The 72,089-nt window shown below is 31.9% G+C and overlaps 2 protein-coding genes, 3 long non-coding RNA genes and 1 pseudogene across 5 annotated transcripts; 2 read left to right on the top strand and 4 right to left on the bottom strand.

Annotated features, from left to right (window-relative positions):
• Positions 1–419: 419 nt before the first annotated feature.
• On the top strand, positions 420–1,774 carry LOC149033680 (uncharacterized). The gene is made up of 3 exons (XR_016176481.1): positions 420–588; positions 933–1,212; positions 1,729–1,774. It is a non-coding gene; the product is annotated as an uncharacterized LOC149033680 (long non-coding RNA).
• Positions 1,775–15,329: 13,555 nt separating this feature from the next.
• Positions 15,330–16,763, bottom strand: LOC149033681 (uncharacterized). The gene is made up of 2 exons (XM_089172155.1): positions 16,636–16,763; positions 15,330–16,343 (listed from the first exon to the last, which is right to left on the bottom strand). The coding sequence occupies exon 2, from the start codon at positions 16,292–16,294 to the stop codon at positions 15,926–15,928; it is 369 nt and encodes a 122-aa protein (XP_089028281.1). The 5' UTR covers positions 16,295–16,343; positions 16,636–16,763; the 3' UTR covers positions 15,330–15,925.
• A 1,157-nt stretch (positions 16,764–17,920) lies between these two features.
• On the bottom strand, positions 17,921–18,669 carry LOC149033682 (uncharacterized). The gene is made up of 2 exons (XR_016176484.1): positions 18,372–18,669; positions 17,921–18,215 (listed from the first exon to the last, which is right to left on the bottom strand). It is a non-coding gene; the product is annotated as an uncharacterized LOC149033682 (long non-coding RNA).
• A 5,419-nt stretch (positions 18,670–24,088) lies between these two features.
• LOC149033683 (uncharacterized) lies at positions 24,089–25,446 on the bottom strand. The gene is made up of 3 exons (XR_016176626.1): positions 24,984–25,446; positions 24,758–24,860; positions 24,089–24,415 (listed from the first exon to the last, which is right to left on the bottom strand). It is a non-coding gene; the product is annotated as an uncharacterized LOC149033683 (long non-coding RNA).
• A 21,317-nt stretch (positions 25,447–46,763) lies between these two features.
• On the top strand, positions 46,764–46,883 carry LOC149033684 (5S ribosomal RNA; annotated as a pseudogene).
• Positions 46,884–61,917: 15,034 nt separating this feature from the next.
• LOC149033685 (uncharacterized) lies at positions 61,918–63,261 on the bottom strand. The gene is made up of 3 exons (XM_089173621.1): positions 63,054–63,261; positions 62,253–62,964; positions 61,918–62,180 (listed from the first exon to the last, which is right to left on the bottom strand). Exons 2-3 carry the CDS (start codon positions 62,680–62,682, stop codon positions 61,918–61,920), a joined length of 693 nt encoding a protein of 230 aa, XP_089029747.1. The 5' UTR covers positions 62,683–62,964; positions 63,054–63,261.
• Positions 63,262–72,089: the final 8,828 nt, after the last annotated feature.

Here is a 72,089-nt window from a genome sequence, read left to right on the forward strand (position 1 = left end):
TTTTTTTATTATAACAAGCGTAGGAAAGTCTTAATTACTGATAAAGATTAATAATTAACAAAAATAAGAAAAGTCTTGATATATTTTCGTGATTTTTTGAGAAATTTTAGCAGTCTAATCATTGATATTTATTTTGAAAATAGTGAGAATTGAGAACATATACAAATGCTAATAAAAAAAAAAACTCTTATAAGGTTTCTAGTCATTTAGGACATTTCATTTTCAACTTATTTAAACTTTATTATGTATCTTTACGTATAAAAATAGAAAAAAAAAAAAAATTTACCTCCCAAGATTCGAACCCTAAAAGACTCGGCCCACTATTAGAACGAATCGCCGAATCGTTGTCATTATCCTAAACCTATTATATACCATTGCTTACTTCAGAAGAAAATTTAAACACTAGATAGCCTCATAAGCATTTTTAATGGCAAATATCTCAAAAATTATTGAGTAGTGGATCCTATAACACTATATATTCGTAAAAAGGTAAGCAAAATCTATCATCCTGCAAAATTTGAACAAAATCCGAGAGGGCAAGACCTTACGCTGTCCTTGTCAGTGGTGAAACTTAATAAAAAGTATCAGGTAAGAGAGTAATCATATTTTTTTAATATATCTCGAAAAGTGAGGAAGATAAAATATTTTAGTACTGAACCTTTTTTTTAGCAAATAAAATTGTCTACAAAACATAATGAATACAAAATCGCTTTATCTCGCTTACTTTTTGAGATATTTTCAAAAATGTAAGAAAAGGTGGGAATAGTTTTTTAATTTTTTTAATATATCTCGAAAAGTGAGGAAAATAATATATTTTAGTACTGAACCTTTTTTGTAGCAAATAAAATTGTCTACAAAACATTATTAATACAAAATCGCTTTATCTCGCTTACTTTTTGAGATATTTTCAAAAATCTATCATGCTGTCACAGATGCGCGCGAGACTCTCGAGCTATAGAGAATATAGAAGAAAAAGAGAATATATTTAAGAAAAAGGGTTTCATCGCGTTATACTGTTTACATTTAGACGAAGCTAACAATTGGTTGTCTATCTCTCTTGCACGCATGGAAGTTAGGAGTTTGCGCATGCGTGCCATGGCGAACTACGTCACAATGAGTAAGAGCAGGATAGCTTCATTTTCTGTTTCTTTCTACAAAGGCGTAGGACTAAGGGAGTAATTACCTGTCTTTAAATTGGGATATTTCCTACAGGTAAATATTTATAAATATAAATTCAACACCAAAATTTAAAAAATAAATTAAAAATTCATATGAAAAAGAAAATTTTTTTAAATAACCCGTTTTAAGCGAAATATCGAGCAAAAACCGTTTTCACCCCTTGATTTTTAATAGAAGGGATGAAAAAAAAAATTTTTTGTTTCCCTACGATTGTTCTTTGTAGTTTTTTAAAGATAATTAAAAAAAATAAATTTTAAAAAGTCCAATTTTTATATTTTTTATTGAATTTTCATTTTTTGAGTACTTTGAACCGTCGTAGGGGTGAAAGGGTGCGTTTTAGGGGAAAAATGGTTTGATATAGATAGGCCTAAAATTTTATGCTCTACAACTTTTATTTGAAACTTTTTTTGATATTTTCAACATATAATCCAAAAATCGTATTTTGGGGTAGTTTTTAATTTTTTTCACCCCTTTCCCGGTGGTTGAGAACTTTTTTACTTTGCCCACAGTATTGTACGCATTTTTCTGATAATTTCCATATTTTTTCAGCCGTATAGCTCAAAAACCCGATTTCAGGGCTATTTTGACTGGACTAAGAGTCTCGGTGGTAGAAGTAAAAGCAGTCTCAGTCGTAGAAATAGAATGTAGTTTCAGTCGTAGCCGTAGTTAGTTATCAGTTGTAACAGTCGCAGTTGTATCAGTTGTAACAGTCGTAAGAATTCAGTCGCTCATCTAAGTTGTAACCGTAAGATTGTGAAACTAATATTGTACCTTTTCTAATACCTGTTTTAAATAAATCTTATTAGTAGGATTAAACTGGGTGTATGTTCACCTCGCACCTCTCACCCTAAATAATTTATCCCTACATATATATATATATATATGTAAGATTTATTGAATTGAAAATAGAAGTATTTATTATAGTAGAACAAATATTTAATAATTAAAGTTTAATACAATAATAAAAGGATAGACAAGAAAAGAAAAGTAATAATAGTTAACACACTCGAATTACACTCTTTCACTCATAGGTAGTCGCACCGAATCAAGAAGGCGAAGATCGCATTCTTCGCCGCGCTTATATACTCATTCACCCCACCAATGGTCCCAATCACTTCCGTCGATCATTCTCGAAATCTCTCGACTATTCCCGACCGTTAAAACAAAAGACCTCTTCCCGATTTCCGGTTCGGGAATATTCGAGACACTTCGAGGTGCACACACTCATACCCATATCGCTGCATACTCTTACACATCTTTCACATTCGTCAATTGTTTTCACACACACTCTACACTCGCATTCTTCATCTTTCTCTCACTCTTACATATATATATATATATATAGTGATCAAATTTTTAATGAGTCAAATTGGCTCGGTCCGTAAATCTAGTGTTAAAAACCTTTCTGCAACATTTAATGAAATATTTTTAATAATATATTCTTAAAAACTTTCTTGAAATATTTTATGAAATCTTTTTACAAGGTTTCTACAAGGTTAATTAGAAATATTTTTAAACATTTTAATTACTTTATCAGTAAAATATTTTAGAAATGTTTTAAAATATTTATGTAAAATCTTTTATGAATCTTTTTCAAAATATTTTAGAATGATGCCTGCAAGGTTTCTGAAAGATTGTTGGGAAATATTTTACGAAAACTTTCGCTGAAAGATTTGAAAACCTTTCGTTTTATGTGGGTGGGGTTCCAAATCATGTCTTAACCAAGTTTGAACTTGATAATAAACACGATTGAAATGTTGGTGAGCTGTTGCACTTGTTGGTGGAATATTTGATAACTGCACAGGTTTATTCAGTTTTGTAGACTTGACGTATTATGCATAACGAAGATGATCGATACTGTCTACAGATTTTGGAGCATTATAGACTGTCAACGAGATTTAAATTCCATTTTCAAATAATTTTTGAATCAGACACTTTTCTTCTTCAAATGCTGCTGGCAAGCTGATTCAAATTCGGCAATTTCTCAAATGCTTTTAATAACGTTTTTTTCTCCCTTTTTTGAAAAAGCGCAGAAGTCGTATTTATTTATTTAAAATATAATTAGTGGAAATGAGAATATAATTAAAATGTAATTAAAGTTTGTCCCTTAATTTTTTTTAATTTTAGGAATTGGTTATAAGTGTTATTGAATAGATAGATATTTAATTAATGAAAAAAATTATTAAATATAATGTAATAGTTAATAAGAAATGAAAATTATTAATAATTATGTATTTATCAATAATTAATAAACTTTATGTGGCGTGTTTTTGACCGGGACTATCGGTTGAACTTAAATGATGCTCTGACCGCGCTCTCTCCGCCCTTTATCTCGAAAACGATTTAACGTATAAAAAATTTTTTAAAACAAAAGTTGTAGGGAATTAAATCCTGTACAATACTGATAATAAATGCAAATAGCATAAAACCCATAGGAAACCAGATATTTGCAAAAAATCGATTTTTTTGACCTTTTACCTTGGGATTTTAATAGTCGCGTACACCCTATCATATGTAGGTTTTAAAATAACTTTTAGAATGTCAAAATACAAGTTTATACGAGTTTATAGCTTTGTATAACAAATTCCGAGATTCTTATCTAATTTTGACTAATTTGACTGGACTATGGAAGTATTTTTCTAAGTCGATTCTCAGGAACAGTTGATATATTATCAGCAAAATGAAAGTTACTAAGTAATAATTCAAATATTTTTCATAAAGTAATATTATGTGGTGAATGAAAATTATATAATGGGGGCTTTTCGATCAATAATAAGATATAGCGTTTGCTCTTACAAATACCATCCCTAAGATCAATCCCAAACATTTTTTCATCTTTTCATAATTAGTTTGTTCCCATTTATGCATCCGTGAAGATGTGAAGATAGAATTTAGAGAGTATATTATATGCATGATGTTTGTAGCTTCCCACTCCTAATTTCCCCTCTTGTTACTCAGGTACGCATGCGCATTTTTTTCAAAGGTTGAAAGGGGAAAGTGAGACGCTGTGAAATGTTAAATGACGGAGGTAGAAACACAGGAGAACGAACGCTGTATATAAAGTGTCCCCCGAATGTGGAAGAAATAAGGTTTTAGTCCAGAGTGCGCTGCAGTAGGGCGAGTATTGCTTGAGCGCCGACCCGCAGTGATCCCATTCGTACGATAATTATCGTACGCGTCACATAATTTGAAGCTTTGTACGATCCAAAATTCAGCCTGTACGATAATTTTCGATTTTACGATAATTATCACTGTTCAATTTGGAAATTCGAAAAAAAAGGTCATCAACTTTGACAAAGTTGCAACTTGTACTCTTTTTTCAGATTTTGATAATTTAATCTGACAAATTCAACAAATTCAAAATTTTTCCTGTGCGTACGATAATTTTACGGCCTTGTGTCGATCAGACGAACTAAAGTCTCTGGGTCTCTAAAGTCACTGACCGCTGTATTCATAGTGCGCTCTTATACTCAAGTCCGCCTTAAGCATGGTCTTAAGCCAGCGTTTACATTCATAGACACAATCTTAAGATATGATTAGACAAGATCTTAAGATATGCTTAAGATACATTTTACTGATACCCTGAAGGGTTACACTCCTTTTACAATTCTATCCTTAACCTATTTTAACACTACTCTCTCCTTCACTTCTCCTTTCCTCCTTTCCCCCTCCCCTCGTCCCACAACCCCGCCTCTACCTTCATCACTCCCAACCTTGTCCCTCCTTCCCCTCTCTTATACTCTCAACCCTCTTCATCCATTCGTCCCCTATTCCACTCTCATCCAAAATCTCTTTTATCTTTTCTTCTATTCCTCTCCTGTCCTCCTCACCTATCGTTCTGATGCAACCTTCTAACAAATGCTCCCACGTCTTTCTCTCCCATCCACACACCCTGCAGTGTCTCCTTTCCTCCTCTTTCCAGTATCTCCCTTCCCTTATCTCATTCCCCCCCCCCAATCTGAACCTCGTCACTCTTCTTTTCCTCTCTTCACTCCACTTGCCTTTCAAATATTTTGGTAACCCTTCCGCTACCACTAGCTTGTACCATTCATTGTATCTGAAGCTTTGTATTCTCACCCACCTTTCTTCCTCCTGCCGCCTTCTTTTCTCCTTCTCAATCTCTTCTAAACTTTCAACAATCTCCTCCCTGTCCTGCACTATCCTCTCTCTAAATCTTTTCTTCCTTTCTTCCCATTTTGGAATCTTCACTTCTTCCCCTTTTTCTTTCTCCCGCGCCTCCTTCCAGTATTCTCTCGCCAACTCACTTCCTTCTCCTCTCCTTAACTTCTCATACTTCCACGCTCTCTTCGCTGCTCTTGTTCCTAATTTATCTCTTTTTCTCTCTTCTCTTACCATGTACCCTGGTGTCCTTCAATCTACTCCTAGTGTCCACTAACTTACTCCCTAATCCCCATACTTGCTCCATTACTGCCCCTGCTTTCTTTACCCTATCCCTCAAGTGCGTATCCTGTCCTCTATTCTTTCTGAATACATAACCCAAATATTTAAACTTCTTCATCTCTTCTAGCCTCTTCCCTTTCCACTTCCAGTCTGTCTCTCTATTTCTTCCTCCTCCTCTCCTAAATCTTAGTTTTTTGTTTTCTCCCCATTCACCTCTAGCTTTTTTCCTATCACAATACTCCTCCATCCTCCTCAGCATGCTTTCCATTGCTTCTCTTTCCGTCAACAAAACCAAATCATCCGTGTACGCTAATGAGCCTATCCTCTTTTCTCTAACCCTTACACCACTTCATCTTCCTTTCATCAATTCCTCCTCTAAATCTGCTGTCAATAGGTTGAAGAGTATCAGACTCATTGGGCACCTCTGCCTGACCCCTTTTGCCGTCTAGAATCTATTCCCTTCCTCCCCCGCCTTCACCCTACTTGCTGTTTCCTGATAAACTTCCTTTACCCTTTCCCTGAGCCCTTCTTTTATCCCTCTCTTCTCCATTTCTCGCAACAGAACCTTCCGGTCCACCGAGTCAAACGCCGCTTTCAGGTCTATAAACGCCGCCACCAGCTTTCCCTTCTCTTTCCTACCTTGTATCCCTACCAGATAATTTAGTAGAAATATGTTGTCCATCGTCCCTAGACCCCTTCTGAAGCCCGTTTGGTTCTGCGGCACCAGTCCCTTCCTTTCCACCTCCTCCTCAATCCTATTCGCCAAGACTGCCGTGTACACCTTATACAGCGAAGGCATGAGCGCGTTATATCCCTATAATCCCCCACCTTTTTTCCTTTTTCTCTTTTCACTATCGGTATAATCACTCCCTTCTTCCACTCTTTCGGCCAGCCCTCTTCTCTGCACACCTTATTACAGATCGCTCTAGCTATCTCTAGACCTTTTTTTCCTCCGAATTTCCAAGCCTTGTTAGGGATTGCATCTATCCCAGTTGCCTTTTCTTCCTTTATCTTCCCTACTACCCTTACTATCTGTTCCACCCTTATCTCTTCCTCCCCGTCCTCTCTCCTTTCCTCACCTGTATCCGTTTCGACTCTCTCATCCATTCCTCATATCCTTACAATTAATGAATTAATTCATGTCCTCTACCACAAATCGTTATTTGAATCCTTATTATGCTCCTTTCGTAACTTTAACTCAGTCAATTCAGCCGCTGCTTTGGCTGCTCGAATTTCTAACTCAAATTTTTGTCTCATATGATTGATGATTAAATTATGAATTTCTTGTTCATTTTTAAATTTTAAAGAAAATAAATGTTCTTCATGATGAATAATTCGATGCAGTCGGTCCAATCGACTGTTGTTTTCTTCTGAATTTATATTTTCATTAGGACATTTTTTGCTTGATTTTAAAGCTGCAACAATTTAAAAATAGTTTTCAATCACTGTTTCTTTAAAGTTATCATTGAATAATAAATAAAATTACTGACTTTCTTTTAATGGTCTCTTAATTCCACGGGGCGTTGATGTCTCAGAAAAATTCTCTCCTATTGTGTCCATTTCACGTGGTACTGTTTGTACATCTTTAGTAGATACACCATAATTATTATCATCATCATCATCCAGCAATTCTTTTTTTTTTTTTTATGTAAACAATTTTAATCTCTAAAGAGAGATTATTTTGTGTAGTTTATTGAAAAAAGAAGATATATAAGTACATTACTTTATAATCGCATGCCTACAAGTTAAGATTACAGTCTTCGAGGTAATTACAGAAACTATTACGAATATACCTTGTAGGAGAATGGAGCAAAACAAAAGATGCTAGAGGTTGGGCTAGTTTTACTTTGTGAAGCCTCTTTTTAAACTTATTTCGTTGTTCCTCATTCAGAGGACACTGCCAAAGTATGTGGTCAAGAGTTTGTTGTTGGTAACCACAATTACAAGACGGATCATTAATGACGTTGATTTTTATTAACGATGCATTTAAACTATAATGGCCAGATCTACATCTGTTAATTGTAGCTATAAATTTACGTGGTAATTTTTTATTTTTGAACCAAAGTTTAGCTTTAGTGTTATGATACTTTTGGAAAAATTCAAAACCTTTTGTACGTCCTTCTTCAATAATTATGTTATTAGTGGCCGTAAAAGCTTTTTTTGTTTCTAGTTCTTTGAAATCAGTATACGGAATTTCAACATGAGTTGAGAAGGGTTTTCCAGATACTAATTTAGCTTTAGCATCAGCCTTTTCATTACCTTTGATACCTATATGGGACGGTACCCAGACAAGCTTAATTTTACAATTTTCATTGCGCTTTTTGTTTGATGCAAGGATTTTCTTTTTGATTTCGTATATATACGGGTTTGTATGTACACTATTTTTACAATTTTTTAATGAAACTAAAGTGCTTAAAGAATCAGTAAAAATTAAAAAGTTACAGTGTGGACGATTCAAAGTAATGTCGATTGCATTCGATAAGGCTATGCATTCAGCAGTAAATATTGAAGCATGTTTGTTGGTGCTAGTCAGAATACTTATATTTAATTTCGGACAGATGCAAGCGCTACCAACAGAGTTAGAATTTTCTGATTTACTTCCATCAGTATATATTGCATACGTATTTCTATCTTTAGTAAGTTCGTCCACCAGCAAGTTAGGATCATTAGAACTTTTTAATTTTTTACCAAATTCGAAATCTATATTTATATCACCTATTATTATATCATATGCATGCTTGTAACAGGTATAGTAATCGCTTTTGAATATAAGAGAGTCTACTTGATTGATATTTTTTATGCAATTCACAAAAATACGTTTATTATTTACAAACAAATGTTCTTTACATTCTATCTGTTTTTTAAAATCAAAAACATTTTCATATATTATATAGTACGTTCTTGTATAAAAGTTAGTTTTGATTCGGAGATAAGAATATTAGTTGGGGTGCTGATTCTGTATCCTAAGGCTAGTTTTATAGCCATATATTGTAATTTTTTTAGTTTTTCTATTTGAGTTTTTTGTATAGGAAAGTAGACAAAGCTAGCGTAATCAATGATTGATCGTACAAAACTTTTATACATAATAATTAGAGTTTCAGGATCTGCACCCCATTTAGTAGCTCGCAAGAATTTAATGATATTTATTGCTTTTGTACATTTGTTCAAGATTTTATTTACATGTTCTTTAAATGTTAATTTATAGTCAAATAAAACTCCAAGAAATCGTGCGTGGTTACTAGATTTTATGATCCTATTGTTAATATTTATTTTAGTTTCGCCAGGCTTAATGTTGCGATTGTTAAAATGTATAAAAATTGTTTTTGACTCGTTTAAAGAGAGCCCCAATTCACAAAAGATTTTCGAACATTTGTTTTAACGCTTTTTTAAGCAGTCTTTTACTTGTTTCAAAAGAACCTCTATTGCAGTAAAGTGCAATGTCATCTGCAAATTGTGATATCTTTACACTTTTTGGAATCCTATCAATAACGTTAGAAACATATATACAGTATAGTAGGGGACCAAGCACACCACCTTGAGGCACTCCTTTATAAACTTTTCTAGCTTCATTACCTGTTTTATCAGTGTATATTGATCTTTCGAATGTAATAAATTTTATAAATTTAGTCAATTCTTGTGGACAGCCTATTTGTGTGAGTTTAAGTAATAGAATTTCAATGTTAACATTGTCAAATGCTCCACTGACATCAAGATAAGCAGCTAAAATGTCTTTTTTGTTAATAAATGATTCTTCTACCTGAAGGGCTAGACTTAATAGATTATCTGATGTTGATTGCCCTTTTCTAAATCCGATTTGGCTTTTTGGAAGAATTTTTTTTGCTCAACCCACCTTTGCAAACGATTTTTTATTAACGTTTCAAAGAGTTTACATAGACACTGCGTTAGACTTATTGGTCTCATGCTTGTACCATCTGGTTTTTTGACGAAATGTACATATACATCTGTCCAAGAAACAGAGTAATTATTAGTACTATACATTTCATTGAATATGTCTAATAGGATAAGTTTATATTTTACAGGTAGTTTTTTTAGCACTTCGTAGTCTATTCCATCCATACCCGGACTAGAATGTATGTTTCTACTATCTAAGGCAATATTAAATTCTGAGAAATTAAATGATTTACTAAGCATTTTATTCTTTTCACAATTTGGTAAAAAATTAGGATCAGTATGGCACCAAGATGGACTAATTTTATTTAAGGCTGTGCCTAATAAACTATCATCGGTTTGATGGTTTTCTATTGTGTGACAAGGCCTTATTCTTGTGTATTTATTTTTCATTATTTTACAAGAATTCCAAACGTAGCTTTGACTAGTATGTATATTGATTTTTTCTGCAAATTTTTTATAATTTTCTCTACGTTTTGTTTGGAATAAACGTCTTACAATAGCACAGTTCTTTTTATAATCTATAAGATCATTCATACTTTTGGAAAACCGCCATTTTTTAAAAGAAGCTTTTCTGAGTCTTAAGGCTTTTTCACACTCTGGATCCCACCAAGAAACAGGATTTCTGTGTATATTATTATTGACAAGTTTTTTCTCTTGAGTGCTTATTTGAAGTGCATTAACTATTAAATCAGTGAGAATTGAATATTTTTAGCTTGCATTAGAGCTTTCATATTCTACAGTAAATAACTTTACATAATTTAATTCCAATACTTCTAGAAATAGGGTCCAATTAGTTTTCATAGATTTAAGTCTGAAACTTTTTTTATTATAAACCGATTTTTGAATATTTATGTCTATATTAACAGGAAAGTGATCAGAGCCACAAGTTTCATTTTTGACCTGTACATGTAATTTATCAGCTAGATTAATACTAGAAAAAATGAGGTATAAATTGGATGTATAGTTAATTGGTTCGCGAATGTATGTTATAGTATCTGTATTGTGTAATAAAAGATTAGATTTATTAATACTTTCTAGTAAATTTTCACCATTAGAATCATTTTTTGGACAATTTCAGATTGTATGGTGGGAATTAAAATCTCCCGCGAAGAGAGTAAATTTAGTATTATCTATATTATTAATAACCGTATCCCACTGTGACTCGATAAGATTCCACCTGGGGCTCTATAACACGCAAATATATCAATGGCAGGTTTAACATTTTGAATACATATTCCCATTAATTCAACACTTATGTCCGGCACTCTTAAATTTTTTATTTCATAGCATACAAGGTTTTTGCGTACTAAAATTAATATACCTCCTCCTCTTGAATGTAACCTATTTTTTTGGAATGTTTTAAATCCAGGAAATTCGATGTTTTTGGTGAGCCATGTTTCGACACATATTAGAATGTCTAAGTCAGTTAGCAAGTGACGTACTTCTTCTTCTTTTTCAGAAATAGAGTGACAGTTCCAGTATAGTATTTTTAAATTTTTATCATACGACTTAGCCATTTTAATAAGTATTAAAATTGTATAAGGCAGCACTTACATTCTTAAGAGTTTTTTTTTAATTCTACTAAGCCTTGATTTAGCATTTCGATGTATAACATGAGGATAAATTTTATCAATCATATCAGCTAAGCGTCTTGAATTTTCAGTGTACTTTTTAGCTAAGTCTATAACGTTATGAACGCCATATGAAGCAGCGAAAAATTCTTCAAATTCTGTAAAAGGAATAATACATTCTTCTTTTGAATTTTCTAGTGCTAATTTTGCTGGTAAAAGTGCCTCTTGATGATTTATATTACTTTCCACATCTGACATATCTGACTGAGAGTCATTCGAATTATCGTAAACTATTTTTATTTTTTTGGGCTTAGGATTAGGTAAGCACCATTCCTCAGATGGTTTCTCTAAGAGTTTTTTAGCTGTGTCATACAATACTTGATTTTCTGTAGTTACTTCTGATACAGTAGAAGAAGGTGGCCTTTTCAATGTGTTTAAAAGTTTATTTGGTTTCAAAGCGTCCGTTGAGTTATCTGCTGTTAACGTATCGTTGTTGTTATTCGTATTCATACTTACGTCTTCACTGTATTTATTACACGTCTTAGCTATATGGCCGCTTTGTTTACATAGAAAACAATGTGTTGTATCTGTGCTTAAGAAAATCCAATACGTAACGTTGTCAAAGCTGATTTGAAGCGACTCTGGTAATAAACTTTCTTCTTCTTCTCTTATGTAACATTGTCGTCTAAAGGAAAGAATGTGTGCCCTGCCTGGTTTTATTAATCCTGCTCTTAAGCTATGTATGTTTGATACTGGATTGATGCCTGCATGTTTAAGTTCTTCAAGTAACACTGAATTCGGAATGACTGGATTAACGTTAGATATTACTACTCTTTTATTTTTTTCAATTAACGGTCTTACTTTTAATTTCATGTTTTTAACTTGCACAGTTTTATTTACAAGAGTATCAACTAAAGCTTCACTGGATAAAAATATACATACACGAGCGCCAGATATTTTAGAAATGTAGCGTATTTCCAGAGGATTTATAATATTTTCTAAACCATCAATATAATCATCATTAGAAAAACCTTCGATTGAGTCAAGTATTATTGCTTGTTCTTGCTTTGGACTGGTGTATTGAGAGGTAACATTGGCGTATGATGCTGTATTTTTTTGTAGTGCAGTTTTATATAATTGGCCCCTGTTGTCAGAAGCCATGTTGTTGGATTGTTCTTGCATTTCAAACTGCAAAAGCATTTGAATGCGTTATTTAATCACTTACAAGATAGCAGTTAAATATTACAGTGGAACTTTAAATTTATACCCTGAACCATTCACTACAATCACGATTTGTTTACGCTCGCGTTCTAACTCGCGCGTGACACGTCTACTCGCTTCGGCGTCTCAAATCCGACCCCCTCCAGCAATTCTTCATAGTTCGCGTAATGATCACTTTCCGTTTTATTTATGGCATCACGTGTACCTTCAACTTCTTCTACCAACATGTTAGATGAAAATAAACTTAATGCACTTTTCATCAAATTCGGAACTATGATTGCAATATTAGGATCAATTTCCGCATCCTTAATTGCTGGACCTTCTCCGGTAGAAAGTCGCTGTTGCTTTTAAAAGCAATTTGTATTAAAGCATTTCTTTGAATTAATTTTAAGTTTGACCAAAGTTTCTTAAGCTGTGAAACTGACCTCTGAAATATTTTTTAAAATAATTAACTTGATATGCAACATAATTATAACATAGAAGTTTACCTTTTCTAAAATAATACTTAACGAATTAAATTCATCAAGAATTAAACGCCAAGCTTCTCCTTTCTCGCTTAACGTAGCTGAATCACATTTTTTATTTTTAACTACATTTGAAAATTTTTTTTTAATATCTGAACGAAGTACTTTTTTCGATATTAGTAAAATTTTGTCTTTTTCCTGACATTTTTTGTTTCAAATTTTAAAATTTTTATTATTCTCTTTGATTTATCTTTATTGATTTTTTATTTCTCAATAAAAATTTATTCGCTTCACTTGTTATATGTGTGTGTATGATACATTTTAAGTGAATCAAATTATCGGATACATGAGAATTATTACGGAAATCGACGAATATAAATTAAGATTATCTTAAGCGTCGCCTTATCAAAGCTAAGCTTTAGTCACGCATGATACAAAAGTCTTACCAAAGATCCTCTTAATGTATTTCTATAAAAACATGTAGTCTTAGAAACTATAAGACGAGCCTAGCTAAGATAACCTTAAGGATTGCCTTGAGACCGGACTATGAATACCGCGGTAAATGTCTCTCTTATGTCGCCAGCTGTTAATGTGTTAAATAAAATAATCATTTTTACGTACCTGAAATTATAAACTGACTTATGTAATTATTGCTTACTAAATTATTTATTTAAAATTTAACGAACAAGCAAATTAATGAATTGAGAAATTTTTTGAATAATGGTATATATTTTATATTGGGTATTAAATCATAGATTAATAGAAATGAAAAATGACATTTCTTATTCAATGTAAAGTATATAACACATTTATAGTTCTAAATTTATGAAGATATAGTTCCAAAAAATTGTTTTTCTATTATAAAATAATGTGTTATCAATAAAAATTATAAAACTTTATTAATCACAATCAACTTTGCAATATTTGTTGCCATTTTATTAATGTACGGAAATTTAAGAAAAGTATAAAATAAATAACAACTCCAATAGTAAATAATTAAATAATCTGTACATAAAATTTTGTTATAACAAAACAGTGAATATATTTGTATAAATTATAAATACTTGACAATAGTTTGTATATTTGGAAAATAACATAGACACATGGCCTATACAAGTTTGGATATTTTACGTACATTTTTGTTTTTAATTTTTTTTTATTATTATTTTTATTTATATAATTAGCAAGAAAGTGACCTCGGATGATAGTAATAAAATAATTTAATATTCTTTTCATCAACTTTGATTGGTATTCCTTGTAGCCTACGAAAGGCAATGCTTTTTTTAGCGACTTTATCAATAATTTCATTCATTTTATCAAATCTGACAGTTTTAGTCTCAACAACATTTTCTAATTGTTTGATAAGATTATATAAGTACCCACTCGGACGTATGTAATGTTCACTCATCAAATCAATGACTTGATCTCTGTCAGATGATTTATCAGCTTCAAAACTTGCCAAGCAGTGATTACACCGAGAGAATCTCTGCATCTTTCTAGCAACGTAAGCTACATAAGCAACTACGTATTCACTTGTACGAGCGACATCGTAGTCATGATCTCCATGTAAATCATTAGGATACGAATTATTGGTGTTTGTAGAGGTAACTTGGAAGTTATTACTGTCATCTTCACTAGAGTCATCCACTAAATCTTCAAAAGGTTTACTAGCAACACTTCTTCCATTGTATGAATAAGTGGGACATAAATTTAACACGGCGTCATCAGCAGCATTTTCACTCGTACCATCAAGTATATTCTCAAAATGTTCAGCACCCACGCTATTTCTTTTGTAAACGTTTGACTTTTCTTCAGGAAACCCACAATCAATGATTGAATCTATTTTTTTGAGCCATTTTAACTTTCGATGTTTTCTAAGCTTTAGCGATTTCTTCTTTCCATCAATGATTTTAAGAGCTCTACTGCGGTAATATTTGATCCTTTTTGTGGCATAATTAACGAATAAGAGCACAGTAACCTTAAATACTTGCCAAAAAATTATGGGATCTGGGTGTTCATTGCATCCATAAGCACTTCTGACAATTCCAAAGAACTGCTATAATAGATCGCAAACATAATAATTGTTAACCCTAATTCTAATGTAACTGTATTATCAAAGATTACATAAATTTGATTATAATTACTAACTTCCAACTTGTATTGATTGAGACGAGCAGCTATCAAATAATCAAAATTGCATTATTTATTTAAAAAATTCAATAATTCGATTGTTCCTCCTAAAGTTCTTGGAATTTTGTTAAAGTGCTTTTAGTGATAGCAAGATAGTTATTTCCAAGGTTATCATTGTAGTTTATCTTTTGCTTTTTCTTTAATTTAGATCGATTACTTTCCTCTTCAGCTTTACCTTCCCATTCTCTTAAGTACATAATAAATTAGATTTCCTAATTCTTCTACTTGCTCTTTTAACTGCTGGCTCTAAATTATAGGGATTATTAAAATTTATCAAAATTTGATACCTTTTTTATGCAGACGACGCATACGTTTTTGTTTTGCTTGAAGTCTACGTTTAATCATGATACGATTTATTGAATCTTCTTTCTTTCTATTTAAAGATATTAAGGGGACCTTCTACTCTGAGCACCTAAAAAAAAGGCTATTTTCGCGAATTTTTTCCAAGAAAACTATAAAAGATATCGATATAAAAGTTGTTGGGTTTGTTAAATTGAGTCTTAAACTATATAAATGAATTTTTATTTTTTCATTTTAATTAATTTTTTATTGCAAAAACAGTAGTATAAAAAAACACCTTAAAACTTTAGTGCTTTGGTAGCTCCATTAGAACTTGAGAATGGCTTACCTGAAACATAAAAGTAAAATGGTTTTATATTCTGTATGACTTCAGTTACAAAGTGACAGTTTTATATAAAAATTTTATCAATAAATAAAAAAAATGGTGGACAAATTACAAAAAAAACGTAAATTTGTTCTTTTTTTTCATTGTTTTTGACTAAAAATAAATAGTAAAAATTAAAATATAAGAAAAAACTCTCCGTCACTTTGTTACAGCTCATGTGTAGAATATGTGGATTAAATTTTATAAGAATCGGTTTACTGGTTCGTGAGATACGATGGAGCTAGTATTTCAAAACATAGTTTCGAGATAAACGCGTTTAAAGTTTTTTTTTACTCAAAATCGTTAAAAATTCTTACCTAAACTTAATCTGCGATGCCTGGACCGTACAATAGACCTTCTTCTTGTTCATATTCTTCAATTTCTTCCAGTCTTGCCTTCGTCCACTTTGATCTAGCATTTTTTGAGCACTCAGAGCTTCGACGGTTCGCAGATTCGATACGTCGGTCGTCGCGTCTTTTAGCAAAGTCGATCGCTCCTGGCCCAAGTTTCATGCCCATCGTTTCCATTATCTTCATCACTGTTCGAAATCCTTTGTTGAAGATACATGCTGAATCTTTGCACGCAATTTCAACAACTTTTTTGCCGTTAAACACGTGTTTAGGTGCGATGTGCCTTAGATTTGAGGTACTTTCACCAGTCGATGGAACACTTAGAATGCTTCGGCTTGGCATCAGTCGAAATTTTGTGGTAGTATCCTGCCCAAATCTCGTTACGCATATCCTATGAAGAAATCAAATTTCTTCTGACTGCTAAGCCGTAGATCTCTGAGAGTGCTTTCATCAATTTGATTGTAAATTTTTAGTTTTTACTTCAGGAACTTTTTTCACAACAGTCATTTTTCTCTTCACTACTGTTTTTGCTACAGTTCTTATTTTTTTTTTTGGCGGTTCGGCGTTTTTCTTTTAAATTTTCTTCTTTTGTATGAGAGCTTTTCTTGTCTTATTAGCGCGCTTAAAAATATGTTTTGTCACATGCAAAATACACTTCAACTTTTCAACAATCAAATCTTCACCGTATGGATGATAATAAAGCAGCATTTTAAAAGTCTTGGAGTCTCCGTAGCCGATATAAGAACCGTGCGCGCCGAACGCTCAGGAAAGCGGTCCGAGGTAGTTACGTTCAGGCAGCAAAAAAATGTAGTTAGAGATATCGGATCTTTTTGAAATTTTAACACAATATTTCTACATACTAAAATTCGTGTGAATTTTCTCAAAATTTATAAATTAAATTGAAATTTCTCGAATATCTAATCAGCACACATATATTTATCAGTATAATCTTATAAAATCAGTACACATGAAAGTTTGATGATGAATATCTTTTGAACGCTTAATTTAATCGCCAAAACATAAAATACCATTTTTATAGAGCAGTTAATTTCCTACAAAAATTTGTATTCTGCATTTCCTAATAGTCATTTATTGTCGAGTCATAAAATTCATAAACAAAAATGAAATTTGTCTAAAAATCATCAAATTCAAATCTTCAATATCATTACAATGGTGAGGTTTACGGAAAAAATATAAAATACCTTTTTTGTAAAGCATTAAATTTTCTGCAAAATTCGTTTTGAACATTTTTCTGTACAATCAATAAATAATGAAGTATGAATTTTAATCTATTAGACTGAAAAAAATAAAAAACTGCGATGCGGAGGATTTTCCTATTAAAATTAAGAGCTTATATTTGGTGGTAATTGTTTTAAGGTGTCTAGTAACCCATTTTTATATGGCACTTAAAAAAAAAATAAGTCATTTTTTTGACCTCCCCCTAATATATATGGCTAGTTGTCCAAAATAATCGAAAGTGGCTTTATCGAGTTGATCTGTTTTTTTTTTAACTCGTAATCGAATTTGTTTTTGCTCAAGTCGTAGTATATGTCTTGTTTGAGAAAAATATTATAGGGATTGAGAAAGAACTGTAGAGGCAGCACTATTGCTGAAAGTGGAGCGATCTAGTGTAATAAATATAAAGCTTAGTGATGAAAACATTGTAATAATTAGTATTAGTTGACATTAGGAATGCAAAAAATAATTAAATTCGGGTTCTTGCCCGTCAAAAATACCCTTATTAGGGGTCAAAATGACATTAAAGGTAAAAAATTATTTGAGTCAGGACACGTTTTAAATGTTGGGGAAACAGAAGATTCCAATAAACATTCAATAATAACCTGCTCAGTTGTAGCTCAAACCAAAATTTCCGATGTGTACAAAATAAAAATTTATGTTAGTTACTAATTATTTTTACAATTATTTTATACAATATTAAAAATATGATAAATCTGGTTACGTTGAAGCTTTCTTAAAATTATTTTTAATGTTCATAAATTCACAAAATTCACTTATATTATTATTACTATTATTGTTATTATTATTTTTATTATTAAAGATATTCATTTCACTCCGTAAATTCCTTTGTCGTAATCGTTCGAAACGTTCAACTGATTGAGTTGAGTTTTTTGTATTTACTTTACCAGGAAAAATTGTTGGTGTGTATGAAGGATGCCGAGGATGTTCAGACTTCTGATTATTTATAAAATGAGCAATACAAATTCGAGTGTTTTTAGTTGGCTCCCAATCAGTTGGATATTTCCTAAAAAAAAATTTTTTTAATTTTACTTTTCCCTAGTACTATTTCATTTATTTTATAAAATAATCATTATATAGTTTAATATTCTATTTTATACTACTTAGCTTTTTAAATTTGATCGTGATTAATTTAATTTTTTTATTAAAATAATTTACTTACACATAGTTTTTCACTGCATTTATCCATTGTTCACGTTTATGGATTATCCACTCTGAATTCAGAGTACTTGCAGGGAAACGATAAAATTTAACTCTTGAATTTTGGTTTTTGTTTTTATATGGTATATTGGAACATCCACGGATACAACAAGATACTTTTGAAGAAGACATTACCAAAATTTACTTCAATCAGATTAAAAAAATAATTAATTTAATGAATTTGCTATTATTTTGTATAGCACTTGCCATCACTTTGCTTTACATTTTTCCCAGCAGGTGCCGTCAAAGTCATCTTTCTCAATTCCTATAGTGGTCCCCAACTTTTTTGAGTTTGAATTGAATATAAAAATTTTCAAAAAATTTGAAAATGAGGGAATGACAGATTCGTGAGGGAATGATTTTTAATATGATTCTACAATAATTAAAAACTTTATAATGCACCAATCATTTGTTTTATTACAAAACTATAATAATTAAATAATTTTATTGGAAAAATATAATAATTAAATCCATACTTAATTATTAAATCCAGTCTTTAGTTATTTTTACAAGTTTTTATTTTTTCTCATCGACTTCTTTAACTTTCAAAATAACAATCTCGACTGACTAACTTTTAGGGTTTAATTATTCGAAGAACGTCAGGCCAAGCATAAAATTCTTCATCTTTTGTCGGCCATCAACTGTCGGCCATATTTCCAGCATTTTGATCCTTTCTTCATACACCGTACTAAAGCCCCATGATCAGATAATGAAAGAATTTTACCAGGGTAGACTTCGTTATTCCATGTTATAAGGACATGGTCACCAAATTTATATCCATAGGTATTTTTTTCAGAATGAGTAATCTTCGATATCTTCACATTACTTTCTACTTTAACTTATTTTCTTTTACGTCGCGTTGATACTGCCGGTGTGTCCTTATCCGATACTTCAAAAGTTTTATAGAAACCAAGATGAAAATATTGGCATTTTCCAACGCAGTCAAAACAAGATAGAGTTCTAAATTCAAGCACATCATTTGAGAACACAAATTGTCTGATTTTTTTTTGTCTTTATTTTTTTTTTTTTTTTTTTTATAGATTTTTTGATCAAATTATCCGTAGTATTGATTTCCGCTGTACTTACCTCAATAAGCATTATTGAGGGACACTTAAAACTCAGAATATTTTAAAAAATTAAAAAATTAAAAAATTTTATGAGGGAATGACGAAACGAAACAAAATAGCTATAAACATAAGAAAATAAACCTTTTTTTCTTACGAATTGTAAACAGTACTTTATTACTACCGAACAAATATAAAAATATGCTATGATTATTAAATAAAAAAATGCTTACCTTTTGATAACATTACATGAGGGAATGACATTAAAAAATGTAATATTCAAAAAACTTATTGTCAAATTTGATTTTAAGAAAACGTCCTTTCTTCAATTGTCCATTCTAGAGTATGTTCTCAAGGGCAATGTTGCTAACTACAAAAAAAGTTAAAGTGGGATTTGGTAGGCCTTGGAGTATTGCTCCAATCACACTGTTACGAAACGGTAAGAGAATGATACTTTTTTTAAGGACAAATTTTGATTTATATTTAAAAATATTTCCATTCGCATTTATGAAACTATGAACTCATATAAGTATAGTCAATACTATCCTATATAAGTAAAAAATATGATAATAAACAATTTGTAGGGAATTTTACGTTTTAAGTTAATGATTATCTTCAAATTTAGCGCTTGGGACATAGTGAGGGAATGATTTTCAGGGTACTTTCTTGGACATATCTTTGTTGTTTATCATATAAAAAATAAATTTGTTTCATACATTCGTAGATCTAGTACAGTCGTATTATTAAAAAAAACAACTTTTCATAATTGACGATCCTGGTTTATAAAAATGATCAAGAACATCAATTTCGATTTTTTTTGGAGAACTATATATGTAATGTAAGAAACTTTATTTTCTACCACATTTGACTTCGCATGACCTTAAATAATAGCTCGTTAAATTCGTCTTAACATTTGCCATCACATCCCATTAAAAAAAAAATAATATTTACTTAAAAAAATGCAGATGACCTTGAAATCTCCTCTATGCTTCCACCCACGCAAAAAACGTTGAAGCCAAAACATGCCTCTCATCATGCCGTGTAAGTTGCGTATATAAAATTTTTCACATTGTTATAAACAATGACAATATTCTAACTGGACAGAGATATTGCTCCACCCTATATATAAAAATTCTAGTTTATATGTTAGAATGTGTAACACACATTTAAGAACGAAAATCAATTTCTTTGGTTCTCTTCTTAGATTTCTAGAAAACCATAGTTTATCGTAACACGTATGAACTTGCATGGTGGAGATCGGCTTACGTCATAGATGTCGCCGATATAGAGAGCGAGTCGTAAGCCTAATATGGGTGCACCTTTGTTCCTTTTTTCTGTTTATTCGAAACAGCCCTCCAGTAAAGACGTGCATTCCTTGTGCACTTAAATTTACAAGTTTTCTGGTTTAAAATTATATTTTGTGTTATTTTTCATTGATAAGAACTCCATAATCCTTCACATATCAAAACATATGCATAGACATATGCATATACATATCCATATACATATCATATACATATCATATACATATCATATACATATCATATACATATCATATACATATCATATACATATCATATACATATCATATACATATCATATACATATCATATACATATCATATACATATCATATACATATCATATACATATCATATACATATCATATACATATCATATACATATACATATACATATACATATACATATACATATACATATCATATACATATACGTATACGTATACGTATACGTATACATATATAATACACGTTATTTACCTCTATCATCTTTCGTCATTTTTTTGAAGGGTTATTCTTCCTAATTTTTTCCTTCTTTTGAATTCCCACTTCGCATCTTCTCGTATGAAAATTAATCGTATGATCGTTCTGCTTTTGTTCACCTATGCCATAAGCACGCAGCGCATTGTCATAAGTCATATGCCATAAGTCCGCGCATTCGTCGTAAATATTTGTATCGTCTCTTTCGTCTGCCATAATAAAAGGGCACAAAAATTTATACAAATAAAAAACTTGATGACTTGTATAACTTATTGTTACCGAAATAAAGCACTAGCAGAAAGCAAAAGATACTAAAGTGCTGTCACCGCCAACTGAGCGATTCTATGCACACAACACCAATGTGGCGTCGCCGGCTGTTGGCCGCTAGTTTGCACTCGACACCACTGGGGTGTAACTTGCCGTCGATCGCTAGTTTGCGCACATCACCACTGTGATGTCGCCGGACGGCATAGTGTTAATAAGAATTAAAATTGAAAAGATACCTAAAAAATATTAAAAAGTTTGTATTTATTATTATTGATTTTTCTCTAATTTCAAGTTAATTTATATTCCCAGTCAAAAATATTAGTTCAAATTAAAAGAGTCTCTATTATTAATATTTTTTACAGTATACGTAGTATTTTAAATATTTTTTATGTATTTTTATAATACTATTCTTAAATTGTTATTAAATAAAAAGTAAAAAATATGTAAATAAGCATTTATATTTATATTTTCTTTTCAATTTTCTTTCAAATATCTAATGATAATATTTAAAATAAAATAAATAATAATATAATAATTATTTCAATAGTTTAACACTTAATCTTTAACAAAACAATTACTTTGGCTCTAATCAATCGTCCATGTCTGTCATTTCGAAATTCACTTTTTCTTCGTTTATGTTTTTATCATTATTGCTTTTCTCTTCACTAACATATAAAGAATTTTTTATTAAATTGTATTCCCGTTGACTGGGTTCATAATTTACACAATTTGAATCTACTCTTTGACTAGACAGTAACAACCCATTAAGCGTTTCTACAGATAATTTATTACGAGTTTTTGTTTTAATTAAATTTATTTTACTAAAAATACGCTCACAATCTGCGTTTGACAACGGTAGTGACATTATACTTAAAAAAAAACTAGCTAGATTTTTAAAAGAATAAATTTCATCCGTATCTTCAAATTTTTTTAATTTGTGCCAAAATGCATCTACAGGGTCAGTGACTTTAATATTTTCTGGTAAAATAAAATTTGGTAGCTGTCGCCACTCATCGTCGATTGATTGGTAACATTCTTTAGGGACAAATCGAGGTAGTTGTCGCATTACCGGTAATAAAGAAGGTGTTATATTTCGTGTAAATTGAGAAACAGCTTCTTCAGGATTAATAATAGATAGATTTTTTAATAGAACGTTCTCGAAAACATACCTTTTCTTTATTGCTAAGCAGTCTTTTACGAAAAAATTTCTACAATTTGTAAGAAATTCGATTTGTACTTCTTTTCGTGGAGATGTCGAGTACTCAGGCTTGTTAAAAAAAATCAATTGAATATACACCCGTGTAAACATTCATAATATTTATATATTTCGATTCATCGGCCGGATTAATCAAACTTAACGGTGTTTTATTAACGTAATCCGGGATCATAAAATTTTTAAGTATTTTTGTATATGTAGAACTCATTTTTTTATGAACGACTGTAATTAATGGTTTCTCGGATTGAAAAAGTTGGTTTAAAGTTGTGAATTTTGGTAAAATCCATTCAAGAAAATGATAATATAATTTTGTAATAGGATTATTAAGATTTTGAAGTAAAAATTCTTCTATTTCAAAATTTAAAGCCGAAGAAGTTTTTGTTTTTCGTGAATTTGATCTTTTTCTTTCTATATCGTAAACGATATTATTAAAATATAAAGTTAACGCGTCCCACTGCTCTAGAAGCCTGGTAATTACAGCCGTTACTGAAAGCCATCGAGTCTCCACTGGACACAAAATTTTATGATTTTTCAGCTCTAAAAATTGTTGATATTGTTTAAATTCATGCTGCCGCTTAGAACTTGATGAAAAGTGATTATAAATTGAATGAAATAATTTTTCACAATCAGACGGTATTGCGTCACAAGCTTCACTGGCACAAAGGTGAAGCGAATGACAAATACATGTCATGATGTAAATGTTAGGACAACTATCTTCAAATCTTGTTCTTACTGAATTATGTTTATCCATCATCGCATTACAACCGTCTGACCCGAAACCAATAATTTTATCAAAAGATACAGAGAAACGTTGAAAAGATTCTTGGACACAATTTAAAAGATGCTCTGCTGTAGCAGATACTGCTCTAGAATTGTCATTGAAAATTCTACATAACTCCCAAAAATGACTAACTATTTTTCCTAGAGATTCATCGTAATACCGTACGATAATGCACAATGTTTGAGTCATTGAAATGTCAGTTGACTCATCATCAATACACTAAAATGAGTTTTTTGTAATTTACTAGCTAGTTCTTCTTTTTCAGCAAATCCGATTACGTTTTTAATAACACATGCGCTTTTAGAAGATTTTAATCGGACTTCCTTTATAATGTCACTATCAGGAAAACACTCCTGGAGTAACGGTGTTAAGTGATCCATAATCTTGAAAGGTACATTGTGTTCTGCAAAAAAACTACACAATTTAATTTCTGCGCGGGAAACTTTATGATTCATTGAATCATTTCGAATTTCATTTGAAGCTTTTTCTATAAAATTAGACATTTTCGTTTGTTTATTTAAACCTTTTAACATTATTAAATGAGACTTATTAGTCGCATGTTTGCGAATAACCGATAACTTCGCAGTGATTGTTGCTTTGCAGAGTGAGCATTGAGCTTTTAATTTATCAGAATGAGGCCGGAGTCACGAACAAAAATCCGGATTATTAAGCCACTCCCTACGGAACTTTTGTGGCCGCCGTGTGCTTTGTTTTTTTAATTGCGTAAGAGATGTGTTATCTGTCATTGTAAATATATTCAATAAAAAATGCGAAAGAAATAAAAACTTGAATAATCAAAGAAGAAGTGTTACAAAATATGTTTGCAAATTAATTTAAAAAATATGTTTAAAAAATAACTCTTCTCTTCTAGCAGCAAAACTCAAACGTTCGTTATTACCTAGGCAATAAATTTTTAGCTCAAAGTAAAACATGTTTAATTGAATACATAAAATGATCGGGTCATATTTTTTACTATGAACTTCATTAGATAATGTTACAACAGTAATAATCTGCATAACATAATTAATTTATAGCGTTAAATGACTGAATAAATAGACTAATAATTAAATTGTTGAAAAAAATTATAAGACTATATTCAATTTTGAGGATATGTTTATCCTTTAAAAAATACCTGGATTAATAATTATCAAATATTTACTTGGTCAATTTTTAACATACTTTTTTTTGTGCGATCTTCCGTGATGTTACTATATGTTTACATAGATTTATATAGACTAACTGAAATTATAGTAGATTCTGTAGCGGCTATTTTATCTGTCCTATCTGTCCTATCTGTCCTATCAGTTCTAAATGTTGAAGTCGCCTTGTTCTAAATGTAAAGACTAAAATGACAGAATAAATAGAATACTAATTAAATAGTTGAAGAAATTCAGAGACTTAATAAAATTTTGAGAATATGTTTATCCTTTAAAAATTACCTGGATTAATAATTTTAAAATATTTACCTGTAAAATTAGTAAAACTTCTTTTTTGTCGTGTGATCTTCTGTGACGTCCTAATGTTGCAAATATGTTAATAAATGGAGAAGCTGTAAAAGTAAAAACTGAAAAAAAGAAAAATTGGAAAAAAGTTAAAAGTAAAAGTAAAAACTGTGGAAAGAAATGCTTTGATGTTTTCTGTTGTATTGCTGGTATGCAAATGGTGCTATGCTGCTCTGTAGCAATTTTTCCAACCGTTTATTCAGTTTTCTTCTGTCTTCTTGCTTCTTTTCTTCATTTTCTTCTGTCTTCTTGCTTCTTTTCTTCATTTTCTTCTGTCTTCTTGCTTTTTAGCTTGTTTTCTTTATATCGTCATATATCTTCATGCATCTTCATATATCGTCATATATCCTCATATTTTTTTCGTGTCTTCTGTTTTGTACGTTGTTCATCTCTTCAACTTTTGTTTAATCGTTAACTGTAGAAGCGACTCGTGTGCAAATTTGATGAGTAAAAAGAGAAAAAAAAGAAAAAAAGAAAAAAGAAAAAAAAGAAAAAAGAAAAAAAAAGGACTTCAACTTTCAATTTTCTCATTGTGGGGTTTCCTATGGAGCTATCAAACCGCCGGATAGACTGACGTCATTAACGACGTTTGATACGTAAAAAAAAAAAGAAATAAAACAAAAACAAAAAAAAAGTCTTCAAGTTTCGGATTTATGTGTTTCATTGGACTTCTTGTATGTGTGACTGTCGCAGTGTTACAGGTGTAGGGAAACTGGGGTGGTGAGTGGGAGGTGCTTGGCGTTAAGCAGTAAACAACTGAGCGAATAAAATATTATCGTACGCTCGCTCGGCCCGTTGAAAATGTACGAATTACTGTAATTTGTCAGACGAAATTTTCAAAAAGTGGGAAAAGAGTCCAAATTCCTACTTTTTCAAGTTGATGACCTTTTTTTTTACTCATCAAGTTCCCAAACCCTATTATGAAAACGATAAAAACGATCGTTCGCCGGGAGATCGTGGTGGTGGTGGTGGTGGGAGTGATGCAAAATTTGTTGACTAAAAAAAAAAAAAAAGTCATCAAGTTTTCGAAATTCCAAATGGATCGTACAGGCCCTCAAATTATCGTACGCGTACGATAATTATCGTACGAATGGGATCGCTGATCGCCTTCTACACCGCGCTTATGTATGCATTCACCCCAACAATGGTCCCGATCACTTCCATTAATCATTCTCGAAATCTCCAGACTATTCCAAACCGATCAAACAAAAGACTTCTTCCTGATTTCCGGTTCGGGAATATTCGAGAGATTTCGGGGTGCTTACAAAACGATAACATCAGCTGATATCGCACGCTTTTCTTTCTTGCAACACACACTCGTATTCATACCGCTACACGTACTCACACTCATACTCATATCGCTGCGTGCACACACACTTATATCCATATCGCTACATATCATACAAACTTTCACGTTCATCAATTGTTTCCATGTACACCATACACTCGCACTCTTCGTCTTTCTCCCACCCTTACATATATATAACTGAAGATGAAATGATATAGTTTATAAAATTATGATGTGATGTCGAGCGGTATTTACATAAGTTTACAAAAAGAGACGTGGTTACAGAAATACAGAAGAAAATAAAATATAACGAGAAGAACTGAATACCAGTTTTTTCCTACAAAGTAAAGGTTAAAAAAAATAATTTTTTTTTATAACTTATACAGAACCTGAATAATTTTTTACCTTTGCTACTTCTACCAATACCTGTCATTTTGACTGGTACTTCTTAAAGTAAAAGAACATCTTAAAATATCGGTTTTTTAAATCTACACCGTTGATTAGATATGTTTAGAGGAATTTAGTATTCTTTTTTAGAATATTTCCTTTCTTGCCAGCTTATCTGGTGATCAAATAGAGATAGAATCATAACCATGATACAGCAATAAATGAAAAATACAAAGGCAACGTAACAATAGTAATCAATGTAGTTCCACACGATCATTCTGATGTTCAAATAAAGTATATTCTGAATTGGTTTCCTTATCTAGGAAAAGATGAAACACAAGCAAAATCACAACCTCTTAGTGAATATGTCGTACTCAAGCTTATGGAACCATGTATTATGAAAGGAAGATGTGTAACGACTGACAATTTTTTTACAAGCTTACCGCTTGCATGGAAATTGCTTTTAAAAAATGCCACGAATGTTGGGGTACTATACGCGGCAACAAAAAAGAATTGCTAAAAATTTGTAAAACAAAGAAGGATATCATGACTCGTTTTTTATCATTGTTGTATAGATCAAATAAGATTACTCTTACTATTTAAAAAAGTAAGCTGAAAAAGAAAGTTTTTATATTGAGTTCAAAACATAAATTTATCAAAATTGACAAAAGTAAACAAAGTTTACCTGAAACGGTTGAATGTAGTATTATATTAAAAATAAATTTAGCGTAGACATTACAGACCAAATAGCAAAGAAATGTAGTGTAAAATCCGGATTTAGAAGATGGTCCCTCAAAGTATTTTATATTATTTTAAATTTAGCCTGCATAAATGCCTGGTTTTTATATAGGGAAACCACAGGTGAAAAGATATCTCGATAAGACTTTATATTTCAATTAGCACGTGAACTTGCCATAGAAAATGTACAATCAAAAATGGAGCAACGAGACACTAATGTTCAAAGTATTTCCACGAGCTAAACCTCTTTACGTAAATGGTGTCAAATAGGGTACTGTAATAAGAATAAGACAACAATCCTTTGTAATATATGTAAGAAATATGTATGCATAAAATTCACTGCGACGGTAAATTACTTTTGTAAGAAATGTGACACATCATAATCAGAAATATACAATTATCATTTTAATATTTTATATTATAAAAATAATTAATAATTATTTTTTTTATCTCTATTTCAGATTCTATTACGTTCATAATTATAATCTACTTCTTATATTTGGGGCATTCCATGCCAAATCACCGAGGTTTCGGCCCGACCCCCTTTGATTTCGCTGAAAATTTTTTATCATTTTCTACCCTACCAAAGATATTTTTCCGAATTTTTTCAGATTTTTTTACCCAACCCAAAAAAAGTTACTAATTTTTGTAAAAAAACGCTTTTTTTTTCAAATTGCTATAACTTTGACACAAATTGACCTTATGGCACTTTTTTTTTTTAATTTTATTTTTAATTGTAGTTTTCAGAAAAAAATAAAAAAAATTTTAACAAGTTAGGAGATATGAAATATTTTCGTTTTTTCAATAAAACCGTCATTTTTTCGAAGTTCGGAAGCTTCTATTTTCAATTTTTTTGTCTCAAAAAAAAAAAAACTTCAACTAAGATAGTATTTAACCCCCCTATTATGATTTTGTGCCGACTTTTCTATTTTTTTTTTCTATTGAAAAAAAAAATTCTAAAATTAGCTTATTTTACATAACTTTGCATAAAATTTTTTTGTATTGTTTTTAAAATCTTAGAAATTGAAAAAAATTGTACAAAAACAATCGGTAAGTGCATTTACAGCGAGGATTGAGTTATTTTATTAAAGTATCGTTGTTACAATGTTAAAAATTTAAATATTATAATTATTTTCAATTTTTTCCTCGATTTAACGATGGTTTTCTTGGTTTCTTAACTGTACTTTGTTGTGTGGATTGTTCCGACGAAGAAAAACACTTAACTATTACAACAAAATTCAATAATGGAGTAATTTGATGAATTTTTTGTGTAGCTGGTATCGGTTTAGCATTTTTGAAGCGTTCCTCTAATTTCTCTTTCATGGAATTGTATTCTTCAGCTTTTGAAAATCTAATATTAATATTTGGTAAATTTTTCAAAGCCCACTCAAATAATTGTGATGGTGTTAGAATTTGTAGATGAGGTGGGCAATTGCAGGCTAGCCCGTGCAGCCATTCGTTTCAAAGTACCACCTATTCCATCATATGGACCTTTACCATGTGCCGTAGCGAAAAAATTTCACTCTACGTTTATTCCGAATTCTTCAATGTAATGAGATAAATTAACAAAATGTTTGAAATTTTTTATACTGTTGTAGCGCGCCATCCGAGAAGAAAAAAATTTTACGAACTCCAGATGACAAAGATTTTATGAAATCGATAATAACCCCAGAGTACAAATGAACAGCAATTGCATCATGATTCAAGCAATCAGAAATGATTGCCATACTCTGATGAGTAAGTTCATTGCTTTTTTTATAATAAATAACCACAGTATAAACCCTCGCTTGGTCGTTATTCCAGTGAAATCCTGGAGCAGCATCTTGAACCACGAACGAATAGTTTTCGGCAAAGTCAACTATGACTATGAATTCGTCTTCTTTTAAACATTCTTTCACTTGTCTCAAGTATGCTGCTTGCTCTTTGGCGATGAAATTGTGTGGTAAAAGAGCCTTCAATTTTTCACCGAAATCATCAACAAAATCATTTGTCTTCTTGATTGTCGTTTCAAGAGTCGGAAGAGTAATACTGAAACCCATCTCAGACAATGAAGAACTACTCTGTTGAATAAGTAATTCCTGGCCACTTGATGATGGAGCTAGAAAAACAAACAAGTTATAAACTGAAACAAATGAAATATTGAAGATGTATACTTGAAGCAAAAGTATCTGGCGATTCGTCAACGTGAATGATTCCGTCGTTAGAATTCTCATCAGCTTCCAAACTTTGATTAGATTCATCATCAGTATCTTCAGTTAAATTATCTGCATATTGCTTCAGTAATTCCTTATGACATGGACTGCATACACGATCATCAGTTGATAGATGGAAATGAATAGCCAAATACTCAGACAGACTTCGTAGAGATTTTGTCTTATTATGTTTATTACGATTCATTGGATTACAGCAACGATTAAAAAATTTCGGCATTTTAATTATTGTTAATCAAGAAATTAACTTAAAATAATTTTTATTTAATGACAATTCGCTTATTAATACTTGATACACGTTAGAGAACGAACTTGTCAACGAGTTGCAAGAAAAACACTAACATCGTTCAAAAAACATAGCCTTAAAATGATTAAGAGAACATAAGAAGTTACCTTCATTATCGGTGGTGAATTCTTTTATCGGCGATATGAGCAGTTGGTAAAAAATTTCGTATTTGAAAATTTGAAATTTTAAACTCATCATCACGCGGGGAAAACAAAACTGAATAAATAGAGAAAAATTAATAACACTATACGTTAATAAAATATTTTAAGCTGGTAAAAATAATTTAATATTTGCGCAAATACACTTAACGATTGTTTTTGTACAATTTTTTTGAATTTCTAAGATTTTAAAAACAATCTAAAAAAATTTTAATGCAAAGTTATGTAAAATAAGCTAATTTTCGAATTTTTTTTTTTTCAATCGAAAAAAAAAATAGAAAAGTCGATACAAAATCTAAATAGGGGTGTTAAATACTATCTTAGTTGAAGTTTTTTTTGAGACAAAAAAATTGAGAATCAAAGCTTCCAAACTTCAAAAAAATTACGGATTTATTGAAAAAACGAAAATATTTCATATCTCTTGACTTGTTAAAATTTTTTTTTAATTTTTTTCTGAAAACTACAATTAAAAATAAAATTAAAAAAAAAAAGTGCTAAAAGGTCAATTTGTGTCAAAGTTGTAGTAATTTGAAAAAAAGAGCGTTTTTTTCAAAAATTCGTAACTTTTTTTGGGTTGGGTAAAAAAATCTGAAAAAATTCGGAAAAATGTCCTTGGTAGTGTAGAAAATGATAAAAATATTTTCAGCGAAATCGAAGGGGATCGGGCCGAAACCTCGGTGATTTGGCATGAAATGCCCCATTTACTTTAATGTAAGTTTATTTTATTATTTTAGCTGCCAAAAATTCTGTTCATACTTGTTAGTATTATTATATTTTTTATAGATAGTATTAAATAGTTGTTGTAATTCTCTAATCTTAAATTCTTCTTATAAGATAGTAATAAATTAATAAATAAAAAAAAATATTCTGTTTTTACATTTTTAAAAGACGACCAATCATTTTGACTGGTTTTGGTAGAAGTAGCATTGTTTTTTTTTTTTTTTTTCAGGTAGTTCTAGTGTTAAACAAAAAAATAATCTTTAGATTACACCAGTGGTTCCCAAAGTGGGCAATGACGACCTCAGTTGAACTGAACGACGCGCAGTGCGGCCGGAGCCCCGATTATGCGGCCAAAATTCGAAAAGATAAGGAAACAATCTGCAATTTCGTATTAGGGGGTTTTTGGGGCCGCTGATTACGAATCCGTTATCAGAATTACCAAATTCAAAATGGCGGATCCAATATGGCGTCGTGTTATACGAAAAAACTTGTCAAAAATAAAAAAAATTTAGTAACTGGTCTTAAACTTATCGTTTTATGGTTATTAGGATCTGTGACTACGAATTTATCAAAAATGAAAAAATTCATCATGGCTGAATGCAATATGGCGATACAAACATTTTTAATAAAATTAAACATAGTGACATACAAATTAAGAGTTTATTAATATAAAATTATATTACAAGATTAGAACCTAAAAAACAAATAGCGTATTGCAATATTGTTTTATTAGAAGAAGTACACATATAACTGTCACGCCGAAACATGAAGGTCTACATAGCAATAATCAAGAAGGTCTATGCTGCCCTTTTCACCGTGTTTATATATACATTCCCCCACCAATAGTCCTAAACACTTTCGTCGATCTTTCTTGAAGTTTCTTGATTATTCTAAATACATTTTAAACAAAGGACCTCTCTCCGATTTTTGTTTCGAGAATATTCTAGAGATTTCGGTTAGCTTACCAAACAATAACAACAGTCATTATCACTATGCATATACTTATTGGGAAGGTTATATATATTGACGACTACATTTTAAATATAAACTTAAATTTACTTAAAACGTAATATTTCAACAATTTTTTTCATTTATTTTTATAACTCTTGAAATGAATATCCTACTTCATTTTCGAAAAAAATTCATAAAAATTCAAGTGGCAGCTAGGGGCAGCTTAATTTTGTTTTATTTAGTAAATAGTACTTTTATGTATAACCTCCAACACAGTTTAAAGTAGCAATGTACGGCAATCTATTACTTTTTCATCTAACAATTCAAATTTTATTAATATTAATACAAAAAAACCTTCACTTATATTTCTATTTCTAACAATTTTCTATTTAACAATTAATTCCCAGAAATTTTTTCACATATTTTACTAACCTTTAGTTGAAGATTCCATTTTGTCCTGCTTGATTTTGTTTATTTCCAGAACTTTTACACGATCGTAAAGACGCGTCTACCGTTCGCTCTGGGACTATAATAGTGTAGCGCTCGGACAAAGGCCACATTTCGACTGAGATTGAGGAGGGGATTTAGGGAAAGGAACGTTACTGTGAACGGTTTTCGTTTCTTAGGGGATCCTTTTAGCCAACCCAATGATGAAAAAACCCTAACTAGAAACTTTTTTTTTTCGAATTTTGGTCGCATAATCGGGGTTTCGGCCGCACAGTGCGACGACCACAAGGTAGGGGAAATAAACTACTAAAAAGGAAAAAATGTCATCGGAGGCCAATCCGCACTGCTATAATACTACGCTACACAACAATGCAACGGTATAATATCGATACTGTGCCAATAGTAATAAGATATTGGAAAGAAATTCTCTTATTTTGGCTTTTTTGCTTCTTATTTTCGCGCCTGGTGAGCGATGAAGCGGTCCAGGAGGGAGGGGCGATGACAAGATAAAAAGTGGAATTTTAAGTGTGCAGAGGTGTACAATTAAAAAAAGATCATGAGTACAAAGAGTACAAAATTTTTCTCATTCCTCAGTTTTACCACCACAGTTTCAGTTACTAATAAAAAAAAGGTCACAAAATTAAATAAATTAAAAAATTAAATATTTAAGGGGCGGTAAGCAACATTTTTTTAGAAAAGGGGGCGATAGGACAAAAATGTAAATAAGGAACCACTGGATTAATTAATAAATGTACTCTAAATTTAATAAAGTGTAATCTATCAATAATTTTATCATACGTTTTGTAAATTCATCTCTTTAATTGTAATAATTTTTTAAATCATTTGATTTTTTTTTTTATTATAGTTCTTAAATTGATCGATGATCGATTCTATCAACTAATTTGTTAGTTGTCTAATTGTATTAACCTAATCCTTTAGATATTAAAAAAGTGAAACCTTCTTAAAACCAAGCTTTTAGAGAATGAGCCGAATGCAGAGTATCAGGAGTAAGATAATTGTAGGGTTTATTTACTATGTAAAAAAAAAATATGTAAATGATTTTCAAAAAAGTTTGATGAGTCTATGAAGAAATTAATCAATGATCGAAGGACTTGCATTTTTCAAAAAATTCAATGAGCTATGAAGAAATTCGTCACTGATCAATGAACATTGACTAAACTACTTTTCGTTGACTCTCGTGCATTGACGAATTTCTTCATAGTTCATTGATTTTCATAAAATAAAAAATTTTTTTTCCTACATTTGTGCATTGACTGAGTTTTTCGTAAACTCGTAAATTAAAATAAGAAACAAATTTTGTTTACACGATACTCTGAATCAAGCAACAATACTCGCAATTATGCGAATCTGATATCAAGCTGGGCCTAATCAAACACAGGAACCACATTCGCATAATAAGAGTTATTGGCGAGGCCAACGAATGTATCCAAAGGCATGGCGGTGATGGTAATCCGCTAATTACATTTACGCTTTTGGTTAATGACTATCCTAGCCTCATCCCCCCTAGGATAGACAATGTTCCGTATGAAGCGCAACCTAATAGGGTCGAGAGTATAGGACTCAGCCGCCAAGCTGAGCGCCATACACGTGCACCTTATGAGAGGAGCCAACTTCATCACGGAGGAAGGACGTTGGCTCATTGCCTTAGCAACGGAAGTCAAAGATTGGGTATCTCGCACGTTAGGACCCCGAGTAGTTGCCCCCAGCACCCTAGTCTACGCGGGATCACTCAACCTGCTCAAAAAGGCAGAGTACACCGGAGAATAAGGAATGGGAACACCATCCTCGTATCGAGAGGGAAAAGTCGTGATAGATACAGACTTGACCGGTAAGATATCGCTGTAGAAATACCCGTTCTCGGGGGTAACCGGGGCAGGATCAGCTGCATCACTATTGCCACCCACACCTGGAGGTGAGGAGGGAAGGTCGTCATTTATGGGATCGGGAAAAACCTTCCTCTTGCGAGACCCGATCCCCTCAGCCGGGGAAGTCCCACCCCCATCTGATGTCGACGCCGCAGACACAGGAGCCGAGGGCAATGCGCTAGACGCACCAATCCCCGACGCCGGTCGTTGACCTGACCAGCGTTGGCTCAGAATTTGTTTGCGGCTTAGGACCTGTCCCGTCGTCCTCTGGAAGAACCGACGGCCCCACTGAACCTGCAATCGCTGCGTCTTGTTAATGTTGCGCAGCTCTTCTTCCGTTGGTATGTCCCCCAGGGGGCCCTTCCCCTTCACCCTGACCAGCTCCACCCGCTCGCCCTTCTCCGCCAGAACGAGAACCGAACCACAAACATAGGACCGCGACAGACAGTCCTATGATGTATATGGTTGGTTTTTGCAGCCGCGCTGCGATGCGGCTTCCATCGCGTACTGCGTAGTTCGAAGGGAGCCAGTCACCGATCCTACCTTGTGGAGAGGAGGGGTAAATGTCCAACCCGCCATGTTCTTGACCGTAGCGGGGTCCGTTATGCAGGAGAAATCTTCCGCTTTTCTCGTCCCAGTCGTTGCACTCATCTTGCCTCGATCTGGAACCACGATTAAACCTAAAATAACTAAATACACTAACAAAAACTAAAACTAAACTAGAAGTAAAGTAGACAAATCTATTGTACATTTATACAATCGAAAGAGCAGGAGAAACCAGACTGTCTACTAATCACTTTCTCGCTAGTGTGACCTAAGTACATCAAGATTTGCCAACCCGACGATGTCTCTGTGAATATTTGAAACAACCGCGAAGGGATGCTTGTGCACTACAGACTCATCCCGCCTTGAGGATTAAACAACAAGGTCAGTTCACTTTAGCGGCCTCACAGTACGGTGAAAGGGCCGCAACCTTTCAGAGGCAAAAAAGGAAAGTGTCCGTTTGTTCTTATTTTACATTACATTTTGTTAACACGATACTCTGAACTCGTTACTAGCTCCAATGCACCACATTTGCCCTTAGGTGTACTTGTTCTCCGAGGAGTAAATTAAGTTAATTTGCAGTGCAGTTTAGGAATATATGGGGATTATTGGGCACTTTTGACCTAATCTCATACTTCATTGCTTGGTATGTTTTACTCAAACTTCCCCTAAGCCCCCATCTACAATATATTGCCACTTCTGCAAGCATTGACCTCAATTCATCGTAGGTTGTGTAGTTCGACACTATCACCATTGTGTTAAAATGTTCCCCTAGTGTCCTTGTATTTGTAATTTACTATTTCAGTTCCTTCGTATATGAAGAATCTTATACCTTTTAAATTTGTTGTTGTCCTAACCCTCACTCTTGTTGGTACTGGAGATGTTTTTAGCCCATAGGAATCACTCTCTGAGGTGATAGGTTTTCCAACAACAACCTTCAACCATTTGATAAAATTGGATTCTGTCAGCTCAGGATCTTCTTCTAGGTAGTTCAACAATGGCTTGTTTAATATGCATATTTGCTCTATAACTTTTCTAGTTCTACCGACATCCATGTGCGAGCGAGTGAATTCATAATGAAGATTCTTCCCAAATTTTTCGATTATCATCGGAACAACTGACTTCTTAGTCATCTCTTCTGTTTCATAGTAAATTAGCACAAAATTGCTATTAATGATTGCGTGCTTCAGGGGTGTTGTGACGCAAGTGTCATTTTGTTAGCAGTATTAATGTTCAATAATTTTTTGACCTGTTCGATGTCTTCTTGGGTAACTCTCATGAAGGGGACAGTAAAATCCGGCATTAGAGTTTGCATTATAGTATGGTCTCTTATGCTTTGATCAATTCTAATGGCTGGATCTTTTGTATTAATCCGTCTTCTTTCTAGATTGGGTGGACCTCATTGAATTCTTCTTACTCCTTGCCAATTTATAGAGTATTAAGAGCATACTTCTTTTCTATGCTGGGACATCAATACGTCTATAACATTTACAGTTTCTTTCTGATACACCTTTTTTGTGGAATCATTATGTAATATAATTACAAACTTTTTCGTCATTTCGTAGCCTAGAATATATAGTTAAACTCACTAACTCGCTATCACTTTCTACTCTTGCGCTCACTAATTAAAACACAAACTAGCTATCTTGTTCTTCCTTCTGCCCTCTTTTATAATGCATCCTACCCTCCTCCTTCTCATAACAAACTGCGTCGTTTAGTAACGCAGTTCCTTCAGAAATTTTTCAAAACTCCTTTTCTCGAATGTTATTTCCTTCCTTCCGTTGCTCATCAGTCTCACACACGTATACTCACACACAACTCACCCATTCTAGAACCTTACACGCTTTTTTTTCTTTCAAGCATACATTCGATACTTTCCATATCTTATCTCTTTTTTCCTTTTCCACGTGTGCGCACATAACATACACCGGATGCTTCTACTCCCACCCTCGGCCATCATAACGTCATAACAAGCTTGCGTTTGTTTTTTGCCACACACGCATACACATACACACACAGTAGTGGCCCGGCGACAACAACGAACAGTCGCCTCTCGTTCCGTCATCCTCACGCTAGACGCACGCATCCTGACAAAGCAACCATTCCTTATCTCTTTCTTTCACGCAAACACCCTTAATTACATGTCAATGAGAATCATTTTATTTGTTAGTTTACTAATTTTTTTATTTCAATATAAAGCTTTGTTTTTTTTTGCAATTATTCTATATTAAATACTTATAAAACGAGAGAATGAGACGAATGCCCAGTTTCAAGAGTAAGATAATTGTAGGATTTATTTATTTTAATAATATTACCATATGTAATAAAGGTCACCGGTATGGTTTCTAGGTGGAATAGCTGATAAAAAAAATAAAAAAAAACTATATAGCCCGTTTGGTATACCGACCAATATTTTATGCGTCGTTCGATCCTCCCCCATGCGCGCCATGTGACCAGCCCATCTAAATCGGCGTGATTTTACGATGTTGATAATGTCTGGTTTGTTGTACAATCGATGTAATTCAACGTTATGGAGTTTTCTCCATTCGCCCGTTTCCTCATCACGTTTTGAACCGAAGATTTTACGAAGAACTTTGTTTTTGAAAACCCTAAATTTCTTTTCGTCCCGTAACGTAAGCGACCACGATTCGCTACCATAAAGGACTACCGGCAGGATGATTGTCCCGTATATCCTGATTTTTAATCGCCTAGACAGCAACCGCAAGTTGAGTAATTTTTGTGTTTAAAATACGTGCTTATAACGATAAGATTTTTCCCGGTTGCAAAGTTAATTACCCTTACTCCGTTATCGTTACTTTCTTCATGGAGATTTTCGGGCCTTGATCGTTGGTCTAAAAAACTCTTCTTTACCGATTTTCGCGTTAACATCTTCAACAACTATCTTCATGTAATCTTTCGACAATTGATCGACGACGCGCTCAAGTTCCTCCTAGAACACGTCTTTAACTTCGTCCTCTTTATCTTCCGTCGGCGCGTGCACATTAATAATCCCGATCTTGTATCATCGCTCCTGCAATACAATCAATCCTAATCTTTCATTTATAAACCTAATGTCTTTTACCGCGGATAGTATTCTTTTCCTTATCATGAACTCGACGCCGAAACTATAGGTCTCCACCCCCCATAGTAAAGCGTATACGCCTCCGCGTTGACCGAACCTTCCTCAGCCTATCGAGTTTCTTGTAGTTCGACGATTTCTACCCCGTACTTCTCGACCTCTTCGACCATCATCTGGAACGCTCCGGGTTTGAACAGGCTTCGCTCGTTCCAGGTGTCCACTTTAAAGTCCCTTCCGTTTTTTGACTTTACCTGACACGAATTCTCAAAGGTAGTCCCCATCCGGAGATCCGAACGGAGACTAGTTTACCTCCGGAAAATTTTACCCTAGTACAATTCATGGCGGTATTTTTTGATGCTCAAAAAGTCTTTTTACGGAGTGGGGTAGTCAGACCTACGCCCAACCACCGAACAGGAGGGCCAATTTCAAGTCGGCTGTCAACGACTGCTTATTTAATTTATTTGCAGCTAATCTGCGTCCCTATGCAGGACCAAGAGGCTCTTCCTATATCCGCAACCTGAGGACGCACTGTGTTGTGGTGACTTAGACCCACCCACCCTGGGGACAACTACAAACTAGTTTTCCTTCCCCGAGACTAGTAGCTGTTAAGCTAACACAGAACACGTGTGATCTGCGCACATGATTTGTCTCTTTGGTACGCGATGTAAATATTTACTATACTAGTTACTAAAAGCAAATTTAGTGCTAATTTTTTATACCACTTGATACTTTTCCGTATTGTTGTGGCATATGACACCATCTGATCACTTCTGTCAATGCCAGTTTTCCCTTAATTATATGTCAGTATGGCTCGAGGTTTCTGTTTCGGAGGGCGATCGCGGTGAGTAGAATTCGAGCTTGAAATCATAAAAGGTGCATATTTTGCTGATTATATCCTAACATCGCGAACATCTCTCCCTTTTAGCACCACAATACCGTTGTCATCTTCTCGTGCTATCATCTCACCTTTCTTCGATAAGTACGACATTACAAACTCTAGCATAAATATTTGTTGTGCCGTACGGTTCCAACGACATTTTTTCGTTACGAGGTGCTAACAGACGGATTTAGGCCTCGTGAGAAATACAAGCAAATCGCGCTGAGCAACGAGCGTGTTAAACAAATTTATGTGCATTGCTCTATATTGCATTTTTTTACAATGCCTCATCCTTTTAGTGAATATTTATTATATAGAATCAAATTTTTCATAAAATGTATGTTTTCAGCGCTTTAAATAAATATGTCTACGTGTACCATCTATGGTACACGTAGCCTGATAGTCAAGTTTAACACTTTGAGCGCCACGCTCATTTTCAAGGAGTTCCCCGCAGGCCACGCTCGCCACTTGGTCTGTATTGTAGTGCTATTGTTTCTTATCGCAGTAGAGGATTGTTTACACTTGGAATGAGATGCATATAGGCATTCCAATTCTCTTTTGTTTTCTTTATCGTTCGGTTTGCTAGATAAGATTTTATTGAAATGGATTTGTGGCTGGTTTTCTTTTTACAGCAAAGAAGTTCATTTGTTTTTGGCCTCGTGCAGACAAAAATTTTCTTGTGACTGACGCGGTTTAACTGAAAGTCTAATGTCCGCCACTGGTGGCGGACGTGGCGCTCAAAGTGTTAACGTGTACCATAAATGGTATACGTGACCTGGAACGTATTAAATTAGCCTAAAAGAAATTTCTATAATTAACTTAAATATTGATAAATAAGTAGAAATATTGCTACAGATTTAACATAATTAGCCTATACTTTTTAATTGACAAATATGCAAATGCAAATTTTATCTAAATAACAAAAAATTGATTTATATCACTTTCTAAATAAATTGTCCATATAAGATGTATATTTTGATAAATATTATTAAAAAAATAAAATGGAAAAAAAGAAAGATTTATCTTTCTTCATCCAAAACGGAAGTTTAATTTGTACGAGAAGATAACTTTTTTTTTTCCAGATAACACTTAATTGCAAACCTAACCGTTTGTGTACCACGAGCCACTTTCGCGCTCTTCAGATTATGTCGAGAAAAGCCAGGGCATTTGGCTGAAACAAACAACTTTCGGCCTACCCGTTTGTTGAACCGTGCTCAGACCTTCAGACGCACTTATACATACGTCGCGCGTCGCATCGCTGTCAGTAATCCAATTTGCATTTTGTTGTTACCTATTCTAAATTATTAGTGTATATATTTTCATTCATAACTTTTTTGAAGTGAAAACTTCTTTAGAGTGGGAGTGATCTGAAAAGTAAATAAACGAAAACGGAGCTATGTAACGAAGTTATGAAACGGCTGCTATACTAAATAATGAGAGAAAAAGAGACAAAAATGTAGGATTTAGCCTACGAGAGAATGAGACGGAATATAGCTATACAGTTTTTCCTATTTTTGGTCTCCTCTTTATATTATGCTTTGTCGTAATTATCGCTCCTGGTTGTACATGTGTGTGTTTGTGTGCAACTGCATACTACAAAGCGTGGACACGTATTCTTTCGATACTCGAAATGTTTGTAGGTAGGAGCGATAAAAGGGTAGAAGAATAAACAGAGATAAGCACGTAGGTATGTGACAAAAGTATAAGGTCCAAACCAACTGACGGTCGAAATAAATAAAGAAGGTGCGTGGTTTGTTTTTTTTACTAAACGTGTCATTTCTTTTCTATTTAAAAATGTTTTTATTTTATTGAAAAATTAATATTAAATTATTTATTTCGCAAATATTATTATACTTAACAATTATGAAATATATAGAATAAAATAATTGTATTGTCTGCAATATTTTACAAAAAAAAATTGATTATAAGATATATGAGAGAAAAAGAATTAGACAACATTGTAGAATATTTTTCTTAAAAATATCTAAAGACATGTTTTTTTATTGTAATGTTTGCGTATTTAGGAAATTTATACTAATTTTTCAATAAAAAAGAAAAGCTTTTAACACTAGATTTACGAATTGAGCCAATTTGACTCATTGAACATTTGATTATTTTATATATTTATAAAATTTAAATACTATTTTTTGAAAACTTATTGGTTTTTAGTTACGTAATGAAATATACGTAAATATTAGTTCAATTCCTTTACTCAATCCTTTATTCAAACAATGTTATTACGTCATTAAAAAATAATGAACAAAACATCCGTAAATCTAGTGTTAAATAGAAGAAACTAGACACGTTACAAAAAAAAATAAACCTTATTTACTTTATATTTCCAATAAGTATAAAATAATATAACTTGTTTTACAAATATAGAAAATAATTTTTTTTTTAAATTTTTAATATTATAAAATAAAACAACGGAAATGATAAATAATTTTAAAATCGTTATAATTCCAAACCCGATGAAACGAAAAAAATACGACCACAATTGCTCCCTTCTTTAACAGCATCTACAGGTATTAGTTGCAACACACAAAAAAATACTTGTGTGTGCTAACCCATTATAAAGATATCTCAAATTCATAGAAAGTGTGAAAAGTGGAAAGAAAAAATTCATCTACATGAGTTTAAAAAAAATATATATTACATTTATTTAAGTTAGGATAGGATATCTTTCCACCGATTTAACATTCTACCAATTTTGTTACTATCTACATCTATCGCATTCGGCATTCCATCTTGATGGATAGAATTTTGAAAATATTAGTTTTTTCAGTTTCTTACACCCCAAGGTCGGTTCCTTATCATGAGAAAAGAATTATAAAAAACAGGGAAGGTCTGTTGAAATTTGATCTACATTTATTATCTTTATTATCGATGCGATAATATTCATGCCTATAGTTTTTTTTACAACTTGTCATATCTTTTTTATTTAAAAATGTTTCTATTTTATTTAAAAATTAGTATTAAATTCTTTATTTCGCAAATATTATAATAAATGATTATGAAGTATATAGAATATATAATAATTGTATTGTTTGAAATATTTTACAAAAAAGAATGATTACCAGATACATCAGAGAAAAAGAATTAGAGAATACTGTGGAATAATTAAGGAGCAGCTGACAAATTCCATTCAAAAGCAAGTAAATTGCTGTCACATTTTTATTTTGCTTCTTTATAAAATATATTTGATGCATAAAGACAAAATATGTCTATTAAATTTGATTTTTATATGTTTTTATGAAAAATATCGAAAGAGATGTACTGACTTATGCATATGTGAAAATTACAGTATAAATTGTGATATTTGCGTATTTAAGGAACTTATACTAAAAAAATAAAATAAAAACATTTTTAAGATGTTGAACGCCCAGCGTGAATCCCTGGACTTTACCACGGGGCTGAAATTTAAGACTCGTAGTGTACACAGTTCGATAAGCTGAGAGAGCGATACGATTCAATGTATTTTTTAGATTTTTCGTTGTTCAGATCTTTATTTAGACGAGAGTATTTAGAAAGATAAGTTTGTGGTCCAAAGAATAAAGACGAAATATGTTATAAATAATAAGGGTTTCGCAGTGTGGCGCAGACTACAGAGTTGAAAAAACATTTCTAGATAATATCTTTATTAGATCTTTCATTGCATTTAACCAGAACCTTCGTTCAGTCCAGCAGTATTTTCCATATGTTTTTCGTAACGTCTTTATTTCATCTATCCTAAAATGTTTGTTATATAGCACAAGAATGTAGATGAAAACGGGAAATAGAAAACCATACTAACAACAAAAATTTTATACCTGAGTTTCAAAAAAAGGTTTATTTATCTTTACCTAATTTCTGACGAATTATATTTCCTTTGATAAACATCCTACCATTTTGGTGATTATTTATAACTATCGCATTCAGCATTCCATTTTTATTCCTTAAATTTGGAAAAGTGTACTTTTTATCGACTACTCCACTCACTAATCATACCGGTGACCTTTATTATATATGGTAATAATATTATAATAAATAAATCATACAATTATCTTACTCTTGAAACTGTGCATTCGTCTGATTCTCTAGAAACTTAATTTTTTAAGGTTTCACTTCTAACACGTGTGATCTGCACACATGATTTTTTTTTGACATAACCAAGCTTTTTAAAACTTTTTTCAAAGCATGTATGCGATACATTGAGCTTCTCTGCAATATCACGTGTTGTGCTAGGACGATTTGAATTGATAATAGCCTTGATATTGGTTTCATCGACTTTAACTGGATGGCCAGAGATCGTTGAACATTTTTCAATGAGAAATCCAACAGAATGAAATCTGGCATACCAATTCTGACTCTGCCTCTCCTTCAAGACTTCATAGCTATATATTGTACATAACTCTTTGTTTGCTTGCGTTGCGTTCTTACCTTTTCGGAAATAATACAACAAAATATGTCTGAAATGCACGTGTTCGTGCTTTCACGTCCACTTCCCGTGTTCTTTCATTTTTAGATTTGGATGAAAACAAAACTAAGCAACTAATTAATATAATTTTTTTACTAAATGAAAGTTAGACTTACAAATAATAAAAAAAAATATAGGTTAGGTACTGTGAACAAGTTAACGAAATAAAAGAAAGTGTGAACTCCTCCTGTCGACAAAATCCGCAATAACTTAGTTGCTAACCCAATAGTGATTCAGCTAATCGTGAACACACGTTAATTTATTACTACAGTATTATGTTATATTATTTACGTTTTTATTATTTAATGTATTATATAATATTATATAATAAGTATTATGTAATTTACTTATATATATATATATCTTTTATCTACGATAATTATAACAAAATAAAACTGTTTTCTAGAAATTAATCATTTTTACACAATCCTAATAGAAATAGGTATACATAAAGTAGTTTTTCTAGGTTGGATGCTCATAGACATAAATTACTAGTTTCAAGTAAATATTAACTATTATTTACGTTTAATTACAGAAAATGTTCTTTCTGTCCGAAAAAATGTATACATTTTAAAAAACAATTAGGAATGACCGGATAGGTAAAAAATTTAGTAATAAGTTAATCTTACTTAGCATTTAATAATTATTATAGAATAACTGATAGTTATAAGCAGACATTTGTTTTTGATTAGGTAAAAAGTTTTTAAAAGGAAAATACTGTATTTATTTGAGATGATATAATATCCCCTTTTTTTAGAAAGTAGGGAATTTTATTAAGGGGTAACACCACTCTAAAGCCTAAAAAAGCATTTTTTGGGGAAATTTTTTTGCGAACACTAAATGAGGAATAGGATTTCTATTTTGAGGATTGATTGATCATCAACTGGTAGTGAACTATGTAAAGAAATATTTTTAATGATTTTAGATACAAAATGGCGTCGGTATTCGTAGCTGAAGAAAGTCCTTTTTTTTTTTGCCAAAACGTAAGAAGATATTTCTGCACAAGTATAAGGCTTCAAACAAAAAATCAAAAAAATTCTTTAACTATGTACCATTACTTATAGAAGTACAAAGGAATTTTTTCCCAAATCATATTCTGTGAAAATAGCGCTACATTTAAAAAAAATGTCTAAAATTGTTTTTGCCTCTGGACAAAGTGCATATTGTTTTTAGACATCTGAAGAACACTTTAAGCTAAAAAAAATGATCTTTTGAAAATTCTAGAGTTGTGTTACCCCTTAAAAATAGTATTAAATCGCAAAAAAGTTGTACTAAATCGAAGCTCTAAACAAATAAAAAAAAAATAATAGTCTATTGCAAAATATGTTATAACTAAAAAAGGGGCTTAAGTTGAAGAACAGATTGCTGTTGAAGACATTTGAGTTGGTTTTAAAATAAAATGTTTAATTGTAGCTAGTATTTTTAATACATTACTTATAAATTAATTTATGACTTTTAATTTTTTAAATTAGACCTTTAAAACAAGCAGTATGTTTAAGGGTAAAAGTCTTAAAAGATATTTTATAAGAAAAAATATTTCAGTGCAAATGTAACGATTTTTAGGAGGAAAATTTGGCTCAAATTTAAAATGTTCCTTTAAAAATCATCGATTATCAATTAGTAGTCATTTTTAAACAAATGTGTGTGGAAATCTACACAAATTCTCCTCTGACTTAACAGTAAAACCGTTAAAATAGGAAGACCTTTTGCGACTTCGACTTTTTTCTTTTCCGAGCATTGTTTATGTTTTTTGCTAACCATTTATGTACCTTGTGTGCTTCGTATATAAAGTGTTTGAAGTAAAATCGTTATTTATAATTAGCCAATGTTTTGATTGTTTGATTTTTTTAATAATGCCATGAAATTTACTGAGCTGATCAAAGTTATCACTACAATTGATACATATATCTCTTCAAAAGCGATTATAATAATTTAAACATACACAAAACTGTAGGATTCTTAAAATCGGAGAACAAGTGGTTTTTGTGGATTACAAAATTACGAAAAAAGCTCTGTAGTAAATAAAAATCATAAAATAACCTTATATGCAAACAATATTGAGACTCAGCACTACTTATAGGATAATACGACTTTTAATTTCGTTTAACTCATTGGAAGAAGAGATAAAGATAAGCGTAACTAGATTTTATTTTATTTAACCACAATTAATTTATCTTGAGGCTCAGATAAAAGAATCTTCTATTATGTTGCTTTTAATTATACAGTATGGATAGAAAACTATACTTTAAAACAAATAAAACTTTATGAAGTTAAAATACTAACTAACACTCCTAAAATATTTCGTAAAGTATAACAAGTTCTAAGTACAAAAAAAAATTTAGCCTTTCATAGATACCAACTGAAGTCGAAAAAAAGCTGCAAAACTGTCATCGGATTTTTACATCGGAAATTTACATCTGAATGCAAGCAAATACAAACATCAAGAAAGAATTTATAATGCTGGGATATAGAGTAGGAGCACTAAATTGTATTACGAAATATGATTTGAAACAGGTATTGCTGTTGTTTATAGTGAAATTCAAACCTAGAAGCAGTAAAAAGGATATTTTTAGTATAAACAAAATGGTGATATAAACAATAGTATAATAAAATAACAAAATATGGTATAAACAATAATATAATTAAATAATAAAATATACAATAATATAATAAATAATGATAGTATAAACAATTAAACGTATACATTAAACGTATCACTATGACGACATAAAGAAAAATACCGCAATGCATGAGATGTCAAAAAATACGGACATACTAAGAATTATTGCAATAGAACTAAATGCACAAAATATGCACAAAATTACTTCTCAATTAAGTGCCCCATATTAAGAGAGGTAAAATTAGTAAAATGCTACAATTATAACGGAAACCACTCATATAGTTAAAAAAGGCAGTGAGATTAGGAAGCAGCTCCAAAGAAATCTCTTCCTACGTTTTCGAAACAGGGAGAGTACATCCGCAGTAAAATATACAACAAGAAACAGAAGTAACTGACTTAACAGATAACACATACTTTTTCTTAAACACTATGTGGAAAATTATAAATCTGGCTTACTCGATGAGTTAGGTGCCAGGCGACTTCTAATTCAACATGATTAAACGAAAGGGAAACAAATGACGCTACAGAAATCAAAAAACTCTTCAAACAATCCATTAAAACTAGAGTAATACTAACAAATATGATAATGGAACAAAACTCAATACTAAAGCAACAAATTTAACAAACAACTGTATTACAATAGCTCATAAACGAGGTAACTATGAAATAAAAATGACTACCCTGAAAATAGTGTTCTAGAACTCTTAAAGGATATCAACAAATAGTCGTGGAGACAGAAAAATTCTTAAACAATGACAATATTGATATACTTTTCGTTTTTAAATCATATTTCACTACAAGAAGCTATTTAAAAATCCCATATTACAGTATATAGAACAAAAGACATTTCATCAGGGGAAGCAAACGAAAGATACAGCATTTATATTTAAAAGTAAATCAAACACTATCTGTATAGTCGAATTAGACAAGAACACTTTCAAGCAACCACAATTGCAGTATACAATCTGACACAAATTTCGAATTTCGTCTATATATGCATCGCTAAGACAAGAAAAATTACCCTATAGAAATTACTTACAGGATTACTTTAGGTCGATATTTGACAAATTCATTTAAACAGGAGATAATAGTAATGCTGTTAACGACCTTAGCTGTGCTGAAAACACTAGTTCTCGTCTGATCACTAAGGTTAAGTAGCACTGGGCACGGTTAGTATTTGGATGGGTGACTGCTTGAGAACACCCTGTGTCGTTAACACTTTAATCCGCCTGCATAATCACTGGATGGATTGAGCAGCTCAGTGGTTATGTTGCTGGTCCCTAGTCTGGATAAAGGATGAGGGTTAAAAGATTAGGTTAGTTGTCTGCGCGATGTAAAAACCTATAACATTCTCACAGACTTGACGGTTCGTCTGGCGAGTCGCGATGAAGAATAGGCATATTGTGTCTATGTGAAAGAAAGAAAAAGAAGAGGATAATAGTAATGCCAAACATACTAGATAAGAATCAAAGATTATTACAACTAGGTAGTCAAGGATAAACCATTTCATAATGTTTGACCTGAAGAGCTTCTAGATACAACGAAAACCCTCTTACGAATGCAAATGCACAATCTTCTTGCACCATATCTAAGAGTCAGGATTGTTATTCTATAAATCACAATGATGCTTATATCGAAATTAAAGAAATCAAAAGTGGTGTACCTCTAGCAAGTGTCCTTAGAACCGTACCCTACACACTCTGTACAGCTGATATTCTAACTACTGATGAAAGTAAAGTCCTAACGTTTTCTGATAACTCTACTATAAAACCATACATTCTGAACTATCAGTAAAAATGACCTTGTTAAAAGATTATACAACAAATAGCTTAAAGATAAAGGACAGAAGCAAAATCAAATAAAACTGAATCATCACTTTCGTACAGTGTAGAAATAATTCTCCGGATATTAGAAAAAACGACATAGTTACTTAACAATTTAGTCATAAATCCAAGCTCAGCCTTAAAAATAAATTAAAAGTTTTATAAAAATCATTATAAACCCTGTTATGGAATTTAGGGGGATATCACTATGGTGGAACGGCAGCAATGAGTCATATAACAAAGCTATTAATCTATGGAATGAAAAATATTAAAAACTAAAGTTTACATATCATGTTTTATTAAAATGAAGTTATACAAAAGGATGTAATATTAACGAGAGTGATAAACGAAATAAAAAATTTTACTACAAGATATAAAAAGAAGACTGTTATACTACACTTTAATTAACTAGCCGCACAAACGTAAACTACTAATAAATATTGATAAGTAAACATCCGGTTGACTTATATAAAAATTTTAAAAGCAAACTAACCTTAAAGATAGTAAATTACTACTTACATGTTATTTGAATTGATTAAAAAAAGACTTTTACCTGATGTATACGGACAAAATAATTGTAATTTAGGAAATATTAGTACAAAATAGAAAAAAAGAACCAAAAAATGAACCAAAAAATGAACCAAAAAATGAACCAAAAAAAAAACAAAAAAAAAAAGAAAAAAAACAAAACAAGAAAACAATAAAAGAAAAAAAAGAAAAAAAGTTTCCTATTTTTGTATCTTAAATTTTAAGTAAACAATAGTATATTACTCACCTAGGGAGGTAAAGTAAGAAATGTATCAGAGTACATTTAATTGTCCGAGGCGAAGCCGATGTCAACAAACATGTGCTCTGAAACTTTCTTATTTACTGCTCATGATGATTATACATTTTTTCAGCTCGACGTAAGCGGAAAGTGGCAACTTTGTTTTGAACAGCTGGAGAAAAGTTGACGCTTTTCGCCCAGAGGTATGGAGGGTAGAAGTAGGAAGTAACATTTTATGGGAGAAAATATGAAAAAGTGTCCATCGTTTTCTGTAAATAACCTCTGTTCAAAAACCTTCCAGAATGGCGCTGGTGTAGACACTTGGTATGGTATGAATGTAGCAATTGTAAATGTATTATAATTGTTTATTTCTCAATCCTACTCTAATAATAATATTTGGCACTTCCTTTAAAATTTGCCATGATGCTAATGTGGCGTCACCTCAATTGGTTCGGTTTCGACGGACACTTTTCATATACAGAGATGTTACTCCTTATTTCTACCCTCCATACCCGGAGGAAAGAAAAAAGACTTTAAACGCATATCTTCTACAGTTAAAGAACATAGTTTGTCAGATAAAATGCTTTAACTGTTTTATATATATGCAGTTCTTAAACATAAAATTTCGTCTAACACGATTAAATGCGTAGAATAAATTTAAACAAAAAGAAATTAGATAATATTTTTGTAATATTACAAGTATCTAATGAGTTTTTTTGTTTAAAACAAGTGTATTTCTTATAAGATTTCTCGTATCATTAGGACATAAAGTTAATCATATAGAATAACTTGCAGCGAATTTAATACGCTTGCAAGAAGCCTTAGGCAAGATAAAGTTTCATTCTAATTAAAATTACTTTGTAATTTGAATTTTGTAAATGCATATCATCAGTTACTAAAATATCAAAAAGAAAGAAAAATTTAAACAAAAAATTTTTTAATGTATAGTATATATTCAGACAAAAGGAGTACTTTATTTAAAATAAGGGCTAATATTAATTATTGACTGTTCATAGTAGGAATTGTTCCACGTAACGTGATAGTTGGTAATGGCTATTTCATATTAGAAGTAATTGTTGTGTAATATAAAGTGATTAATTTTAAATCATGTTTTTACTGCAGATTGATCTTAAAAAGCGGTAATTTTATATCCAGCCACGAAACAGGAGACATAAATCAATGAAACAGAAAGTAGATGATTTGATTAGAAAAAAGTTTATTATTTTCATAAAACTATTTTGTAATTTATAACAGTTTTATTAGTTAACTTGTGAATAAATTTATCTAAAAATAAGAAAAAATATAAAATATCCTATATTTTTTTATTCTAAATGTAATGCATAAAATTTTAAAACGTTACTCTAGCTCATCGTATAAGAAGCTTAAAACAATTTCATAGAATTTGTTTTATGCTGGTTAAATAGTAATAGTTTTTACATATGTCTGAAATTTTTTTTATTTGAATTTTTAAATTTAATATAATATAATTTAATAAACTTATAATAATAAATAAATTATATAATATTAAATAATTAAATAATATTACATTACCGAAATACATTTTTGCGAACAAAGCTAGTTCTTCTGAATTGCTTTTATTTTCAGAATTGTTAAGCGTTCATTTGAGTGTCTTGGGAGTCGAACGAATAGAATTTTTACAACTTTAAAATGATTTCAAATCTCAAAAACGTGATCAAAATCTTAAAAAGAAAATTTAAAATTTTTAAATTTAAACTGTTGAGCTATGGATAAGCTGACATAGAAAGCATTAAATATCGGACAGGAAAACGTTTATTTATTTCTATTTGAATATGTATATTTCTGCCATAATGATGTTCACTGAACCAACACTGATACCTCCATGTGAAGAAAAAAGTTTTTTTAAAAGCATTATTAACTTTTTTAACGCTAGATATTTCAACATTTTCAGTATACTATTTTTCAACCACACCAGTCAAAATGACTGATGTATAAATAAAAAGAAAATCATGTGTGCAGATCACATGTATTAGAAGTGAAACCTTCAAAAAGCTAAGTTTTGAGAGAATGAGACCAATGCAGAGTATCAGAAGTAGGATAATGGTAGGTTTTATTTGTTGCAATATTTTTATTATAATATTGTTACCACTGTCAAGAATTATTTTATATTTTATTGACATATAATACATATCATACTACACATTAAGCACGTTGTCAATTTAAAAAAATAGGACGAGCTGTGTTATGGCCTAGATTTCTCGATTAGGAGTCCTGTTCCAATTAGCTGCGTCAATGTGAAGTGAATATAATGGAAAGATTTCACCTCTCGTCCGCTTCGCTTAAGTTCCCTCTCACCTCTCGTATCGACTTAAACTTCCTCGACTTAACTACCTCAACTTAACTCTTTCGACTTAGCTTCTTTGCTCTCTCGTTTCGACTTATTCTAGTCGACTATTCACATGCGTCCAGCCAAAGAATAGGAAGAGTATTCCTTTGAGTTAGCCCAACAGGGAGCGTATAGTTGGGCAGGGGGGTGAGTGGTTGGGATGCAAGAGGTGGTAGTGGCTATCGTTAGCGCTTCGTATCGAATATCGATCTAGAATCTTAATCGATAGAATCGGACGCGCGCATATTAAATACAGTTAGTTTCCGTACGATCATTTCGGATCGTACAAGTTGCTTATAGTAACCAAAATATGAAATTAATTGTTTAGTTTTGATGCTTTACCCTCCTTTCTACTTTTTAAACAACGACGTAAACTTTACTCAAAACTTTTAATGTTTTTTACGGGATATCAGCTATTCCTTGACCGTCCTTATCTTGTTTCTATCCGCAAAAAGGCAATTTGTTCTTCGAAGACAACCTAGGCCATGACATAAAAATACATTAAATCATATATTATCCAGGCTCCAAGTTCTCAGTTTCAAGAAATGACTCTAATAGCTTATCGTAACTAAAGGAGGTACGTATACTTAGAATGAAAAAAAACTGTTTTTTTCGGAATTTTTTTTAACGACAGATTTTATTTATTAAAAAAATATATTATACAGTTTAAATCACATATGTTTTAAATAATTACAGTTTTTTGTAAAGCGAAAATAGTGAAAAATAAGTAAGTTTTATTGTAAATTTGTCGGAAGCCCTAAAAAATGAGGTAGTCGTGCGGTGAAACTTCTAAGTCATCGTAGAATTATCTGAAACAAAAAATACAAAAGGGTTAGTTTAAGTATGATGTTCCCGTGTACTTACCGCCGAATTTTTCTCAAAATTAAAATTTATACCAAAATGGCGGATGTTTAAAGAAAAATTTTTATTTTGTTGACAAAAAGGGTTATTTTTCAGTGAAAAAAAAAATTAATTGCAAAATTAAAATATTTTGGCGATAAGTACACCACATTTATGTAATGAATATCTGGTAAAAATTTGGCGACGATCGGATAAGCCGTTATGGAGTTTAAAGTTTCACGGGCTTTGAAAACGTGGTTTTGAGATAAAAACGTTTAAAGTTTTTATTCGTTATTCTCAAAAAAAAAAAAAAATAATTGATCAAATTAAACTATATACGGTTTAAAAGTAAGGTATTTATGTTAGAAATAACTGTTTAAAATTTTGTAACAATCGGATAAGCCGCTATGAAGCTAACCTTCACCGGCTTCGAAAACGTGGTCTCGAGAAAAATTCGTTTTTACAGAAAAAGTAGAAAATATGATGTGTATGCTAATAAAAATTTCATTTTTTAACTTACATCGAATCATCTATTCCAGCACCATATAGTTCACCTTCGTCTTCAACAGCTGCCTCAGCAGCATCAATTTGACGCTGTCTTGAATGCATCTTAGCCTCTCGATTGTTGCTATTTTTACAAACGTCGCTTCTCGTGACCCTCTCTGTATCTGTCGCTTCAGCGTATGCATGCACGTTCTGCTCACATTTAACCCCGTAATTGTCTAAAACTGCCAGCAGACCCATTTGACTTTCATTTAAGGAACATGTAGCAATGTAAGTTGCGATCCCGACCATAACTGTGCTCGCAGGTGGATGTTTCGGCATAATCTTTCAAATACACTGATTATAACTTTTATTGCTATTCTGAGTGTGCCCGCCCAAGCATCTTTCCAACAGCTTATCTTTGTGATTGCTACACACTATTTCTCGTGTTTCGGAAATTTTAAAAGATACTAGTTAGTACCTTTTCGGCTTTTCCAATATTCATACACTTTACAATAAGCACTTTTGATCACTACGTCCACAACTTATCTAGTGTAACATCCAATCAAGCTAACAACGCCATATAACGACGTGAAACCACGTTTGTGCCAAATGCTATCACCGGAGACTGTTAAATCAGTATTATTGTCTTTGTTTGTGAATTTAGTGTTTTTTTTTAATTTCTTCTTTCACAGCTTTTTTCATAAAAAATTCAGCAGTTATTTTAGCTGCGTTATACAATTGATCAAGTTGAAGTTTGTATGTTGGCCTCGTCAAAAACGGCGGAAGATCCATCAAACCGTAAAACTGTAATACATCTTTGAATCCAATACCTAATACTCGCATTACAAATATTATTCGCCGATTTATTTCGTAGTCACGTCCGACGTATGGAGAAAGACGGTATGTACGTAAGGTCACATTTATCACAAATTACAGCCCATTGAAATCCAAGTCCGCGTTCATTTGCTATTGAAAAGTTCACTTTCCTGTTGCATTTTGCACATTTGACTAAATTAGAAATTAATGAAAAAACCGTAAAAAAGTTTGATTCTATAGTTGATTGAACCGTCTTTGGGCACATAATATTCTTTATCAACTTTCAATTTTTTCGCTGACGCTGATGCATTTTTACCCTCTTCCACGTGAGCTGTATACACCCTTTTTTTCCTCGGTTTACTTTTTACAACGGATGTATCTGCTCTTATACTTTTCGTTACTTTATTACGACCCATTTTGTTTGAATATAGAAAGAAAAAGTTTGAATATAACAAGCCAAACGTAAGGTAATCAAATTGTTAGGTTATAACCTCAATTTGACAAAAATAATTTTATCTAAGCAACATAGTCAACTATTAACTGTTAATTTTTAATAATAATTAAAACTTAATCTTTTATTACTATTTATATATATATAGATATATGTAGGGATTTTAATTTATTTAGGGTGAGAGGTGCGAGGTGAACATACACCCAGTTTAATCCTACTAATAAAATTTATTTAAAACAGGTATTAGAAAAGGTACAATATTAGTTTCACAATCTTACGGTTACAACTTAGATGAGCGACTGAATTCTTACGACTGTTACAACTGATACAACTGCGACTGTTACAACTGGTATCTAACTAAGGCTACGACTGCTACTGTGCTACTTCTACGACTGAGACTGCCTTACTTCTACAACTGAGACTCTTTACTTTTACCACCGAGACTCTCTCCTTCTTATTCCTTTCCATGTCTTTTATATCAGAAATCACCTACACCCCTTTTTGAGAGGGAAGAAGCTTACAAATCTAACTGACCAATAGCATAAGGATCCACCCCATAGTCCACCGACAGGTACAGCCTATGGTTTTCGGTAGTGGGAACTATGCATACAGAAACTTAATCTAGCACATCGGAATGTTACACCTTTTTATGGCATCGCATATCGGAAATTCTTCAAAGGGTCCCTACACTGCACACATGGTTTTTTATTACACCAATATCCTAATAACCCTCAAGGTTCGTTTATGGTTTTATGGCCCACCTAATCTTTTCTTTTAATCTAGATAGATTTCTCTTTTTCAAATAAAATGAGATCTACAGAAAGGACTGAATACTAGCTTTTGTCTACCTCTGCTACACTTAAAACTCTCCTACATATATATAATAATATGTATATTTACTAGGGGTGCCCCAGCCACGCGTTGCTGTGGCTTTTTCGACGTGAAAACTTTTTTAGAATCAGATTGATTTAAAAATCGTTAAACGAAAGAACGTAAAACTAATGAAACAAAAATAATTTATTAATTAATAAAATTTAATATATAATTTTTTATTCTATATATTAAATTATAAAAAAAATTCTATATATAAAAAGTCAGTGTCACATTATGTTTGTCTACTAATAATTCTGAAACTGCTTATCTTATTTTAATGAAATTTGTTTTATTATATGTGTTTTTTTCCAACTTAGCACCTAGCATAATTTCAAAACACCAAACATCCATTTCTTTAATTCATTGTACTTAATAACATCAATTAATCTATTTTATATTTACATATCGCAATAATATCATAATCACTAATCATAATAACACAAAAAGAAACATTATCAATCTGTAAGTGCTATGGAGTGTACGATGTTTTTCCGTTCGTATTTTTGCACGAAAGTCATAGCTTTTTTTATATGAGCCGTTTATTTTGAAAATGGCCTAAGTTCATTTATCTTAAAATCGAGATATTTAAGGGTTTGCGTTTCAATGAATTTAAAAATATACGTACAAGATACTAACGAGTTATACTGCTTAAGTGTATCTAAAGGCTTCAAATTTATATTTCCTATTAAAATAGTTGCAATTATTAAGTAATTAATATGCGTTTTCTAACCACGAATGGAGATAGGCCACTTTCAAAATTAACAACCAGATTCATTATAAAATTTGAAGGTGCCCAAGTCCATTCAACATAATTTAAGATGCATCAAATTAAAAAAAAAACAATACTGAAATTATTTTACATATCCTTAAAACACTTCAGGAACATAATTTATGCGATTCAATTAACTACATAACGTACAAAATTACAAACATAAATTTATTACAAAATAATTTACTACTCATCTACATTTTGAGCGTGTAAAAGGGATTTGAAGTAATCATGATGTTCCGGTGATATATATCGTAATAGGTCCATTATGTCCTTGAATTTTGCTGTTTTAATTTGTCTGATATTTTTATACAATTGTGTCAATACAATATTTTCGAACTTTTTTGGTCTACCCCGACGTGGTAATAAATTCAGGACTTCAAAATTTTCATTCTTATTCATTGATGTCTTATAGAAAATTTTATACGGTTCATTTCTGACAAAATTTTTATAGTAGTAAGTAGTTTAAAAAAACACTTTAAAACTTTAGTGGTTTGGTAGCTCCATCAGAACTTGAGAATGGCTTACCTGAAACATAAAAGTAAAATGGTTTTATATTCTGTATGACTTCAGCTACAAAGTGACAGTAATATATGAAATTTTTATCAATAAATAAAAAAATGGTAGACAAATTACAAAAAAAACGTAAATATGACCTTTTTTTTCATTGTTTTTGACTAAAAATAAATAGTAAAAATTAAAATATAAGAAAAGATTTACCGTCACATTGTTACAGCTCATGTGTAGAATATGTGGATTAAATTTTATAAGAATCGGTTTACTGGTTCGTGAGATACGATGGAGTTAGTATTTCAAAACGTAGTTTCGAGAAAAACGCGTTTAAAGTTTTTTTTACTCAAAATCGTTAAAAATTCTTACCTAAACTTAATCTGCGATGCCTGGACCGTACAATAGACCTTCTTCTTGTTTATATTCTTCAATTTCTTCTAGTTTTGCCTTCTTCCACTTTGATCAGGCATCTTTTGAGCACTCAGAGCTTCGACGGTTCGCAGATTCGATACGTCGGTCGTCGCGTCTTTTAGCAAAGTCGATCGCTCCTGGCCCAATTTTCATACCCATCGTTTCCTTCATCTTCATCACTGTTCGGAATCCTTCGTTGAAGATACATGCCGAAACTTTGCACGCAATTTCAACAATTTTTTGCCGTTAAACATGTGTTTAGGTGCCATGTGCCTTAGATTTGAGGTACTTTCACCAGTCGATGGAACACTTAGAATGCTTCAGCTTGGCATCAGTCGAAATTTTGTGGTAGTATTCTGCCCAAATCTCGTTACGCATATCCTATGAAGAATTCAAATTTCTTCTGACTGATAAACCGTAGATCTCTGAGAGTTCTTTCATCAATTTGATTGTAAATTTTTAGTTTTTTCTTAAGGAACTTTTTTCACAACAGTCGTTTTTCTCTTCACTACTGTTTTTGCTACAGTTCTTATTTTTTTTTTGCGGTTCGGCGTTTTTCTTTTAAATTTTCTTCTTTTGTATGAGAGCTTTTCTTGCCTTATTAGCGCGCTTAAAAATATGTTTTGTCACATGCAAATACACTTCAACTTTTTAACAATGAAATCTTCACCGTATGGATGATAATAAAACAGCATTTTAAAAGTCTTGGAGTCTCCGTAGCCGATATAAGAACTGTGCGCGCCAAACGCTCAGGAGAGCGGTCCGAGATAGTAACGTTCAGGCAGCAAAAAAATGTAGTTAGAGACATCAGATCTTTTTGAAATCTTAACACAATATTTCTACGTATATATACATTCGAAAAATGTAAAAAAAAAAATTTAATTTTTTAAAAATTGCAGAGTAGAACGTCCCCTTAATGTTTTTATTTTGCCCGGTGCACATGTCACTGTAAGCTATAATGTGTCTTGTGAGTTTTTAGTTTTGAGGTTCGGGTGAAATAAAGCACTCTCACAGTTTATTTATGTAAAGTCTTTAGTTTATTAACACATTGCGTACGGCGCTCTGCACGTTCAACACGCCGTCAACGCCCGCACATTTTCGAACGCTTCAGAAGCATGCTTGGCAAGCAATAGGAAGCGGATACACACATTTCTAATTTGCATTTGGTATTATATTCACATAAATTATTCTTAAATATTACTACATATATATAGTTAATACATTTATTTATTTTATAAGTTTAACTATAATATTATTTATTTTACAAACTTGAATAATGCTTTAGAGTGTGGTATCTGGTAAAGCATACTCCTTTGTGCAATGCTGTTCGGCATAATTTGCAACAGTATCTTGTTTCGCTCCTTTTTCCATTGGACGAACAAACTTTACATTGTTTGGTTGGGAACTTCTTCTTGCCTTTACTCGTTATTGGTTCCAGTACGTGCTGTTTCATATTACCAGCGAGTCTACATGGTGGGTCGACACGTAGATGATTTGTTGTATTTGAAATACCTTGTTCTATGTCCATAAATGTATCCGTTGATTTTTCTTCCGTCGTCCATAATTTCATCACAGCAAGTAGAAAATCTTTATATTTCATTTTTTCATCATTACACGAATTATAAATCTTAAATGCATTGAACAGGCCGCAGTTGACGAGATATAATACTACCTTTTTAGGCCATTTAATTGTTTTTCTCAATATTGAGTAATACGACAGATACTGATCTGTAAGGTCCACACCGTTCATATTTAAATTATAATCAACAATGCACTTCGGTTTCTGTACGGTTTTATATTTTCCCGTGCATTTAACCATTTCAAATTTGTGAATTGTTGAAATCATTCTCACTTCTCTCTTGTCTTTCCAAACTTGTAACAAAATATCACCTTTCCGTTTGAAAATACTCTCCCCTTTTTTTAGGTTCAACGATTTTGTTTTTAAACATTTCGGCAATCTATTGGCGCGTATTGTGCCACATATTCGGATTTTATTTTGTAATAAAAATTCAGTAATGTTCAAAGTATTATAATAATTATCCATATAAAGATGGTGCCAATATCCGAAATACGGTGTAAGAATCGTTGTTATCGTGTCTTGCAATTTTTTGCCTTGTCCACAATAAATTTCTATATTACATATATATCCCGTTTGACTCTCCGATAATACTCGTACGAGTATTCCATATTTAGTGAGCTTCCGTGGATTGTATGTTTTAAATTTTAATTTTCCACGCAAAGGGATCATGGCTTCATCTAGCGACAGGTTCTGATGAGGAGTGTAAACGGTTTTAAATTTTTCTATAAGATAATTGTAAACAGGTTCTATTTTGTACAGTCTACCACTATTTTCATTCATTTTCGTGTTATCGTTAAAATGTAAATACCTTGTAACCTGTTCACATCTGTTCCTACTCATTAATTTTGAAAAAATAGGTGTTACCAAATATAGATCCACGGACCAGTATTCTTTTATGTTTTCCTTTCGTATTTGTCCCATCAAAATAAATATTCCGAACAAATTTTTTATTTCAGAACATGATACATTTCTCCATTTTCCTTGTTTAGGAATAGCCTTATATTTATGTACATTTTGTAAATAATAACGATTTGTTTCTTCAGAAATAATTTGGAAAAATTCATTACCAAATATACAATCAACAGCTTCCTTTACGCTGCAATTTTTTTGTAATGATGTTGACGTACCACAAATTCCTTCAAAAGGTTCCAGATTTGGAAAAGTATCCTCACTTGCCCATTCTTCAATTATAGGTTCATCAGCCTCCATCTCCGAATCTTCACTTTCGCTTGAAACATTATATTTTTTACTCAGTCTTCTTCTATGTCTAATTACATCACTTAATTCAAGGATATTGCTGCTATCACTAAATTCATTTTCGTCGCAAGTGTTGTTTGGTGCATCCGATAAATCATCATACACCAATTCACTTTGAGTTTCGTTTTCGTTACATCTATGTGTCATTTTGCTGTTTTTATAGAATTAGCCCTATTTCATAAAAAATCAATTTTTGTTATAAATTATTAGTAACTTGAAAATATAGATGATTTTTAAAAAATTTACCTGCTACATTACAAATTAAAACACGTAGTTTGAAATTGCAAAATGTACAATAATAAAACACTTTAATTCCAAAATGTACAATAATAAAACACTTTAAAAGATATAGTACGTACGACAATCGGCACAGATCTACTGATGAAATGGCTATAATGATCATTTCTGCATGCTCGGAATGTCAAAATTCGGTTGTCATTTGTCTTAGGAATGCGAAAGAATTCGTCACCTTGGTAACGTTACAAAAATATTTTATATTTAAAAAAAACATGAAAACGAGATATCTCGTAACCCGTACGCAACGTTCAATTTGCTAAAAACGAGATATCTCGTGACCCGTACGCAACGTTCAATTTGCTAAAAACGAGATATCTCGTGACCCGTACGCAATGTGTTAATTAATTTATAGAACACACAAGAAGAACACGAGGTTACTCGGTTGACTGCTCGTACAAGATAGATAAAAAAAAGCGACGCTCGGCGTCGCGCATCGTTCTTTTTTTTTTTTCCTTTCGCGTCTATCCCCTCTACCGCGTCATGAACACATCATATAAGAAAGAGCGTGGATGTTCGATATATCCAACAGTGTCTTTCACTTTTTAAATTTTTAACATGTTTTAGGATGCATGAAACAATTTCTTGAGCACCTCTGGATGCAATAGTTTCATCACAAACGTACATGTAAACATTATCGCTATGAAAATTGTGAATGCTGAAGTTTAGAACATACATATTGCGTTTGTAATATGCTACTGAGGTAGTCAACTTGGGATAGGGACCGAGCCGCTAGACTGTCACGCCAACTGGTAACAGAAATGTGCAATAAACGGGTAATCAAAGTAAAGCAACAACACGTTATTTTCAATTTAGTTAATGTTGTTTAAATAAATATTGAAAAATTAATCGAAATGTCTCGATCAGGAAAATCTTGTTGTATCAAAGGATGCACAGAAAAATCTCGTCATAAGTGGCAAGTCGATATGCCAGTGAAATTTTATTGTTTTCCCTCGAGTAAATGTGGTGCCTCATGGAAGGATGATAAACGTATAAAGTGGATAAATGCAGTAAAAAATTATGTGTAAGTAAGAAATTATAATTATCAACAGCAGTGGCATAGTAATTTAAATATTACAAAATCAAACCGAGTAGTATTTCATGTGAATAAAAAGTTCCATATAACAATTAAATTAAAATTTATATAATAGTATAATTTAACCTTAAAATTTCGTTGTTTTTTTTTTAGTAAAAATCCGAAAAAATGGGAGCCAAATCAACATACAAGAATTTGTAGTGCTCATTTTATAAATAATAGTAAATCAGACAACTCATATCACCCATCTTATGTTCCTTTGATTTTTCCTGGAAAAGAAAACACAAGAAATTCCATTCAACGTCTACAACTATTTGAACGGTCAAGAACACGTCAATTAAATAAGGAAATTAACGTCAAGGAATCAATATTAACTGACAGTATCAACAGTAGTATAAACAGCAATAATTCTATTGAAGATAATAATAATAATTCAAGTGACATTGAAATGAAGCAAGACGCAGGAGAAATGATAACAGAAACTGAGGACAGCTGTGATAGGGACGTGAATGTTATGAATGTTTCTCCCCCAGCCTATCGAAGTATTACTTGTCAAACTGAGGAATTCATTCCTGATATTTTAACTGATAATTGTACTTATTTTTTTTGTAATATGAATAATCATGATGGTATTAATACTGCAGCAGTCCAAGTTAATATATCTGTAAAAAAAACTGCAGATAAAATGTGTGAAACTTCGATGCCGCCTATGAAAAAAAATGTTCAAGATTCCAGTTGCGATCCAATCAATTTCGAGTCTGTACAATCTCATTGCAAAGGGTTCCATGGATTTTCATCTATTACAAGTAATGAAACTATGAGTAGCTTAACAGGTGTTACATTATCTATCTTTCTATGGCTTTTGAATCAACTCCCAGAATGTAAACGTTCTGGCATTGACAAAAAAACAAAATTATTAATTACGTTAATGAAGCTGAAAACCGGTTTGACATTTACTGCGATTTCTGTCTTATTTAATATTCATCGGACTACTGTAAATAAAATATTCGTAAAGAATTTGCAACAGTTAAATATTCTATTGAAAAATTTTATATTCTGGCCATCTAAAGCCGCTGTTCAAGCAACTTTACCTGAATCATTTAAGCTACATTATCCAGACACTCGTGTTATCATTGACTGCACCGAAGTAAACACAGAAGTTCCACCAGCAGTTAAACATCGAGTTTTAATGTATTCAGATTATAAGCATCATCACACAATGAAATTTTTAGTAGGGTGTACTCCAAGTGGATTTATAAGTTTTCTGTCAAAGTGTTATGGTGGTCGTGCTGGTAATTGTTTTATCACAAATGATTGTGGTCTAATAGATTTAATTGAACCTGGTGATGTTGTGCTAGCAGATAAAGGTTTCCCGCAAGTACAAACAACAGTGCAAGAGAAAAATGCGATTTTTATTATGCCTCCGTTCTGCAACAAAAATCAATTTACACCTGAGGAAGTTGATGAAACTTACAATATTGCTTCAGTGAGAATACACATTGAAAAAGTGAATCAACGAATAAAAGACTTTAATATTCTTTCCAAAGTACCAGTGTCACTTTTGCCTCATGTTGATGAAATTGTTTTTGTCATATGTGCTATCATAAATATTCAAAAGCCCCTGTTTAAACAAGAAAAATCAGAAATAGAATGATAAAAAAATATGATTAAATTGTAAAAATAACTAATTGTAAATTTAGAGGATAAAACGAAATCCATAATTGTAATTAAATATAATTTTTATTAAACTCTGATACATAAACTATGATCAATATCAAAATATTAAAACAAATTATTATATTACTGTTTACTAGTATGTTTGTACTTCATTTACTTGTATTATACCTAATAAATACTCTTTGAACGTAATGCTTAAAATAAAATTTTTCTATTTTAGGAACTACCGTACTTAAAAAAATTTCATCACGAGCAATTGTTATCAAAACACAGCCCCGAGATGAGTATACGAATAAATCTTATGTGATATTTGTAACATACATTTGCAGTTGTATCTGAGTGTAAATAGAATGAGTTGTACTCAGGTGTAATCCATTTTCATCTGATTTTAAATATTGCACATTACATTTTCCATTCTCAGCATCATATATAGGTATCTTCTTGCACGTATAAGGACACTTTATTTCTACTAATTTTTTTTGCCAAATAGCAGAACCATAAATCAAAATAGCATCCGGCGAGCAGCATAACCAGGGTTGATTAATGTTAACGACCACACCGACTTGAACAATTTCGAAATTTTGGTCCACAAGCTTTTTGTATTCTTTTAGAGCTACACTTTCCATTTTCTTACCATACGCCATGGCTTGTGTCTCAGCTTTACTTGGTGTTAATAGGTTAGTGATTGCTTTTTCAATATCAAAACGATCCCCTTTTAACTTATGACCATTACTTGCTGTTATTCGGAAGATACGTTGTTTGTACCACTCGTCTATCTTAGACTGGAGAATAGTTTTAATGCAAATATTGATAATTTTCGTACTATCACAACTCACTTCTTTCAAATAAAACTCATAAACATCACTTGCTACTAAATTTTCTCGAGAATAAATCTTATTCACCAATTGCAGCTGAATCACTTCCTGGATAACGTTATTCACCTTTGTTTCTACATCACGCTTATCATTTACTTTTACTAAAGCAGCAAGTGATTCAGCTGCAATAATTTCACTCTCATCTCTTTTATCTACGTTTATCATTGTATAAAGAGGACACCCGGACATATCCTCTGGAAAGACGAGTGATTCCAACTTTAATGGTACCACTTTCGGATTCTTATCGGTGTAAGGAGGTGGAGTAAATAATTTACTTATTTTTACTCCTTTTTCATACTCCAAGAGCTGGCGACGAGATGGTTTTCCCCATTCTTGACCATGGTTTGTTTTTGAATCAGCAGAATCTGGTGAGTTTACGTAATAAACGACAGCACAAATATGTTTACATTTGCCAGCTAATCCGGTTTTGCACGTACACACAGCATTACTTGTATTGCGCTGATCATCTAGCTAAAAACAAAAATTTTCTGATTAACATTATTTTTTATATTTTTTAATTATGTAATAAAGTTTAAAAAAAGTTAGATGTCAATACTTACTGTAATTTTAACATTATATGTTTTAGACACACTTGTCTGAGCAACAACATCAGCGGTTATGGTTACTAGACCATTTAATAATTTTTTCTCAACAACATCAAAAACATGTCCAGACTCATGTAATTTTTTACCTTTTATGTCGTTTTGACCTCAAATAAGTGTATTTCTTATTGGTTGAAAACCATATTTTATTATTTTTTCCATTATTAACAAAAAAATACATAAGCTATTATCATACTTTTTACCCGTTTTTTGCTTTTATTAAACACCAGAGCGCGCCACTTCCGACAGGTGTGCTGCCTCTACAGTTAGGGCTCGGTCCCTATAGTGGTGTTGACAAGAGTGAGTCATAACGAACCTGATAAACGAGCGAATCACACTAGCTGATGATCAACAAGGTTTCCGAACTCGACGATCAGGCACAGATGCAGCGTTTGTGATCAGGCAAATAACAGAAAAGTCCATAGAATACAATTAGCCAGCATTTTTCTGTTTTATAGATCTAGAAAAGGCGTTCGACCGGATACGGTTAGAGAATATAGTGCACCTTCTGTATTACAGACAAATACCAAGTGACATCATTAAAACCATTGAAGACATCTACCGAAATAATCGAAAACAGGCAAAGATAAAAAAAACGAACTCACAGAACCCATAATGGTTGAAAGAAGTATTCGACAGGGTGACTCACTGAGCCCCCTACTTTTTAATATTATAATGGATGAAATCATAGAAAAGGTGTGCGAATAAAGAGGATATCGAATGGGGAACTGTGAGATAAAAATCTCGTTTTACGCCGATTATGCAGTCCTGATAGCGGAAAATGAGGATGACCTGCAAAGGCTCCTATATACTTTTAACACAGTTGCTAAGACACTCGGGATGTCTATATCAACATCCAAGACTAAGTGCATGACTACATCTAAAACACCCCTAAGATGTAAATTGGTTTTCGACGATAAAATTATACAACAAGTGATGGAATTCAACTACTTAGGTATAAAAATTTCGAGATTCGGTGACATAGAGTCAGAAGTAAAAGGACAAGCTTTCAAGGTAGCAAGAACAGTCTCACTATTAAACGACACCATACTCTGAAATAAACACCTAGGAATAGATGCAAAAGCGCGTATATACAAAACCGCTATAAGACCTGTACTAGTATATGCGGCAGAAACAAAACCTGAAACATCTAAAACACTCCAAATCATGGAAGAAACTGAAATAAAGATCGTTCGCAGAATAGCTGGGAAATCACTATGTGACAGAGTAAAAAGCAAAGACCTTTAGGAACGCATGCCAGATCGAGATTATCAACGACTGGGTACTAAGCAGAAAATTTGAGTGGAATGACAACATAACTCGCATGTCTGATGACCGAGTGGTCAAAATATCCCGAGATAAGTCACCATCGGGGAGACGATGCGTTGGAAGACCTCGAAAGCGCTGGAGCGACAGTCTGACTATATAAAGCGCATCGCGATGAAGAACTGGCATTGTGCCTTCCGGGAAGAGAAGAAGAAGAAGAAAAAACACTAACAAAAATAATAATCAACCGAAACGTAATACTAAAAAAATAAACACAACAATTATGCTACAACTGCTACCCTTAAAATAGCATTCTAAAACGTTAACAGATTGCCACAAAGGGTCATAAAAACAAAAACATTCTTACACAATAACAGTACTGATAATATACTTTTTCTTTTGAAAATATGCTTTACTAAAAGAAACTACAAGTATGTAAGAAGTCTATATTACAATATATAGGACACAAGACATTCATCAGGGAAGGCAAAAGTAACATCGAACATTAACTACGTAGTCGAATTATCCAAGAACACCTTAAAGCAACTGTAATTGTAGAGTACAATTTGATATCAATAAATTTCCAATTTCGGCTGGATATGTACCGCAAGGATAAAAAATGACCTTACAGAAATACCTGGAGTACTTTCAATAGAAAGTCACAAATCCATCTTAACAGAAGGTAGTAATACCAAACGTATTACTTTGGATTCGAAAATTATTACAATTAATTAAACATTAAAAAAAGCGTTTCCTAATGTTTGATATAAAGACCTACACAGAACTAGAACCCACTAATCAATGCAAATTCATAATCTACTTGCACCATATCTAAGGTACAGGACAGTTATTATGAAAATCAATAACGTAATTAAAGAAATGAAAGCTGACGTACTTCAAGCTTGTACTAGTTAATCATTCTAGACCCAGATGTAGCAGTGATTTTGACTTTGTTACAAGAGCACACAACAAAAATAGATAAATGAGCTAAAGTAAAAAGAATTAAAACGAAAGTTAAGCAAATGCAATATAACATTACTTTTACATTGCGTATAATAAACTTCGGATATTTACCAAAATAACATAGTTGATCCACAAAGTAGCCAAAAATTCCAAACTCAGCCTTGAAATTAAATTTAAGATTTTTTAACGTCATTATGAAACCTATATGAGATATCACTATGGTGGATCGGCAGCTATGAACCATATAACAAAGCTGTAATCAATGCAATCAAAAATATTAAGAACTGTAGTATACGCACCATGTTTTACATTAAATGAAGATATACGCGAAAGGACAAAATATTCACGACAGTAATAAACAAAAAAACAAAATAAAGATTTATTTACAACTGCAATATACTTGAATAATGTAGCCATCAAAACGTAAACTACTCGCAATAGAAAAAGACTATAAAGAAAAAATTTTGCTGATTTACGTACATAAGATTTTTAAAAGAAAACAATAACCGTCAACATGTTAAGCGCCACGCTAATATTTGGGGAAATTTCCGTCATGCTATTTGCGTTACTTTTATTGAAAAACAGCTAAACTGGTTAAGTTACTGGCGACTTACGCTGCCTTAACTTTTCTTTTAGTGTCGGTCAGGGGTTAATGATGTTCAACTTCAGTTGGCGTTTAACGTGTTGAGATAGTATTTACAACAACAACAAAATAAAAAAAAAATAGAAAAATTAAAAGGGAAAAAAGAAAAAAATCACAAAGGAAAACAAAAAGCTACGAATTCTTATAACTAGAATTGTAAGTAAAAAAAAGACAACCCTTTGACTGCTATGGGCGCATATATGCGTCCGACATAAGCCATCGATATAGATTCTTGACGCAAATGCGCGCTCGGCGAAGTTTTGGCTTTTTACTGCTGTCTTATATGTATGCTCGGAAATACAAAGGAAAAAAAATAGTATTCAGTTCTCAGCGATCCCTTCAACTTAAAGTAGTTAGCAGTCAAAGGGTTAAACGTACATATCCTCTACAGTTTACATCTTTTACAGTTTACCCATTGATTGCTATTCTTATTTAGAGCGTCTTGCCTTGGGTACTGAGGTTATATTATTTATTTATTATCTAATCATATAAGTTATAGTTTCTATAATAAGAATTGATAAATAATGTTTTTTACACCGTATAAATATTTCATTTATCGTTTCAATTCTTAACTGAAAGAGCCATTTGTAATTAGTTTAAAATTGCAGCACACAATACATATCACAATAAAAACTATAAGTATTTGGCTTCGCGTTGCATCGGAAGCGGTCCCCCAAAATTTTCAGCCAATGACACCCCAGCAATATGTATGGCGTGTCCCTCCTATAGGGTCTCTAAACAAGACGATACTGTGTTTTATTTTAACGATTCATAGTAATGTGTAAAATTTATAGAACAAGAAACGACTTTTGATTACAGGTATCTCTCCAACAACACAATTCACAAATTGCTGTTGATTCTCCAACAACACGGTTTCTCCTAACACGGTTTCGCAAAAAAACGATTCAAAAATTTCAGTAAATCCTCCAACAACACGGTATCCTATAAAATGGTTTTCTTTCAAAAAACCTTTGTACAACATTGTACTTCTACAGCCGCGGGGAAGCTTACCGTCTTAAAGATACAGTGTTGCAGAAAGTATTTCTTTTCATTTCCATAGCCTGAAAACAAAAGTGTCTCACGCTGTTGTAAACTGAAATCATGAACCTTAAATGCGTATTGGAAGAACTGAAGAAGGCTCTCTTCAGTTAAAATAAAAAACGTGAATCGTAAATCGTCACAAAATGAAATTGGTTGCATATCAGAACTTGCTAAATCAATCGGAGGCGAGGTTTTGTGGAAATAGCTATTGTGGACGTTTAAGGTTTATTAGTGGAAGAAGTTAACAAAGCGGATTTGATAGAAATGATATCCGAAACTGTAAATCAAATTGATCCTGAGGACACTAGCACTAATGAAGATTGTGCTGTTAATAATTGAACATGAAAAATATTACAAGAAGGCCTAAGCTTAGCTGAAAATCTCGAGTCATTTTTATTGAATGCAGATCATTCCAAAGCAAAGAGCCGAAAATTCAAAAGGAAGCATCAAAACTGTCTAGCTTCATACCAAGAAATTTACAATGACCTGGTAATAAACAACAAGCAAAGTAAAATTACAGATTTTTTAAAGAAGGAAGAAGATGCAATAACTCTTTAAGTAAAGAAAAACGTTCTGAAAATGAAGGTGATATCATTCCACTGAAAAAACGTTCTCGGTTGATTAAACTGAGAAGTGACGACGAAGAAATAATTAAATTAAAGTTGTGTTAAATTAAGATAAATTTTTTTTTTATATTCTTCATACATTTATATTTTTAATTAAAATTTAGTTGTTTATTTAAAAAAAAATTATATTTTATTTCTGTTTTATCATGACTTTTTTTTTGTATACATAAAATGTTAAAAAACATTATTAAAAAAAATGTAAAGTAAAAATGTTTTCCATTTATGCTAATATTAGTTCGTAAAATGCTTAAAATTTAGCGTTCTAGACACGACTACCTACTTAAGAGGTCGGAGTGAGTGTAAGATATTGTAGATTGATATTATAAACTAATTGTATAAAAAGCTACTTGTCGAATAAAAGAAAATCTTCTATGTCTTGAGTGGTACCGGAAAAACAGATATCCTTAGCCCGATACAAAATGACTGATTACTCTACTATATGTAATTTTATTAAATATTTACTAATTATAATAACATTCTAATGTGTTGAGGAAATGAGTAGGCTTAATGAGTAGAACGCCGAGCAATTGCAGTGAGTGGTCAGATTTATTAAAAATGCGTACGAGTACACCGCGTGTCGGTTGAGATTTAAACTGAGTGGCCGTTGAGCAGACTACGTTCCGAACCTTTCACTGAGAATATTATACTGAGTGGACTTGAGACGGCGTGATTATATTAATCACTTTTGAATCGGACGATGAGGATTATATTAATCCCATCGAACTTATAACTTTGTGAGAAGACGTAGACAAAGTTGAGAGGACGCGTGTGGTTGGAACGAGTCGATGTGAACTAAAGAACAATGGCTGCCTGAGCAGCCGGCGTCACGGCAGTGCTGTCAGATCGTGGGTAAATCTTACCCTCTCCCTGTGCCACTGGTATTGCACACAATGAAAGTTTTCCATGTCCGTGTGTTTGGGATGTCGAAAGAAGTCGAGTGTAACCGAAGTCGGCGGGCACGCCGGAGTGGCACACTATGAAAGCGACTCGTGTCGTCCGAACACATGGACACGAGTCGCTTTCATAATGTACCACTTCGTGGCCAACCGCCAACTTCGGTTACACTCGGCTTTCCTCGAAATCCCAAACACACGGACATGGAAAACTTTCATTGTGTGCAATCCCAGTGGCACAGGGAGAGGGTAAGATTTACCCACGATCTGACAGCACTGCGTCACGGTGCTTCTTCACCGCCGAGATGAGTTATGGCGAGTCTGCATTGAGCGACAACTGTTGAGCGTTCTGATTGGGCAGATTAATTCCCAAACACTAATGCACTCCTCTTTTATTACAGGACAGAATAAGACTGAATGTCATGATTACATAGTAGCAATAAAATAATTACAATAGAAAGAAAAAAAAAACGATACAGCTTTAATTTAAAATTATCTTTATTTAGAGAATTTTATTTCCATTTACAACATTCATACTTTCCAAACATTGATAAATACAACATTAAATAAAACCAACAAGCGTACTGGACAACAGCTATTCTGAAGGTGAATCCCAAAAAGGAAGCTACATAGGTTGAATGTAATAAGTTTTTAGAAAAAAATATAAAATTCATTAAATATTTAAAAATTATTTTAACATTCTACTACACTTTTCTTTTATTTTAACAAAATGTAAAAATAGATGTCATGATTACACAGGGGCTATGAAGTAATTGCAATAGAAGAAAAAATTAATTCTGTTGCAAAGCTTTAATTGAAAGTTATCTTTATTTAAGGAATATTATTTCATTTCCTAGGTCCATACCATCCAAACAGTCATAAATACAACATTAAATAAAGGCAACAAGAGTAATGGACAACGGCAATTTAACAAGTGAAACTCGAAGAGGAAGCTACATAGGTTGTATGTAATAAGTTTTTAAAAAACAATATTAACTTTTAATAAATATTTGAAAATTATTTTAACATTTTACAACACTCTTCGTTTATTCTAACATAATGTAAAACTAGATGTCATGATTACTCAGGGGCCATGAAATAATTGCAATAGAAAGAAACATTAATTCTTCTGCATAGCTTTATTTGAAAATTATCTTCATTTGAGGAATAATATTCCATCTTCTACATACATACCATCTAAAGAGTCATAAATACAAAATTGAATAAGAGCAACAAGCTTAGTGGACAACGGCAATTCTAAAAGTCAGCTCGAAGAGGAAGCTACATAGGTTGTATGTAATAAGTTTTTAGAAAACAATATAAGCTTTCATTAAATATTTAAAAATTACTTTAACAATCTACTACACTCTTCTTTTACTCTTGCTAAATGTAAAAGTAGACGTCATGATAACACAGGGGCCATGAAATAATTGCAGTAGAAGGAAATATTAATTTTGTTGCATAGCTTATTTTGAAAATTATTTTCATTTGAGGAATATTATTCCGTTTCCATCATAAAAACCATCCAAACAGTCTTAAACACAACATTGAATAAATACAACAAGCGTAGTGGACAACGGCAATTCTAAAAGTCCGCTCGAAGAGGAAGCTACATAGATTGTGTGTAATAAGTTTTTTAAAAACAATATGAACCTATATTTATTATTTACAATTTATCATTACATTCTACTTCAATTTCTTTTATTCTACCTAAATGTAAAACTGCCTTTCATTATTGCACAGAAGCTATAAAATAAACAGTAATAAAAAAACCTTAATTAAAGCAACAATCGTAATGAGCAACAGCAATTTTAAAGGTGGATCTCAAAGAGGAAGCTATATAGGTTGTATGTAATAAGTTTTTAGAAAACAATATGAGCTTTCATTCAATAATTAAAAATTGCTTTAACAATTTACTACACTCTTATTTTACTCTTGCTAAATGTAAAAATAGACGTTATGATAACACAGGGGCCATAAAATAATTTCAAATAGAAGAACAAGTTGATACAGTTGCATAACTTTGATTAAAAATTATCTTTATTTCAGGAATATTATTCTATTCCCAACATCAATATTATCCAAACAGTCTTAAACACAACATTGAATAAAAGCAAGAAGCATAATGAACAGCGGTTATTCTTCAGGCGGATCTCAAAGAAAAAGCTACATAGGTTGTACTTAACTAGTTTTTAGAATACAATTTAAGTTTATAGTAAATATTTACAATTAATCTTAACATTCTACTACAGTATTCTTTTATTCTAGCTAAATGTAAAGCTAAATTTCGTAATTATACAGGGGCCATGAAATAATTGCAAATAGAATAAAAAATTGATACAGTGCAGAGCATTAAATTAAAATTATCTTCATTTGAGGAGTAATATTCAAATCATACATGCATACCATCTAAAGAGTCATAAATACAACATTGAATAAAAGCAACAAGCGTAATGGACAACGGCAATTCGAAAAGTGAATCTCCAAGAAGAAGCTACATAGATTGTGTGTAATGAGTTATTAGAAAACATAATGAACGTATATTAAAATATTAAAATTCTTTTAACATTCTACTACACACTTCTTTTATTCTAACAAAATGTAAAAATATATGTTATGATTAAACAGTGGCTATTAAATAATTGCAATAGAAGGAAATATTAATTCTGTTGCATAGCTTTATTTGAAAATTATCTTCATTTGAGGAAAATTATTTCATTTCCAACATAAAAACCATCCAAACAGTCTTAAACACAACATTGAATAAATGCAACAAGCGTAGTGGACAACGGCTATTCTAAAGGTAAATCTCAAAGAAGAAGCTACATATATTGTGTGTAATGAGTTTTTTAAAAACAATATGAACCTATATTTATTATTTACAATTTATCATTACATTCTACTTCAATTTCTTTTGTTCTACCTAAATGTAAAACTGCCTTTCATTATTGCACAGAAGCTATAAAATAAACAGTAATAAAAAAACCTTAATTAAAGCAACAATCGTAATGAGCAACAGCAATTTTAAAGGTGGATCTCAAAGAGGAAGCTACATAGGTTGTATGTAATAAGTTTTTAAAAAACAATATTAACTTTTAATAAATATTTGAAAATTATTTTAACATTTTACAACACTCTTCGTTTATTCTAACATAATGTAAAACTAGATGTCATGATTACTCAGGGGCCATGAAATAATTGCAATAGAAAGAAACATTAATTCTGTTGCATAGATTTATTTGAAATTTATTTTCATTTGAGGAATAATATTCCATCTTCTACATACATACCATCTAAAGAGTCATAAATACAAAATTGATTAAGAGCAACAAGCTTAGTGAACAACGGCAATTCTGAAAGTCCGCTCGAAGAGGAAGCTACATAGGTTGTATGTAATAAGTTTTAAGAAAACAATATGAGCTTTCATTAAATATATAAAAATTATTTTAAAATTCTACTACACTCTTCTTTTATTCTAACAGAATGTAAAAATATTGTCACGTCCCAGTGACGACTAATTTCGAACTTTGCTGCGCCAATTATGCGAGTGTTCTATTTGTAA

This window comes from Polistes dominula, unplaced genomic scaffold (genome assembly GCF_049000335.1).
Source record: "Polistes dominula isolate Pdom_NZ unplaced genomic scaffold, Pdom_raw_medaka contig_28, whole genome shotgun sequence".
Classification (NCBI taxonomy): Eukaryota; Metazoa; Arthropoda; class Insecta; order Hymenoptera; family Vespidae; genus Polistes; species Polistes dominula.

Bases quoted from the DNA above. Each gene is read 5' to 3' on its own strand.
- LOC149033685 (XM_089173621.1), bottom strand. From the start codon at position 62,682: ATGTCCGGGTGTCCTCTTTATACAATGATAAACGTAGATAAAAGAGAT. The intron at 62,181-62,252 runs GTAAGAAAATGG...AAATTGTTCAAG, and splicing joins GACACAAGCCATGGCGTATG to TCGGTGTGGTCGTTAACATT.
- LOC149033681 (XM_089172155.1), bottom strand. From the start codon at position 16,294: ATGCCAAGCCGAAGCATTCTAAGTGTTCCATCGACTGGTGAAAGTACC.